Here is a 60,948-nt window from a genome sequence, read left to right as displayed (position 1 = left end):
GAGTAGCGCGCTTCTTGCTTTGTCCTTTATGTGGCTTACTGAAAATTGCGGTAGAAATCATCGATAATGTTTCTAATCACAATTTATGGAAAACTGCAATGAACAATCGAAATCCCAGCCTACTTCAGGAAAGCTAACGCCGTCTTTGACTAAGATCATTATCAATAATTTCTACAGGGTCGTTTTTCTGTCGTGAAATTTTGTAATTACAGATCACATTGTGCAGACACCCGTTTAACATATATGTAAAATGAATGCCGCTATAAAATAACAATGCACTATTGCACCGAAGTTACAGTTTCATCATGTGCCGAAAGAAGACGAAGCTTACAGACCACACAGATTTGCATTTTGCACTCGTCCACTATATATCAAATGAGAGCTCTCGAGAAAGGAGTCAGAGACGGGATAAGCAGTGACCATTCCCGAAGTTCTCCCTTTATTTGTGCAATGTATACTAGAGCATGCTGAGCTCAAAGAAGTGAGAGAACGCTTGAAATTGGACACCAACTGTGACTCCCCCAGAAGGAGTTTTACGGACTCTGCTTGTTCGTATAGTATATACCAGACAGATTACCAGTGCATGTCAAGCCCATGGAAATACGGGAAGCAGTGAGTAACTTTTAATTTGTTGCCAGAGCTCCTGTTATTCCTAGTGTATATGTGTCCAAGCGACTCATGAAAATAGTACGAGAACTCTTGAAAAATGGAGTCAAACATGGGACAAGTAGTGACTCTCCCAGGAGTGTTCAGGACTTTCACATTTTTCTACAAGGTGTGTACGAATGCATGTTGATCTCATGGGAGTACGGCAACGCCATAAAAATGGAGTCAAATATGAAAAAAAAGCAATGGTAGTGGTGGTGGTAAAAAATTAGTTATTTCCTTTGTACATGGGTATGACTCCCCCCCCCCCCCCCCCTTTACGCTTTTGGTATTTACAATTTGGGAAGGATGGGCGAAAGGACGGGTTTCTAAAGATGGGTGGGGTTCAAAAGTACATTAACTGTGTCGTGGTTTCCAGGAAAAGATTGGTCTCAACACATTTTCTTAAAGGGACTGACGACCAATTTTCAGGGTACCCATATTTTTTTTTAGTGCAGTGGGAAGCTTACCAGTCAGTGTCTAATCGTGAAGTGATACTGCGGAAAATGCCATGGCGGAATTTTTTTATCAGAATTTTTCTATGCAGTGAGAATGTAGTTCACTGGCATGCTGAGCGTGATATCGATTATACGCCGGCATTGGTGGGAGGCAGACGACAAAGTGCGGCCGCGGCTGCGAGGAAGTTTTACTTATCAAGCTGATCTTCCTGCAATTTGCGTTTTCTTAAGTGTTAAATTATTTCTGCAATAATAGCTACGTGTCTTAGTGACGTCCTGTCCGACTGCATTGGTCATTAACCTAGAAAGTGTTTTTTAGCCAAGCCAAGCCAAGTTCGAAAGCGAAACGACGATTCTACACGTGACAAGCAGTTCAGCATTTTGCCGCGAAAGCGAAACGACGATTCTGGGCGTGAAAGACAGTTCAGCATCTTGCCGTAGCCACGCGTGTGCTAATATCGTAGTGCCGGCACCCATTTACGGCACAACTAGTAGAGAGCATATTGTATCTTACAGGGAGACCGCAGAACTCTGAGTACTTACTTGCAAACTCGTTCACGTACGCAATAGCGTGTTCTATGCATTGTTCGACGAGCATGTGCTGCGTGGACTTTCTTTACTCCCTAATACGCGTGTAGAATAAAGCGCAGACGTCCAATAATAGCAATAAGTATGCTGACAGTAATCTCATATACTAGGACATCACTGTGCCAAGATTCCACCGCCAGGTCGCACCGCTTACCGGTTTTTGAGACCTTTGCCATCTTAAAATTATAATATCTACCCAAATCGCGAACGTGCCGGTCGTTATCGCTATAAATCATGCTCATTTCATTTCCGTCAACGTCTTGCGAGACACTCTGGCCAGTTGTCAGTCCCCAAGCTCACGGGAGGGCGTTCCGTATCCGAAACGCCAATAATGCGGTAAGAAGCGAAAAGGAATGTAAAATGTGGTCCACTGTTAAAGGAAACACTTAACCAGTAATCAATAAGCATGCCTTCACAATTTCTTCACCGTTATCGCAAAGAAATCGCTGGTACGATCCGCCGTACGTACAGTTATGCGTACTTAGCCTAATTGTGGACCTTTGCGCCGTATGCCTCAACGGTAATCAGTGGCAGAACACGGAAACACTGACTGCGAGCTCTTTTAACAGTGGACAATACTGTCCATTCGGCATCGCGTTTGTCACCTCCAGAACTGATATTGTTACCGCTTTTCCGTTATTAATAATTTCGCACGAACAAGGCTTTCGGAAAATTAAGTGTCGTTTAAAATAATATCCGACTCCATTCCACCCTGTGAAAGTGGATGTACAGTCGCGATCAATTTGAAGGTGATCGCTCGAGCGGCGACCGAAACTAGGAGCAGCGCCACGTTACGTCATCACCGTCAGTCAAGATGGAAACATCAGGTAGCTTCTCTCTCTCTCTCTCTCACTCTTCGCTGAGCAGCTGTCACTCTCGTCTGGCAACTCGCAGCTTTTCGTCAACCTTAGGTACGAGGTGGTTAGGGGCGTATGGAAAGGGGTTATGGTACCAGGCCTCACATTCGGAAATTCAGTACTGTGCATGAAATCGGAAGTTCAGGCATGCATGGAAACGAGACAGAGAAGTGTAGGCAGGTTGGCCTTAGGAGCACACGGGAACACCCCAATTGAGGGAGTGCAGGGGGACATGGGATGGACGTCATTTGAAGGTAGAGAAGCAATAAGTAAACTAAAATTTGAACAGAGACTCTCAACACTGGAGGAAAAAAGGTGGGCAGGAAAAGTGTACAAATATCTGTACATGAAAAGTTTGAACACAAAGTGGACACTTAGAACGAGGAAGCTGAGGAATAGATACCTACAGCCGAGGGAGGGGGTCCAACGTGGTTCTAGTGTGGGAAAGGAGGTGAAGGAGATGGAAAGAAAAATGTGGGAAGAAAGAATGCTCGGAAAGCCAGCGCTATCAATGTATAGGTCACAAAAACAGGAGATTAAGAGAGAGCTCTTATTTGATAACTCGCGGGGCAGCTCACTATTATTCGAGGCTAGGACGGGGGTTTTGAGAACGAAAACATACAGGGCTAAATTCGAAGACGTGGACGTTCGGTGCACAGCTTGCGGAGCCGAAATGGAGACCACTGATCATATAGTGCTGCGATGCTCTGACCTTCACCCGACCCTGGCAGAGGGAACAGTGGCAGATATGGAAGGGGCATTAGGTTTTCCCGGGGAAGGAGGGCAAATAGACGAGAAAAGAGTGGCAGTAACGAAGAGGAGGCTAGAGGATTGGTGGAGGAAGTCAAGGGATAGATAAAACCATAAATCGGGGAGATAATGCTTCCTGTACTGTTTTAGATAGTTACATTGGGGGAAAAAGGGGAGTAAAAACTAGGTTAAGAAAAAGAAGATATAAAGAAAGGAAAAAAAAGAATAATAATAAAATAGGAGGGGGAGCAAAAGGCTAGGTGGCGCCAGCCGCCGCCCGTTACAAAGGGTATAGCCGCCATCCATCCATCCATCCATCCTTCACGAGATAACCTGCGAATTCATTTCGACTGCCTTATCAGCTATTGCACAGAGGCGTCATCGTTAGCCAATGTATGCATGAGGCAGGGACGCACAAACATTGCCATGAAAGGGTAACAAGCACAAAAATGTGGCGAGTTAGTCTTGGGGGTGACGGTTTCAGCCTGGACGAGCGAAAAAGGGGAAGAAGGCAGCGCAATTTTTATCTTCGCAGTTCCAAAATCGGCCGCTATGCTGCTTGGAAGGCCCGCCGGTCGCAGCTCGAGCGAACACCTTCAAATTGATCGCGACTGTAGTACAGCGAAGCTGGTGCGGACGTCAGACCACCACCCCAACTGACGTTAGAAGACGCCACACACGCACTACCACCACAAGCGACGTACATACGTCACGCGCGTGTGCGCAAGTGTAGCAAGTATGTTCATTCTTCTGGGCCGTCTACCTAGAGCAAGTGCGTTGCTGAACTAATTGAATTTCTCAAAGTAAAATGCGTCAGAAAATTCGCGAAGTACACAACCTGCATCCGTGATAAGATGGGATTGTAATTTGAATGTACGCGAAAACAGTTCTGCTACGCGGAAACTCAAACCCCTTTTCCAGCTGCCGTTTTTTTTTGGGTAAGCACGTCACGAAAGATCCCGACCAACTAGAGGCTAACTTCACTCTAATATGGATGCAGGCTGGCCTGCAGAGTCTAGCGCGGTTAACCTATCCGGCAGGAACAAGATATATTAAACATAAGCATTTGACTAAAGGAATAAAAAGCAAAAAACTCATAAACAAAGAGGCTTTCATTAATTATTGACTCGCTTGTTAGTTTTTCTAGCGCGTTAAATCACTTTGGACAATGAAAATTTCGTGAACGCACAAGTACGATATGCGTTTACGAACTGTCGTTTCTCCTGTCCTTCGTCTACGTTTCTCTTTCCGAAAGGAATGTATAGCAAACCGGGGTGACCTTGCTTTTTTTTATTTTTTGCGCGTGTGTGGTTTGGTTTTGCTGTGAACGACCGCGTTCTTGTCGGGAAAAGACGAAGGGGAGCAGACGATTCGGCAGTTGTCATTTAATTATGTCTACGAAACGCGCTCAATTCTTGGAACGTTTGTTCGTTTCGTTTTAGAGCGCAGCTGTCGTTTCTGCGGCGAGCGTCGGTGTCAGCGGCGTTAAGGCACATTCACACCGGCGACTTGAGGTCGCGCGACCATTTGAGACTCGCAATCAAAAAGCGACCGAAGGCGACTGATGTTCACACCGGCAAGCCCGGCTGAGCGCGACTCGCAAGTCGCAATCCCGGAGATTATCGTTCTCAGCGAGAACTCTCCGAATCTACGCGGAATTTGAACGCGACGCCGGAGGAGGCCGGATGTAGACACACGAAAGATCACTTCCGGTGCGCCGCTGATTGGTTTATCAGTTTTGCGACCACGGTCGCGCGACTGAAAAATCGCGCAGAGAGCGACTGGCCCAAAATGGTCGCTTTTCAAGAAAGGCGACCGTTTGCGACCATTTGCGACTGGTCGCTTTGCGACCAACTTGGTCGCGCGACCACTGTCAGTCGCCGGTGTGAATGTGCCCTTACCAAGCGAACGGGCACAGCGAAAGATGAAGGCGAACGCGGAGCACAGGGGAGGGGATGAAAGACGCGAGGAGGAAAGCGGAAAGGAGGGTGCAGCGGAACCGTGAGGCGGAAAGCGGAGGAGGGTATGGCGAAAGCGTGAGCAGAAAAGCGTAGTGCGGCGACGATGGCTACGAGATGGCGCCAGCGTAGCGCGCGTCGTCTGGGAGGTCTGTCGGCGGCGTCTGCTTCTGTGAATCGCGCCCACGCGTCACCCACGCGCTGCATCTCGCAATCACGACAGATTAGCGAGGTACTTGAGCCGCACTTCGCGCCATTTGCAACTAGTGCCGCACGAGAAAGATTGTCCGCGCCAGCCAGTATACCGCGAAGCGAAAACGCGCACAGAGCTGCGTTCAAATTCCGCATTGGGGAGTATCGTAATCATCGGTGAATTTTTTTTTATGTCACCTCTCGGGACCATCCTTCGATAACCGGACAGTCCATTCGCGGAGAATCCGGAGACGCAACAGTTGCCAACATTTCCAGCTTCATCAGAATAACTCACTCTGTTCGACCTTTCATGATGTTACATGCAGCGCACTACACCCGCCGCGGTTGCTCAGTGGCTATGGTGTTAGGCTGCTGAGCACGAGGTCGCGGGATCGGATCCCGGCCACGGCGGCCGCATTTCGATGGGGCCGAAATGCGAAAACACCCGTGTACTTAGATTTAGGTGCACGTTAAAGAACCCCAGGTGGTCGAAATTTCCGGAGTCCTCCACTATACGGCGTGCCTCATAATCAGAAAGTGGTTTTGGCACGTAAAACCCCATAATTTAATTTAATGCAGCGCACTATACGGGCAGCCGCTCTACAATAGCTTCGTTGCACAGAACGGAAGTGTACCGTAAAACAGAGAAATCTTTCAAGGCAGATATAGAGATAAGTGGACGCTTTGTCGGCTGCTGTGCGTGAATACGCGATAAAGCCCGCGCAGGGCTAAAAAAGAAAGAATAGAGAAAGAAAGGAACAATGTGCGTCAGAAGGAACGAAAGCAGACGACACGATGCTCATGGCGGACGACCCCGCCGCGCCTTATCATTTCGTTCGGTCGGTCGCACCGCGACTGGACGCTATATACGCAGTGCTTCACCCCCCCCGTTATCTGGGGCTGTCAAAAGAAGATACGCGCCTCCGTCGTCGGTAGCCGATCGGAGCTCGTTTCGGCGTCTGTGTGTGTGTGTGTACGCGTGTGTACACTGCCGGGAAGAGTGGTAGCGGCCGTCTTGAAGCCACCGTCATAAGTACGCTTGGCCCCAGCCGAGGATTACAACGGTGCGAAACTACGTTCCAGGGGCTGACGTCGGACGGGTCGGATGAAACCGCAAGGTAGTAGTGTTTTATTCGTCGCCTTTCTCTTTTTTTATGGATCCCCTTATCTCTTACGTGCGTGATTCGGGAGCTCCTTCTGCGACGGTATCTGCCGCTTCCTCAGAGCGCCTTGTACCTTTTTAGGTGAGTTCTCGACGAATTGTATACATGAGGTGATGTTCGTGCGCGCTCGATCGACGACCCCCTAGGCTACTGCCCAACATGCGTAGTTTCAGGCCGTGTATTCGGTGTTGAGTTTAAGGATACGCGTCTCTGTTTCGCAGAGGGCGAAACGCAGACGGAAATTTGTCGCTTGCAGTTTAGCTAGGATACAGTGTACATTCTTAGAAAAGTGTGTTTTCGCTTTCAGGATACCTTCCAAAAGAGCCTTTCCTAAAAATGTGCATTTTTGCTTGGACGTATATCAATAGCCCGCAGACGCATTCGTGTTCACCGTGATCTGTATTGCTAGCCTCTAGTGAACGTCTGTAGCGTGTACGTCCGGTGTATGTGTAGAATGCGTCTGGAACGTGTACGTCTGGTGCACGTCTGGAACGGTACGTCCAGAACAGGATACGTCTGCTACGCGGTACGGTGTTGCGCCGTGCAACAAGGAAGACCTGACCAAGCACGGCTCACTATGAAAGCTATAGTTCACCAAGTTTAGGCCTCGGGCCAACATTTAAATGTATCAGTTCTTCCACGTTTTTGTGCCTTTCAGAAACATCGCGGGCAACTTTCGTGCCGAGAACGAGTCTTCCAACACGATGTTTTCTATGAAATTGTATTAATTAACGGTCTCGGTTCGAGTTTACGGCGGCGTCAAAAGGCACGTGTTCTGAGCTTGCCTGTGACCTAATTGGTGCTGCATCCGCTCCGTTTACAAATAGCGTTTGCGACGTATTAACCAATGTTCCACCAGCCTTCGACACTGTTTCATCCGATTGCAGAATGGGGAGGTCGAATTCTGGTGTATTTTTTCTGCAGCTCTGTTTTACACGCCAAATATGTTCTTGCCTTCAGATTTGCGCTTCAAACGTTTTTCGTTCTAGGCCAAAACTATAAGGGGGTGGGGGAGTGAAACGGAGTAAAGAACCAAACACAAAATTGCATGTGAATTTAAAACATGTTGTTATGAAAGATGAAACATGGTGCACCAGCTAGAACCGCGGTAACATGATTGACTGCGCGAAAATAGAAACAAACCCCACGAGTATACAGGTAGATACGATTTTTCTGTTCCTGTTAGTGTCTTCCTGTGTAGTTTGTGTTTGTTTGCGCGGCCAATCACATTAGCCTAAATGACCTAACTAGCACACCAAGTAGCAGTTGGGGCGATAGACAGGTGAACGCTGCGCTTTTCGCTTCAAATATTCAATACAGTATAGCGCAATTGGAGACGGTGGCAAACGCTGGATTAAGACACGCGATCCAGCGTTTGATCCTGTTCACTGCCAAAGGCGTTGATAAGTACGTGTTGTTATCATGCCAAGTACACGCACGCACACATGCGTTCATTGTCTGTTGGCTTTATATGGTCATGATTATGTACGTACTAGGTGAAGATGCGCAACCAAATAGGCGCACGTACCCCTTATATTGAGCAGCGCTAAAAAGAACGCGCGAAACGTTCGAAGCGTACACGAAATTCGTGGGCCCCCTGCGTTGACGCACGAGGGGCCTCTCCAACGCGAGATAAAGAGCTAGTGCATCTATAGATAATCTGCACAGACGTCATCGTCGCCGCCATCTTTAGGTACTAGCACCTCGGGAAGGAGTGTAATCAAGAAATTTGACAGCACGATGGGCCCATCTTATGTCGAACGACAAAGCGAGAACAGGGATAAATAGGTGAAAAACAGTCACCGCCAATAAGCAAAACAATGTGCGCGTACCCAAAAATGGCGGCCACGTCATCGTGGCCGCCATTTTTGGGTACTAGCGCAGTGAAAGGTGCGTCCGTGACGTCACATGAAAACTATCTATAGGTACTTTGGCAGGTGACGAAGCCGTGTGCTCAGACTGTTATGTTGCTGTCTGGTGTCACAGTATACTGAACTTGACTGTTCGTGAATTTTCCCCAGTACATACGAGGTGCTTTGTTTTGTTGTTTTGTATTTACTCTACAGAATTTTTGAAGATCGTAGATAGCGCAATTCTAGTCATTGAGCTGATTTATTTGAAGAAGCAGTCATTAAAAAGGCCTAATCGACTCATTCTCAACATTGCACTAATTAATTTTCGAACTAATTACTATACGGAACATACTGCAATTTACTATTCGTAGCCGGCCGCCGTGAGTTCGTGATGCCTACTTGGAATCAATTCTGAGGATGACACAAATTCGTAAATTACAATATGTGCCGCAATGTAATTTGTGAGAGAAACGTATTTAGCGATGCTTCTATTAATAAGTCTATAACGCATTTAGATTTTTCGTGGAAGTAATATCCACCTTTTCGAGTGGTCCAGCTCATGGATTAGAATTTCGCTATCTGCCATAGGCGACTTTTTAAGAACAATGCTTAGCCTAGAATAAAAAAATAATAATAAACCTTCTACGCTCTTTAAACAAAGGTCGTCAATCTGCGCCCTGTGTTGTCTATTCTTGTCCATTGTTTTCCTTCTCGCTGTTCCCAAGCGTCAACTGATTTAGTATTTCTAAAAAAAAATACAATTTTGGGTGTTTTACGTGCCAGAACCACGACCTGATTATGAGGCACGCCGTAACGGGAGACTCTAGATTAATTTTGGACCGTCCGGGGTTTCTTTAAATGTGTTGCCGTTGTCCGGTACACGGAAGTTCTTTCATTTCGCCCCCCCCCCTCCCCCCGACCCCAAGGAAGTGCGGCCGCCGCGGCCGCATTTCTCTTTATCTTGAACCCTACAAATAATTTGCGGAAACACCCAAAATCCTTTAAAGCACAAAGTTGAAAATTTGACAAATACATGTTCCGGCACGTGATGAAAAAAATTTTAAAAAGCGGCCGCAAGGACAAAACGATGACAGGAAAGGTATAGAACGCTGGGCCGTTAGACCAGCGTTCATATAGCTTTCACGTCGTCCTTGCGTCTCTGCGTTCTCTTTAAAAATTTTTATGCGAAGCATACTAGTCGCACGACCACGCTCTTCCTTGCTGCGCCGCGCGCGGCCGCGTAGCTACCATATGACGTCATAACAGCTGCAAAAGCGGAGGCTCAACTCGTGCGCTCGCTTGCGGCCGCGTAGCTACATAGCCGGGTCTCAGCTCGTGCGCTCGCCTGCATGAGTTGTTTCTTCGTCTAGCCGAACCAAATATAGCCAAGCAACAGCAGTTCACCAGGCTAAACAGTGGTTCAACAACTAAAGTAAAGGCTAGTATGCTTCGCATCCTGGGCTTAACTTTAGCTAAGCCACAGCCATTTTTGATCACGTGCTAGAAGATGTGTCTGTCAAATCCTGTTGAGTGTATACTGTATAGTTCGGTTGTCTCCGGAATACAAGAGCGGGACGGCGTCTCTCTCTCTCTCTCTCTCTCTTTCTCTCTCTCTCTCTTGGCAAGTGCTCGCCCGTACCCTTTGTACCGGGCAGGCCCAGCTTCTTATCGTTCAGCGTTCGAACTGGCGGTAAACAAGAAGCACTCAGCGGGAGCGACCGCTTCACTGTTACTATCATCGCGACCCGCGCGTGGTGTTGAGTTCACGTTTTGTTTTGTTCGGCCACGGGACGTCCGTCTGCTTCCGTTTTCGAAGCGATTACTCGCGCGATGGTCACGTGTCTTTCTTTTGTCGAGACATACGTTACACCAACTGTGCATGCCGTGTACCGACAGACGTATACGCCCATCGACCTCCGATAATAAAAAAAAAGTAGTTTCGTACGTTTCCTCGAGGCACGCTCTCAAACTTTCATGCTACGAAATGCCAGAAGACTAAGCCAAACTATGTAGCGAAGGGTTGCCAACTGTCCCGAATTTAGCGGAGCAGTCACGACCTTTGAGGAAAGGTTCCGAGTGCTGACTCGACCCACTCGGAACGGCCAAACGACGTCCCGATTTTTAAATTTATTTTTGCCCTACTGGATAAGAACAGATACACCAGATAACCTTTTTATAATGCCTGACAGCTCGTTTGCTCATTGCTCCTATTTTTATTTTCTGCTTTCACAGATTACGAGAAGGCATTTGATATTTCAGTAGAGATACCAGCAGTCATAGAGGCATTACGTAATCGAGGAGTACAGAACACTTACGTAAATACCTTGGAAAATAGCTACAGAGGTTCTACAGCTACCTTAATTCTACACAAGAAAAGCAGGAAGACACTTATAAAGAGAGGGGTCAGAGAGGGAGGCACAATCTCTCCGATGCTGTTCACTGCGTGCTTGGAAGAATTATTCAAGCTATTAAACTGGGAAAGCTTAGCAGTAAGGATGGACGGCGAATAGCTCAGCAACCTTCGGTTTTTGCCGATGACGTTGTTCTATTCAGCAACAATGCAGACAAGTTACAACGAATTATTGAGGATCTTAAGAAAGAGAATCTAAGAGAGGCGTTGAAGGTTAATATGCAGAAGGCAAAGATAATGATGAATAGCCGGGCAAGGGGACAAGAGTTCAAGATCGCCAGTCAGCCTCTAGAGTCTGTGAAGGAGTACGTTTACCTAGGTCAAATAATTACAGGGAACCCTGACCATGAGGAGGAAATGCACAGAAGAATAAAAATGGGTTGGATCGCATACGGCAGACATTATCAGCTCCTGACTGGAAGCTTACCATTGTCATTGAAAAGGAAGGTATACAATCAGTGCATTTTACTAGTGCTGGCATACGGGACGTAGACTTGGAGGCTGACAAAGAAGCTTGAGAACAAGTTAAGGGCCGCGCAAAGAGCGATGGAACGAAGATTGCTAGGCATAACGTTAAGAGATAGAAAGAGAGCGGTTTGGATCAGAGAGCAAACGGGTACAGACGATATTCTAATTGACATCAAGAGAAAAAGATGGAGCTGGGCAGGTCATGTAATGCGCCGGTTAGATAACCGCTGGACCATTAGGGTTACAGAATGGGTACCAAGAGAAGGGAAACGCAGTCGAGGACGGCAGAAGACTGTAGATGGTGCGATGAAATTACGAAATTCGCGGGCGCTAGTTGGAATAGGCTGGCGCAGGACAGCGATAATTGGAGATCGCATGGGGAGGCCTTCGTCCTGCAGTGGACAGGCTGCTGCTGCTTCTGCTGCTGATGATGATGTCACATGGGAAGACGGTTTCGTTTTTGACATTGTAGTTCTGTTGTAGGCCCAGACCGTTCACAGTACCGCTATCCGTATTGGTAGCCGTTGCAGTCAGGCAACTGTACCGCGTCATTTATTGATGCAAATCGCAGCACGGTAAGGCTTAACAAAAAATTGCTGCACGTATAGAGCATGCCGACTGGCTGCTCCTGGCTCGGACTGGGTCGGTCGTTGGCGTGAAAACATGTGCAGAATGGCCTGAGAGGGAAAAGGGGGGGGGGGAGGGAGCAGGCTGGCAGTTGCCACGGAGATGGGCACAAAGCCTGCCTACTACTTACGAAGGAGGGGTCGGAACGTAGAAATTGAAGAAGAAAAGTTAACAGAAAAGAAAGAACAAGGTGACAGATCGCAAAGACTAAAAAGCCGACAGATCCCATGCCCTGTGGGAACCGATGTTGTGCGAAGCAGTGTGCGGGGAGCCTACCAAGTTAACGAAACGCCCTGAGTGCACCAAGACGTAGTCGGCTGTTTCATGACTTACATGACACGCATGTCATGACCTATCAATTATGTTCGTCGTACACTCTTGTCATACCATACCAGTTTTGGTACATACCAAGTTCACGAAACGACCATGAGAGCATCAAGACGTGGGTGGCTGTTCCGTGACCTATACATGACACACATGTCGTGACTTATCATTTATGCTCAAGTAAAACTCTTGCTTGGGCTAGTTGGTTCATGCTTGAAGTAGGTAAAGGCAAGTAAAGTAAAGGTAAAGTAAAGGGCACGCGCCCGTCTTGTCGTTTGTGTTCTTCTTCCTAAGTCCTGGTGTTCTGCGCCTTGCCTTTACCTACTTATCATTTATGTTTGTCATACACTGTAGTCATGCTGCGCCAATTTTGGTACGTACCAAGTTAACGAAACGACCATGAAAGCACCAAGACGTAGGCGGCTGGATAGATAGATACTGTCAAAGTGGCAAATGTTTGCCATGAAATGCTTGGAACTTAAAAGTAAATCAAGGACAGAATATTGTAACCAACAGTTACGACAGCCGTTTCTACAACAACTAATTTATTCTGGGCGAACCTGTGCCCGTAAACGAGAACCGACTGAACACTAAACAACAACAAAAAGCGGCCCTCGAGCTTTGCTTCTTCGAGCGTCGTTCTCCTCTCTGTCGCCTCCTGTCGCGTGCCAATCATCCGATTCTCGCGCACGAGCCGCCGGCCTGTCGGCACCGGCCGAATGATTGAAACTTTTATTACAAGGGATGGCCCATGGCCTAAGATAGGGGTAAGGGATCAGGTGAAAGGAAGGATGCCTGCCTCCTTCGCAGAGCACAGCAAAGTGTTAATTCTTCTGGTGGCATCTGCTCGCGGTGCGACCCAGTCTTCGTACGATGCCACCTTTAGAGGTCGGGTGCGCTTGTTCCTGAGGTTGACTGTGGCAGGGCAGGACCAGATCAGATGTTTGAGATCGACGTTGATCGCAGGGCAGTTGGGGCATTCCACTTGTGTTCCTCTCCACTTGCTCACAACATCCTGGTGTAACAGGTGCCTTACCTCTTGCTTTGTGGAGAAGAACCTGGGCTGTTCTGGGACCGCCGAGCATTGCCTTGCGGTGCTTTGCTTGACGCTCGCGGTGTGGCGGCTCCTTGAAACGCTGTGGGGAGGTGTCGGTCGTCTTTGTCTTCTCGCAATGCTGGCGGCAATATAGTACAGAAGTATACAGAAACGGAACGCTGTGTCATTCTAACACGCGCTCGCCGTTCGTGAACGGAAATTACCGGATGAGCAGCGTTAAATAAACGCAATGCAAGCAGGATATATGAGGACTATTGCTTGAGGACGGGACAAGCCCCCTAAAGGGTGCAAATTTTGAGGTGACAAGATTTTCTTTTTTTGGCACTTTCACCTGTTTTCGCGGTGGCCGGTGGAACCCGGTGCGTCACCATATCTCGGTGCCTTTACCCGATCCAGCTTCGCCATCCGAAAGAGGCCTCTGTTACAGGCCTCTTTGGGATGCCACCATGCCACATAGGAAATTTTGGCTATGCGCTGGAAGTTGTTAAGTGCCCTCTAAGGAGTGTTCTAGCGCAAGAATTATTTTTTTAAGAATTAGTTAATTGATAGCAGAGATAGAAATATTTGAAGTGCCGCGAACCCACAATTTCAGGAGGCGAGCGTCACCGTCTATAGCCTGCTCAAGCGAAATTCGATCTTCCCTGCGTTCTCCCATACCGGAGCCGAAGGATCGCCTGACGAATACGTCATGGGCCCCGCTTCCATTTCTCTCTACCCCCTCTCTCTCTCACGCGCGCGTGTTTTTGCTGAGTGGCGCACTTCCGGTGACGGTCTCGCGCGCGTGCTGCTGCGTTTGTCTCGTTGCGCCCAGCGGATGATTTTGCGCGCTCCGCACGAGAACACCTGATTAGCGGCATAAGTCAGTGCCGCAATCACAAGAGCACTGAGGCAGACGCGAGAGGATTAAAGAGCATGATCGCGGCGCTGGAACGCGATAAAGAATGGCATGGTTTCGTTCTTTGCGCGCGCGACTGCACGACGTGGAAACAAGCAGACGAAACGGAAATTGCTACGATACGAAGTAAAGCAAAAGCACGCAGGCATTCGGTTTGTATATTTTATAATTTCTCTGTACTTTAATTCGTTTACTGAAGCAACAGATTAAACAAATAACTGATGTCGCCTTGAACAATTCTCGAAGACACATGTCACTATATGAGCGACATCACAGTACTGCCAGAAGGGCAGACGGCGTTTGAATTGGATGTAATACTTATCAGACACAACAGTTGGCGCGAATTGTATGCATTGCGCTTGTCAGCTCAAAATGGCCAGACCCTAGTGAGGGGTCCTTTAAAGGTCAACTACAACAAAGTTTTGGGCCATGTAAAAAGCCTAGTTTGAGATAGCCTCGGTGCGAAATTTGACGTTTGATATAGGAGCGGAAACGTCACGGAAAGCTCGCAATGTAGTCGTTTCTGATACTGAAAAAGAAAAGAAAAAGAACCGCCGCAATCACCGCACGCTGGATGTAACGCATGACCTAACGCGCGGCTCCTCGGCACAACCTCCGATTGCAACGGCGCACCCGCGCAATCCAGGAGGCCACGCTTCTGCATAGCGTAGATATCGCGGCCGCCGCGGGTTGCCGCGACGAGCTCCCTCGCGTCTAAAACCCCTTAAACTTCGTAAAGTAGCGACACTCTCCTCCTGCGCCTTCACTCCTCCTCGTTTCTCCTCTCTTTCACGCTCCCTCCTCGACCGTGGCGCCGCCTACACTGCTCGAGCGCGGCAACGGCGCCAACATGCGCTTCCTCGCCACTCCGCAGACACTTCTCGAGCAAAAATGGCGCTGTAGCAAGGCGCGAGGGCCCACGTGATGCTATTAAGCCAATAGCGACGCGGCGGCGGCGTCGGCCAGAGCGCGCGAGCAGGAGGTGGCATTCTTCAAAGCGTGGCACTACTTTACGAAGTTTAAGGGGTTTTATCTCGCGTCAAGACTCTCGGGTTAACCGTGTGCTCTGATTGGTCTCCGTGGTTCCCCAGACGTGGTGACGCGAACCAGCCCGAGCGCCCGGCACCTGTGGCTGCCCGTGGAGTGCTAGGACTTGCGTCATTGGCAACAACCGCTTCGCACGGCGTCGTCCACTTAGGTGCTGTTTAAAGGCTACTAACAAGAGAACTATACAATCATCAGTACTGCTGCTTTGCCATGATCGGTTCAGTGGCATTTGCTACTCATTTGTAAAGAAATTTAGTCAATGAGAGATGTCGTTGCAGTTGGCCTTCAACCAGAAAACACAAAGGTTGCTTTCTCTTTTCAACATATTCTTGTTTTTAAATCTCCTGGACCAATTTATTTCTCGGTGTTGGGTATAAAGACGCACGTCATTAGAGAAACCATTAATCGCTTTTCGCAGTGCTTCAAGATAGCACGACATTTTCACGAATTTTCTTGCACAAATGACGCGTGCAAATGGTGAGCGGTAGAGATGTTCCGACAGACAAGCTATAGTAGCAGTGTCGAGGTACTCGCCGCCTTAGTATTTTCCGTTTTTCAGAATGTCTTTCTGTCGAATAAAGTTTTTCTGTCTTTCCGTTTTCCTAACATCAAATTTACGTAGGCGTTGATGTAAACTGGAAGTAGGCCCCGCGGGGATCCGCGACTTTGTTAATGCGAAGCTCTCTTCTCCGAGTCAACCCTGTCGTGCGCCGATCCCGGAGGTAGGGCAGCCTAAATATATGGGCCAATTGGTATGTGCCACTGGGTACGTGAACAGGGGCCGCCGTGTGTGCACCACTGGAGAGAGAGAGAGAGAGAAACAACTTTATTGAGCCGAGCTCGACATCTTCTTAGACGCCGTCGATGGAAGTGGTTCCCTCTTCACGGGACCCATATGCTTCCCTAGCCGCCTGGCCCCTGGAGATCAGGACGAGCTGGTCTTCCAGGGCGGTGCTGGTTAGCAAGGTCTCCCATCGCTCGGTAAGGGTGGATGAGGGATGGGGTAGGGTAGCGGGGCAGTTAAGAGGTGGGGGGATCGCCTTGATGAAATCGCATACTCCAATGACGTGTTGGAGCGTGCCTAAATGAGTTTTGCAGAAGTTACAATCCTTCTCGTACCTTTCCGGGTACATCTTGTTTTGACCACTGGGTATGTGTCCCTCTTCAACGAACCCTTTAGACGCCAACTTGCGTATGAGCCACTGGTTAGTTGGCAGTGGGCTTACGTCACTCTTCGTTGAACGTTTTTTTCGAACTGGGTGTGTGCCACTGAGTACGCGCCGTTCTTCAATTGATCTCTTTGACTCCAACCTAAGTCAGTGCGTATCATAAGAACTAGAAGCACCTACGCAGGGACACCCACGCATTAGGTCGGTGCCAATTCGAGTTGAGTCTGCTTGGAATTCTTTTGAAGCTTGCAGCAAAACACCCCGAATAATGAAGAAAACGAAAAAAAAGAAACGAACAGACCAATTAAATTTCCCGGTCTTTTCCGGGAATTCCCATTTGTATGTCATTGCCTGCGTAGGGAGGTCTCATAGCGACTTCATTTGGGACATAAGCGCTTCATAAAAGAAGCTTCGAGACAAACGCAATCACTCCTGTTTATAAAAGACACAGTTGCACGTGAGTTCATGCCGCATCTGATCCATGTCGTTCAACGTGCGCAAGATGGCTGCCGCTGTGGAACAGGCAAGCGTTTCTTTGCAACAACTTCCAGAAGCCCTCATCCCCTCCCCCTCCCTTTCTTCTCTCTGCGCGCACCTGTTCTTTCTTTCACGTTTCTTTCTGTGGAAAGGAGAGAGAGAGAGAGAAATGGTTTGTGCTAAGAAAGGTGGAGATGTCAGAAGAAACACCTACTTTTACTCCGTGGTTTGAACCTTTGAGATGGCATGTTGCCAGCCTGCTCCTTCCCTATTTCCCTATCAGTGTGTGCATGTGTTTTCACATCAATTGATAATAATAATCATTTAGGATGCGAAAATAAAGATAATGCTGTCAAATGGAGACCTTAGGAGAGCTTCTGAGGTTATAATAATGGCGGCGGCGAATCTCTTCAGGGCGTGCACCTGAAGGGCATGTACCCGAGGGGCAGCGGGGGATCAAAGCCGGAAGCGTAGGGTACGCGGTATACATTGGGGCCGCCGGGGCCGGAGCGTGCCGAGGGGTGTTCGCATCTCCCTGCACGCGGGGTCCATGGCGAGCACCCAACGCATGGACATCCCTAGGTCGAGCTTTGGTGTCCTCCTTGACCATTCGATGACCTGGAGGCGGCTCCAAAGTATGCTAGATAATGACACATTGTTTGCACTTGGTACTTTCGCAAATTCTCACTTCCCTCGCGGCCTTTCTCAGACGCGTGCGCCTCCACAAATCATTGTGCGATCTCCTCAAAACAATGTTTAAACCGTTCCCCGAGGATTACGATACGCGAAATTTGAGCGCAGCTCTATATACGCGTTTTCATTTCGTGATATATTGACCGGCGCGGACAATCTGTATCGTGCACGTTCCAAACGGAGCGAAGCGTGGCGTGACTGCCTCGCTAATCCGGAGATCACGAAAGGCAGCGCGTGGCCGTCACGTGGGTACGATTCACAGCAGCAGCCGCCGCAGACAGACCTCCGCTCATGCAGCGCTTTGGCGAGCAGACGACGCGTAGAGTGCCTAAAGCCCCTCAATCTCCCAAAGTAGCGCCATTCACTTCCCTCCTCCTCTACTCGGCGCGGCCTCGAGGGTGGCGCCGCCGGTGGTGGGCCTCCCGTAGCAGACGACGGCTAACACGCTACGGGAGGAAATCCGCGGAAAAGTTCGTTCGAGTTCTGCGGAGCAGTTTTTTCAATCTAGATCTTGCTTTGTCAGTCGGTAACTGGCCTTAAGAACGTCGTGTCGGATTTGCGGAAGAAATAGAGAAAAGCACCATTATTCAAGGCGCATTTAAGGCGTAAAGCGCGCGCACGTTGAAAGTTCGTGTTGCTGAAACACGACACAAGCACGCGGTGTGCTCAGACACGCGAGTAATTACCAGAGTTTCAGGTTTTGACAGTGTGAAAGTATGTGCACGTGGTTTCGTAGGTTAATTTACGTAGCTGCAGGATGCTTTTGTTCGGCCGGCGCGTGAGAGATTCCGACTGTCTGCGGTCAGCAATGCCTGGCAGCAGGGCCGTTTCTGTTCCGCGCCTTTTACAGATGTACGTAGCTCATGCACAGGTTGTGGTGGCCATGTGCAACGTTTTCACACATAGGCGGTATAGATAATTTGAACAACGTACCAGCATATGAAATCGTTATTTATTTATTACAGTGCAAATGGTTAGAATTTGATAGAAAAAAAAGAAGGAACTTGATGGGACAACTGGAAAGAGGTTCAGAAAATAATTATCCCCCTCCCCTCATTGGCACCAGCAACACTCTTGTTGAAGTGCTAATTTTATCTCTGTATACTACGTGCGTCTGTATTCTTTTGCGTTGTAAGTTTTCACAAGGAAGCAGTGTTCCGTTAACTGGAACAGTCAAGGCACACAAGACAGAAAAAAAGTTGATTCTTGGGTTTTACATCCCAACACCACGATCTCATAAGGCACGACATAATGGGGGCTCCGGATTAATTTTTTTCCAGCTGGGGTTCTTTAACGCGCCGCCCAATGCACTGGACACGGGCCCGTTTTGACACGGGCGTCAAAAGAAGAGGTTGGAGGAGCCGTGGCACTTCACAAAGCCGCGCGTTCTTTGCCACTTGCTCGAAGTCAGCACGCCCGATCTTGTGAATCCACACTTTTCTTCGTTTTGCGTTGCGCCCGGCGGATGGTAAAGCAAAAAGCTTTTTGCCGTCACTGGGTCTGTTGTGGCAACCGTAGGCGCAGCAGCACGGCATCGCAATTAAGCACTCGGCCCTAACACATTGTATAAAATTACCGCGTTCCTTCAAACCGCCTGCCGTACTTTCGTCGCGTAGGCCCAAGAATGGGGGTCGCAGCGCGCTGCAAAGAAAAGATATACAAAAGCGCGGCGCCTGCTCTGCGCCGGAAAGAAAAAAATATACAAAAGCGCGGGGCATGCTTTCACGTGACACAGATTGGCCAATGGGGGAGCGGAGGAGGCTGGGGCGACAGGGGGGGTGGAGGAGGAAGCGCCTGGGTGAGCGGGGTGGCGGAAAGATCTAAGAATGGCGCTACTTTTGGAAAATTGAGGGGCTTTAAGAGTGCCTCGATGCGGGCGACCCCACGGACGGAGCGGAGGTGAGCGAGCGCATCGAGGCCCCCTAATGACGCGCGCTACACTGGCGTTGATCTCATAGCCATCGTTGTCCGTCTTGCGTCGCACTACGCTTTTCTTCTGGCCACGTTTCGCCGTGCCCTCCTTCTCCGCTTTCCACCTCATGGTTCCAGTGCTGCACCCTGTTCCCGCGTTTTCCTCCTCACGCTGACTTCGCTCTCGACGTATTTCATCGCCCGCCAACCCTACTTCTTTTAATTCCCTCTCCCCCTTGTGCAGCGCGGTTGAGGTGTCCTCATCTGAGAGACAGGTACTGCGCTGCACTTTACCCCAATTTTTTTCCTTCCAACAAGAATCTCTCTCTCTGCTCTCCGCCTTCGCTCTCATCTTTCGCTGTGCTCATTCGCTCGGCTACGAGGTACGACGCTTGCCGCAGTGACGGGCGCCTGAGAGCTGCGCTCTAAAACAGTCTGCACAAACTACGTGAGGTGATTTATTCGGCAGGTGCTCAGCCAAGTGCCGATGGTGGTAGAGCCAAACTGAAGTTCGTTCTGGTACGGAAGCCTCGGGCCCACGTTTATACCGAACATAGCAGCAAAGCATACCTCCTGCAGCACACACGAAGATCTGAGATTAGTCTCCCTGGTGAGGCTGTACAATTATTTCTGCAAAGAAACTAAATCACACAGAAAACATTTTAGAAAACAGAACTCGCTGCATACTGGCTTGAATACATTTGTGCATCAGGGAAGCAAGGTACTACGTACACTGTTGTAGCAAATTTTGCTCATGTATGGAATACTAGTAAAGGATGACACAACAGAGTTAATTTTTTATTTCTTCCATAGTACTGACTACCTACATTTATCAAGTTGTGTAAGGCTTAGGGGATTAAGGTAAGTAGTAGTAGAAGTAAACTGTGTATGGCGATGAGAAACTGTGAATAACAGGTGTAGCTCAATTAGAATCAGTGCAAGAAGATTGCCGTTTGTGAGAGACCAACTATCTCTTTTACCGCAAAGTGATCCCTGGTTTGGTTTTAACCGATATACAAACCACTGTGAGGGCCAGAGAGGGTAGATTACATTGACTTAATTACGCTGATCATAATGATGAGGTCCCTTAATCGAGCTAGCACCAAAGGACAAGAAGGATGTCCAGCCGTCTATACAGTGAAAAGGACAAAAATAAGAGAGCATCGAGTCAGTCGAAAGACAGATTTGCAATTACAGGTTAGGTGAACCACAGTCATCCATTAATAAACGACAAGCAATAGTGACTGCACTCCCAGATGAAGCACCTAATATTAGGCTACAAGTTTTGCAGCTTACATGGAACGAAGCACCAGCGCACTTTTTGCATCAGCAGCCGATTTCATTTGACATTCTATAAAGCAAGTAAGCATTGCAGTACTTTGTTTTGCTATGAAGCGGGAATGCTACGAGCTTGTGCACACAGAGGCAATGCTGTAACCCACGCAAGAACAAACATGCACACAATAGGGCGAGTTCAGTCTGGTCCATGATTACGACCAGTGCGTCCTCATTGGATGCGCTCCCTTCGGTAGTTTCGTGCTATCTTAACCATAAAGACTATAAACAAGCTGAATCCGCGTATACAAAGTAAGATGAAATCTGGCCAGGCAGGGGAGCCAGCTACCAATAGTTATCGCGATTAACAGGTAAAAAAAAATTCACATTTTTGACGAAGAACTGAGTGCAAAGTATTTCACTTACTATCCAAACGTGCGGCGTACAAAGACGCATTGAGTGTGAAGGCGGTGACCGCAGGTCCCGCCATTGTGGTTGCAATTGCCGTCGGCGAGAACACAATACATCCGATGCGAGGAAGCATTGATGCAAAACACACACCAAACAGCGTTAGCAAAGTTAAGTGACGCCCGTTAATATCGAACGCATGCACAGGACAGCTGAGAACGGCCCACAAATATAGCATGACGTACTGAACTGAACCCACGACTAAGACATTGCGTGCGCCGACTGCCGTTTTATATCGAAGCGCCCGTTCCTGCGGCTAGCGTCGGCGTTGTCCCTCGTAACCGAGTGAACGGCCACAGTGAAAGATGAAAACGAACGCGCAGCAGGAGATGAAAGAAGAGAGGGCGAGGAGGAACGCGGGGAGGAGAATATGACGAAAGAGTGAGGGTAAAGCAGAGTGCCGCGCTGGACTATATGTACGGGATGGCGCCATAGTATTTGCGATCTGACTGTATGCCGCGCGACGCGAATTGTGCAGTACATTCTGGAAGCCACGCGGGCACCAGCGATTACTCTGAAACCTTCGACGATCATGTATAAAAGCCGACGCGCTTGAACCGCAGATTAAATTAAATTATGGGGTTTCACGTGCCAAAACCACTTTCTGATTATTAGGCACGCCGTAGTGGAGGACTCCGGAAATTTCGACCACCTGGGGTTCTTTAACGTGCACCTAAATCTAAGTACACGGGTGTTTTTCGCATTTCGCCGCCATCGAAATGCGGCCGCCGTGGCCGGGATTCGATCCCGCGACCTCGTGCTCAGCAGCCCAACACCATAGCCACTGAGCAACCACGGCGGGTGAACCGCACATCGGATTTTCGATGACCGCCGTCTGTACTCGCCGCTATCGATGGGCTTGAGTGTTAGTTGTTTTGCAACGCTTCGCGCCATTTGCAGCGTGCCCCACGAGACTGATATTGGCCGCGCCAGCCAATATATCGTGAAACGAAAACACGCATAGAGCAGCGCTAAAATTTCGCATTAAGGAGTATCACAATCGTCAGCGATTCTTTTTTCTTCAAGCTTCTTGCTTCCCAGTGTTTGCGGTACGGAACGAGATCAATCAATCAATCAATATTTATTTTTGACAAAACAAATACAAGATGGGTATAAGTACACATTCGGAGGTCCCGAAGTAACAACTGTCGGGGGGGACCTCCTAACAAAACATGAAAAGGGGATAGTACGATCGAGGCAAACAGTGAGTCATGTCATGTTTGACAAATGGAGAGTCTGTCTACTTGGCTACCGCCGGAGCGATCGCTGCAGTGTGGTGGCTAGCCCTGTGACACCCCTGCGATTCACTGCGATCGCTGTGATCACTGTTCGTAATTACAAGACACCGGCGTTTCGCTCCTGCTGTCAGAACCTGCTGCGCCATGGAAGAATGGTTTCGAGGCGTCGAGCGCGCGCCCCGAGTTTAAAATGATAACACACCCTTGATTGTTAAAAGTTCTGGTGTGAAATTATTCAGCATTGAAGCCAGTTTATAATGGGGCTTCAAATGAGGCCGTTTCGTCTGTTACGTCCTGTGTTCGTTAGCGCCGACGGTCACCGTACTGTTAACATTCCGCGAGGCATTTTAGACAAAAACGTCTAAAAATGCTCTTGAGTTAGACGTTCTGAATGCGTTTAGCGAAGTAGAGTCTGATGACACCAGTAGTAAGTTGTTACCGCAGATGGGATATATACTAGTATATTTCAGGCGCTTATGTTATGTTTAGAAAATATTCTATTTTTAGTCTTATCCTAGAACAAGACGTCTATAGCCGTCTGTAGACGTTTCAAGACACCTTTAAGAAGCTTTGTGTTTCGTAGGTAGTAAATGTTGACCACGGAAAAGCCTGTAATCCTTGTAGGGGTTGAGGGACGGACGTCGGAGATGAAAACCAAACTTGGGAGGTTTATTTTACATTATATACAGAGAGGTGAGAGTCAAGTAACAGTCGTACAGTCATTACGGGCCGGCAGCAACTCGGACGCTGCGGCCCGCGGCAAGAAGTTCGAGAGAGGTCAATCAGGGAATGCTCCGGTCTCTCCGGAATGCTTCTCTTAAACCCTTCGAGGACTGGAAGTCGCGTCATGTTCGACCAATGGGAGAGTCCGCTCAGATGACGCCATTTTCAGCCAATGGTTGGCGCCCGTATCGCGTTGTCACACCCGGAGGCTCTCTGCGGTCTTGTCTCGCAGACTTGCAATGCGCTTCTTCAAAGGAGGAGAAGGGGGGGCGCTCATGCTCCATTGTTCGAGGGCCCACCTGCTCCCGGTGGTACGGCTCCGCAGTGGTGGCAAATGCCTTCTTCAAAGGCGAAGAGGGGTAGGCTTGGGCCTTCCCGGCACGTCCGGCTGTCACGGCGCATTACCGCCGTCTTGGTTTGGCACCCAATTTACTTGCAACAGTGCCGTACTATCCCCTCGCTTTCTGGAAGAGTCAAGCAGAGAATAGCTACCGGCGGCTTACGAACTTGTTTGCACGTGAACTTGTTTGCTCGAGCGCTCCTCTGGAATGTGCTGCGATTCGATGTGGTCCTGGGGAACTCGAAGCAGGCGCAGGAAACAGCTCCATATCTAACATCCTGTAATGTTTTGATAAATGCAACATTCTGACACTAATACACTGACTTAGTTGCATTTTTCTCAGGGCGTATTGTTAGGACACTTTTGTGCCTTTTTCTGAAAGTATGCTTGGTGTATGTAAACTAGGTTTTGTGAACGTTTGAGTAAGGGCTTCGTGCAACTTTGGAACTTGCATGAATATCCGCAGGATAATGGAAGTTTAGTAAACAAATAAACAGCATGTCATAATGGCCGTTGCACAGTGTAAAAGAAAGAAAGGAAATTGTTTGACTTAAGCATTTGAGGTATCTACACCGTTCAAGTTGCACACGTATAGTGTATCATTATCTCTCTTTTCACAAAATTCGAAAGCTCTGCAACCAATAATTTTGAACAAGAAAGTACATTTGTGAAAAAAAAACAAGAAAGTGAAATACGCTTAAAAAAAAAGAATTTGAACTTCACAGACAACCACACTGCTACTGACTGATACAATACGATGAATCTAAAAAGCACAACCGTATTCATGATTTCTCTGGTTACGGTCTGTCCATACCGCCTTCAAAAGTTTCATCTCAGCTTAGCCGGACCTTGAAAATTTTTGCGAAGCGATGCGATAACTTTATTTGGAATCCGGCGATTGAGAGGCCCGGGCCTGGGGCCGCCTAGATGGCCACTGGGAGCTGCTGCTCCTGTGTGGCTTCCTTGGCTCGCTGGACGGCCCAAAGTTGGTCTTGGAGTTCTGAATTTTTGTCTCTCAGAATTAACTTAAGCCTGAAATAGTTTGATGTGATGCATTTTAACGCACCGCACTCCACGCTGAGATCCGATAAATCAGTTTGTACGCAAGGCTTTGCTCGTGCATCGATTCACCTGCGAACCCGCCGTGGTTGCTCAGTGGCTACGGTATTGGGCTGCTGAGCACGAGGTCGCGGGATCGAATCCCGGCCACGGCGGCCGCATTTCGATGGGGGCGAAAACACCCGTGTACTTAGATTTAGGTGCACGTTAAAGAACCCTAAGTATTCGAAATTTCCGGAGTCCCCCACTATGGCGTGCCTCATAATCAGAAAGTGGTTTTCGCATGTAAAACCCCATAATCTTTAATCGATTCACCTGCTGTTCAGTTAGCATTGTCCATCCTTATACTTTCATGGTACGGATGCTTTGCCGTATCGCGCTAATGGGGTACTTTGTAGAAGTATCTGACTGCAGCTTTGAACATTAGTTTGGATTGCGCAACATGCTGTACCAAATCGGACGTATGCATTTACGAGTGCGGAAACATCCGTATTTGAATTGTGATGCACTTGCATGCGGTCTCGGGGACTCTGCATCGACCGAAGCGGAGATTCCAGCAGCTAATCGGTAACAGAATCAGGTGACGTGCCATCAGTGTTTCCCACACCTGAAATACTTCTTCATAATCACATAATAGCATTGACATCGTTTATCCCTCAGCATCGCGAGGCGAAAATGACGATCCGGCATCGGCCGATGTAGGAGCGAAAAGAATGTTGCCACTATTATGCAGCAGTTGTTGTTCATGGCTGCCTCGATCTACAAACGCCTCTGTCAATTTTAATACATTCGTGAACGTTTTCTAAATAGTGACAGGCTTAGTAGATAACCGCGTTTTGTTTTTCTTACTAATGTTTCTTCGGTGCTTGAACGGTAAATTGTACCCACATATAATTTGTACTGTTTGCTTTCTTTCGTCAAAAAATTAAATTCTTGCTTCCTTATTTTGCGTGAAAGGTAACATCCTGGACCAGGACCAAGACCAGGACGAATTTTTTTTTCAACTGTGAAGCGCTATTTCTGAGAAACCCGTAATAGGTTTCCTTTGCAGCTTCGTGCTACACTCCGGTTTGGATAGTGAAGAATTGGGATAGGAGTTAATGGAAAATACCTTAGTAATTAACTTGCGATTCGCTGATGATATTGCCTTGCTTAACAACTCAGGGGACCAATTGCAATGCATGCTCACGGACCTGGAGAGGCAAAGCAAAAGAGTGAGTCCAAAAATTAATCTGCAGAAAACTAAAGTCATGTTTAACAGTCTCAGAAGAGAACAGCAGTTTGCGATAGGTAGTGAGACACTGGAAGTGGTAAGGGAATACATCTACTTAGGGCAGGTAGTGACCGCGGATCCGGATCATGAGACTGAAATAATCAGAAGAATAAGCATGGGCTGGGGTGCGTTTGGCAGGCATTCTCAGATCATGAACAGCAGGTTGCCATTATCCCTCAAGAGAAAAGTGTATAACAGCTGTGTCTTACCAGTACTCACGTACGGGGCAGAAACCTGGAGGCTTACGAAAAAGGTTCTACTTAAATTGAGGACGACGCAACGAGCTATGGAAAGAATGATGGTGTAACGTCAAGGGATAAGAAAAGAGCAGATTGGGTGAGGGGACAAATGCGAGTTAATGACATCTTAGTTGAAATCAAGAAAAAGAAATGGGCATGGGCAGGACACATAATGAGGAGGGAAGATAACCGAAGGTCATTAAGGGTTACGGACTGGATTCCAAGAGAAGGGAAGCGTAGAAGGGGGCGGCAGAAGGTTAGGTGGGCGGATGAAATTAAGAAGTTTGCAGGGACAACATGGCCACAATTAGCACATGACCGGGGTAGTTGGAGAAGCATGGGAGAGGCCTTTGCCCTACAGTGGGCGTAGCCAGGCTGATGATGATGATGATGATGATGATGATGATGATGACGACGATACTCCGGTGGATGACAGTTTTATCTTTCATGAATACTTCCTCCACCTTGCGGCATTCTGCAGAACTGATAAGCTTTATCTTGCGTGTGCAACGCCATCACATGACCTGTTCGACTCTGTTTGTGGTCTTACGTGTATTGCCGTTCCACTTTCTGAGGTAGCTGTGATAAATGAACGTCGTGGCCTTATAAGCAAGTATTGAAATGGCAAAAACATCTTTATGAGGTGACGGCCTCAGAGACTGATGCAAGAATGGAGACTGCTCAGCTGTAGGAACACGAATCCACAACGAACACTGACTTGAGCGGAAAGAAACGCTCACCCGTCGATTCTTTTTTGCATGCTTATCTTTGTGCTGTTAAAGTATGCCACAGTACGCATACTTCACCCTGTTCAACTCTGTGTACTTTTTGTGGCGAACCTTCTTGCTTTGCTCAGCTGTGGTCAGAGGAAGTACTTCGAGAGGCTTCTCCGAGCAGCTACTTCGAAGATTTCATTTCTGGTCTTTGGCTATATCCAACATGACATATTACCCTGCTCATGCAGCCCCCAGAGGAGCCCATCTGTTTTTCACCTCCATGTAATAGGTATATCTAGGTATATATGTAGGTCAACCGGCACCACAGATAGCATGGCATTCACTGCCACGTTTTTCTGCTCAAAAAGCAGGTTAAATTTTCCTTACTGCTACATGGGAGACCTAGTAGCTGATCTTTCTAAGTTTTGGATAGGTACACATGTACATAAAATATGCTTATCTTGCATTAACACTTGTTTTTGGCATTGAACTCGCCAAAACACTGAATTTAAGCTGTTGTGCGACAAAGACAATGTATCATGTGCACAGCTTTTCTTATCTTTTAGTTGTAGGGACTGGAAGGGGCAGATATGTGACCCCCAAAAAATAAAACATGCGTATCTCAGGTATGTTATTTAGGGCTTGCCACGAGCACCTTGCAATGCCCATGATGTCATTACGCGTGGTTATGAAGGACATTTGCCCCCCCCCCCCCCCCACTGTCAATAGTGAAGGGGCAAAGTATGCCATTTGCGAGCGACACTCCTTCAAGCCATTCACTCATTGCTTCATTGCTTTAGATTGCTACAAGTTATTCCTTTCTTTTTTTCATTTCTTCGTTTACTGTTGAGCTGTGGCGGAAAACTTCTAGGCGGCAACTTTCGGCAGTTGCTGCACGAACCATTTAGGAAGAATTTGCCCGACCACACGCTTTGTTAGTGTTTTCTTGTACTCGTTCGTACTCTGCTGCGTAACCATTGCAGTGTTATGGGATATCAGTGTAAATTAACGAATTTCTCCCTATCATTGACAGACACACTCCGTGCTTCCACTAATCGGCAGCAGCTTGGTTGTCCCGCGGGTGTAGCCACACCAACGCATCGTGGCCGATGACCTCGACACGGAAGGCTGTCATCATGACGAGGTCGTCGGAAGGCCGTTTACAAACCCGGGGTCCAGTCGGTGCCACGACGGGTCAGACAGGGACGGAGTGTCTCCAACTCGGCTGACCGGAACGGTGCGCGCGCACCAGGACCGATCGTGTATCGCCAACCGTTTGCCGGCGTCTGCGGTGCGGTCAGCGGCCGCCATGTTGGACCGCAGCCATCGTGGAGGGAGGGCGGCGGCGGCCATCTTGCTGGCGGCCATGCTGTGGTCGTGCGACCCCATGGTGGCGGTGTCGGCGGACAGCTGGTGCAGCGCCGAGGAGGACGACCCGGAGTCGCGCTGGTACTGGCGCGTCGACGAGTACCCGCACCCGATCACCCAGCCGCGGTACTGCAACCGCTACCGGCCGTCGTTCGTGTGCGACCCGGACCGGGTCATCAACAAGAAGCAAGGCGAGTACGCGTTGTTGGGCCGGTCGTTCTCTCATAACTTGCGTCGGCAGTAAGACTACAAGGTCTACAGACTACAGGTCTACAGACTACAGGTCTACAGACTACAGGTCTACAGACTACAGGTCTACAGGTCTACAGTTGAGGTCTACAGTTGAGGTCTACAGTTGAGGTCTACAGTTCAGGTCTACAGTTCAGGTCTACAGTTCAGGTCTACAGTTCAGGTCTACAGTTCAGGTCTACAGTTCAGGTCTACAGTTGAGGTCTACAGTTCAGGTCTACAGGCTACAGGTCTACAGACTACAGGTCTACAGACTACAGGTCTAAAGACTACAAGGTAAGGTCTACAGAACTGCAAAGCTTCATTGGTAATTGTACAGCCTTTTGCGCATGAACTACAGAAGGCGGTGCCACCGTTTCACGCGTCACCGCTTTCACATTACACTTTGTTTGTTTAAAGATTTCACGTTTTTACCAATCGGATGCACGTCACACATCGTCTGCGCATAAAACCTCGCCCTTTCGCCAATAAAATTCAGTTAAATGTGTGTGCTTTTGATTGTAGAGTCCCCTGTCTTCGTGCTCTCTTTTGGGCGCAAAAACCTTCCATCACGGAATGCTACCCACTCGTCCAAACCAGCACCCCATTCAATGAAGAGTCGCCGGGATATTGTGTAAATGTACCTATACGTGTATTCACGCTGCAAACCTTAGTGAATACATGTGGACAGTAAAATGTACGACGTAGGGCATATGACCGACTGAGGGAACGCCTAATTAAAGCTAACGAAGTGTAACGCATACATTTTTTCTTCAGCCTTCTCAACAAATGTTGTTGCTGATGTGACGCTTTACGCGAGTCTCTTCCGATCGTGTTCGAAGGGTTGAATCCGTTCTACACTGCGGTGATTACTTGAGCCAACCCGTGCAACGTGTGCTACCTCATTGCCGTTCGCAGCGGACGCCCTGGACGCGATCATCGAACGCATCAGAAACGAGACCCTCTGCATCTGCCCAACGTGCGGGAAGGCGCACGCCAGGGGCATAACACTGGGCGTTGCCATCGTGGAGCACATTAACCGGCCGAAAAAGTGAGCGCACTCCCACAGATAGATAGATAGATAGATAGATAGATAGATAGATAGATAGATAGATAGATAGATAGATAGATAGATAGATAGATAGATAGATAGATAGATCGGATTGCCCACTCATTAAGCTAATATAAACACAACACAATCAATAGATTATGCAATCTGTCATTCGGTTGACGAATAAATCTATGTGGGCTCAAACAGCCGGAATAAATCACCCTGTACTCGAACAGACAATCAATTTATCAATAAATAAGTTAAGTTAATAATAATAAGTTAATAAGAATGACTGATCGACCTGCTAAATAATCAGTCATTCTGTACTTCAACAGAAAATCATTCGATCTGTCAGCCAGTCAGTCAATCGATAAATCAAAGAACCTGTCGATGAACATGTGCGTCGAACATTTCATCAGCCAATCAGTCATTCGATTGGACTGGTCATATAATTTGTACATCAGACAAACAGCCAATCGATGAATCAGTCAATACGTTATTGCATCGATCGATCGACTGATCAGTCAACCTCTATCGCAGCCAGCCGATCTCGGAAGCCGTGCGCATCTTCGCGGAGACGCTGCGCAAGCAGTGGAATCTGGGCAACTGCGACGACGACATACTGCTGCTCATCTCGACCAAGGATAAGCAAGTACGGGCGGCCGAACAACTACGTCATGACGTCTCCGTGAGGGAATGCTGCCTTACGTTAACGATGATGGTGGTGACGGTATTTCTTTTAACGCGATAGCGTTAAGGAGCTCGTGTCGCAGAAAAGCCGGTGTCGTCGGCGTCGGTGTCGGCGGCGTTGGCCGTGAGCGATAAATCCCAGCAGGCATTTCATGAATAAAAAACAACTTGCAAGATGGACTGGGTGGGAATCGAACCAGGGTCTCCGGAGTGTGAGACGGAGACACTACCACTCAGCCACGAGTTCGATGCTTGAAAGCGGTACAACAGCGCCTCTGGTGAATGCGGTGTTGCCTTAGAAATGAGCTGTTTCTAAGGCTCAGGCGTGGGTCGCTTGCTCAGGCGCACCTTTCGTTGCCGCGCCGAACGCTGCGTTGCTCGACGCTCACCGCGTCCGATGCGGGGCGCGTAGTCTCTGTGCCGTAGCCCATTGTCTTACACCCCGTGGCGGGTCGACGGGAACGCTATCGCGTTCCACTCTTGAAGGCGAAGCTTAAGCGTCCTCCAATTTTTTTGAGAGGACATGAGCATTCTTTTAACAACACTCATCGGGCTAAAGGCTAGCTTTTGTTATCTTTGTGTTGTACGCGTCATTTTCGACAGTATATTGCGCAATAAATAATTGAACAAGCATCATTAAAATTGCCCGACGGCAGGATTCCAACGCAGGGACTCTAGCACAGAAGCCTGATATTGAAACCATTAGGCCACGGACGCATGTATCGACAAGCGAATGAAACGCCATTATGAATTTATCGCGGGCAAACGCGCCAAGCGCCTTGAGACGCTTGGCGCGTTTCGATTTGGCCACCTGGACAGGCTCAATCGTTGCAATTAATAGCAATTGTACGCGTTCCCGGCGTCTTCTGCACTTCGAAGAATAATAGGAACCTGGTAATGGATAAGCAAGTACGGGCGGCCCGAATGACTATGTCATGACGTCTCCGTGAGGGAATGTTGCCTTACGTTAACGATGATGATGGTGACGGTATTTCTTTTTGAGAGGATACGAGCACTCTTTTAACAACACTCATCGGGCTAAAGGCTAGCCTTTGTTATCTTTGTGTTGCACATTTCTCAGCCGACATTAATTAGGCGCTAGGAAAACAAAAAGATGGGTCGAACGCGCACGTTCATTCGCACGTCCGCAACGGGTAGCGCCTGCACAGCCGCCTACATGTGACGTCAGAAGCACACTGCATGAAGCCGGAGAAGACGGGCTCGGGAGCTGCCCGGAACTGTGCACCGTAGCCAGAGATAAGGGAACAAGAATGCCCGTCCGGCGGCATCTTTGAACGAAAGAGCGCAAAATACTGGACAAGGCGAGTGACAAACAAGCACTCAGAGTGCCGTCCGGCGGACTTTGTTAAATATTGCGAGTGTTTATTGTAGATTTTTCGGCCTATATCAGGCTCTTTTGAAGAACGGGCGGGGATACTATGCCTGTAAGTCCGAATTCTTATTTCGAATGGCTATTCACAGTAATTACGCTGATACAGTGACGTGGTCGTTTGAGTGAGGATCCTTTGATACATTTTTTTCCCTTTTGTGTGCGCTGTTTTTCATTTTGAAACTTTTTAATTATTTTTGCTTACTACAACTGGACACTTCCGGTCGTTACTGTAACGAACTTAACTCAGGCCGACCTCTCTGCCTTATTTCAATTGAATTATCTATCTCTATCTAGACTATATTTTAGGCCCCTTTACATCCACGTCGCATCAACTCCGTAGAACCCATCACTCCACTGCGAAATCATTACCACCTGCATGGCGCTCTTTGGCCGTACCTGGCCCTTGCGCCAATAAAAACCACACATTCATTCATTCATTCATTCATTCATTCATTCATTCATTCATTCATTCATTCATTCATTCATTCATTCATTCATTCATTCATTCATTCATTCATTCGTTCATTCACTCATTCATTCATTCATTCATATCTCTATCTACTATAACGAATGCGCAGTCACACACCCTGGTGGGACCGGCGGTGTCGGACGTGTTTCCGCAAGAAGTGGCTGACCAGATCTACCTGGAGAGCCGAGGCCACTTCGCCAACTGCGACTTTTTCCTAGGACTCGAGTCCATGGTCCAGTCGTACTTCGACATGCTGCGCAGGTACACCTCCGCGGGGCGTTGAACGCACTCTTATCGACCTATCTATCGGTCAAACAGCCATTTCTATGCTGCCATGTAATCGACGTATAACGACAAGTGTGTAGAAATAATGAAATCGGCATGTTACTCATCCGTCGCTGTGCGCATCAATCAATCAGTCAGTCGGTCGGTCGGTCGGTCGGTCGGTCAAGGTAACCTGCGAGATAGCGAGTCAACCAGTCAAACAATCAGCCACCCAGTCTATCATGAAGACTCAGTACTACAACGATTTGGTCAATCAGCCAATCTTATTGCCGGTCAGCCAATCAGTCGGCTAACGAAATCTAGCAATAGAGCCAATTAGTTATACAAGCAGTCAGATATTAACTCATCTAGTCAGACAGTCAGCAAATCAGTCAGCCAGCTGCTCGGCGAGTCAGTCAGTTATCGGTAGAACCAGACGGTCGGCTAACCAATCGCCGAGTCAATTGGCCGGTCAATCCTTCTACGGTCAATCAAGTCAGCCGCTCAGTTAGTCAATCGGCAAGTCGGCCAATCAGTCGATTCAACGTTCCCCGTCTCCCGACAATAGCGGAGGAATCAACCAAGTGGACGAGTTTCTAATCACTGAGTTAATCTGTCGGTCAATCAAGTCAGCCAATCAGTCAGTCAACCTTTCCCGTCTCCCGACAATAGCGGAGGAATGCAATGCAAAAGGATAGAAAGTTGGGCGATTTGGTACTTTAACATGGTCTTGGATTGTAAGCGCGAAGTGACACGGACAGAGACTAGTAGCGCTCGTCCTGTCTGCTTCCAGTCTCTGTCCGTGTCACTTCGCACTACGATAAAAAAAATATAGCGGAGGAATCAACCAAGTGGACGCGTTTCTAATCACCGAGTCAATCGGTCGGTCAGTCAAGTCAGCCAATCAGTCGGTCAACCTTTCCCGTCTGTCGACAACAGCGGAGGAATCAACCAAGTTCTTGCCCTGCAATAACTGCCGCGTCACCGTGCGCGCAGGCTCCAGCTCAAAGGCCTGGTGGGCGCCCGGGCGCAGGCTTCGGCCGGTGCAAGCGCGGGCGTCATCGTAGGCATCGTGTTCGGCGCCCTGGCCGGCATGCTGCTCGCCGTGGCCGCCGTCTTGCTGGTGGTGCGCCGGTGCGACGCCCCGTCCATCTCCAGCAAGAGTGAGTGCGCTCGAAGGTATACTTTTCGCGAGTTGAGTACCGAGTGAAGAAGAAGGGGAGCGAGCGACGAAATGTTTTAAGGCCAAGGAAATTTAACTTCTGCTGAAACGGTTATAAACGACCGGTATCTACCATCCAGGTAATCTCGCCAAAGTCGCGGGGCTGCTATAGTTCGCCTAGTTCTTTAATTGTCAAGCTTTAAACATCGCCTTAGTAGACTGGGTGGACACCCAGTGGCAAGCGGATATGACGCAGATCCCAGGACCATGCGAGTGCGCTCATTTTGCCTTCACGCCACGGTGTTGCTTCTTTTCTAACGATACGCTTCATTTTCCATTCTCTTCGGCACCAGTCATTGTTTCGGATTACGCCACGCCGCAGCAGTCATTTTGTTTGGTCACTTAGCGCGACACACGGGAAGAAAAACAACAACAATGGAAAGTGAAATGAGAGCTGCAAAATACGGTCCTTGTCATGTATATTGGCTTCTGCGTCGTTTCCGGTAAACCCCAGTGAGGAGTAGCAGGATAGAGTCACGGTCTCCAGGCCGACCTCTCCTCCTTTCTCTTCATTGAAATCTCCTCCTCCTCCTCGTCCTTGGCAAGCAAAAACTTGCCGCGTTTTTTTTTATGTAATCAAAGCGTTCGGTTTTGCACCAAGGTTGTTTTGTATACTTACGCTACCGGAATCAGACGAGGCTTTTTAAGAGGTCCCGAAATTTTGTTGCAGGCATTCCCGAGGCCTGGCGAAGGATGCGCCACCTGCGAACTGCGAGGCACGGCGCTCCACAGCCGGGCCGGCAAACCACCAAGGCCGCCCATCCGGCAGCGCCTTACCTGGTCAGGATCCCGGCGACAAGCGCGGCGACCGCGGCTTCCGAACCGCCGGATGTGACCAAACCTCTGACTTCCGGTCTACTGCTTCCGCCTCCGCCTCCTCCTTTTCCGCTGAGCAACGGACGCTACGAGGCCCCGAAGGGCGGCTGCGAGACTCCCAGGGGCCTCGACGCTAGCGACCCTAGCGACAGTTCCGGCGACGAAGAGTCGACGAGCGATAGCGAGGGAGAGTGCAGCAGCTGCTCGAGCGCCGGGGACGCTCATGAAAGCACTCCGATTGCCAGTACCTCGAGTGCCGGCACTAGGGTCACGGTTTGAGCGCTGTGATCTAGAACTGGCCAGTCGCAGTGGCATTTTACCTAAGCGCTGCCTACGTCAGAGGCACGTGGGCTGTGAAGGCCAGGACACTCATGACCCTTCACAACGCGCTTTTGCTGAGGCTTGCAGTGGAGTAGTTAGAGACATTTAGCGTGTCCGGTATTCGGGCGAGCGCGGGCGGTTTTCCGGTTTAGCGGGAGCGTCAAGGTGAGCGGCCAGACTGGTGGCGCAAAGCTCAACCACACAAACACAGAGCTAATTACTATATTCTGCTTAGCTGCTGGCGTAAATTTTCGACAGTGGCGTAATCGCGTTCACAATTACGCCGCTGCCAAAAATTTGCACGAGTGGCGAAGCAGGATATGGATATAGTTTTAGCTATGCGTTTGTCTGGTTCAGCTCTGCAACACCAGGCGGCTTCACCGCTCACGTTTACGCCCCGACCATCCGGTAATCCGCCCAAACTGCTCCCGTTTACCGGAATAGCGCACAAGCTAAAAGTCTCTATTGTCGGAACCGCACTCCTGGGACTGGGGTGCGGGAGAACGCTGGGAACTACAACTTGGCCTTCTCAATGTTGCTTCGCCTAGTGCTACCCGTATACGTCAGAGGCATCTGGACTATGAAAGCTTCGAACGCTGAGAAGATGCAGTCATTTGTCCAGAAAGTGCTTATGCACCTCATGCTCTCGGTAAAACTTGAACTGGTTTGTGGCCAGCCTCACTGTCACCTTACCAACTTCTCCATGTCAGAGTAATTTGGGTTACGAACGCTTCGAACTGTTTAGCGACGGTGTCATGTGTCTGGAATGTGCGGAAGGTATTCTGCGACGTGCCCCCAAGACTCGTAGATAGAGAAATTGGAGCCGTATGGTTTCATCGCTGTCAACAAAAACTGGTCAGTCTCAAGATGACTTTACCAAGTGCCGTCTCTGTCAGAAGTGCCTTGGTATATAAAGGCGTCGAACATTCCGAAGACGCCACCATGTACCCAGAATGTGCGGAATGTCTCACGCAACAAGCTCAGGATAAGACTCGCACCGCAAGAGTCCTTTGGTAGGTATTCTGCGGTCAGAGGTCGCGATTTGAAAACTGTAATCTATGTATGGCTGGACAGTTTCAGTGCTACTTCAAGAAGTTTCTCCTTTTTTCACAGTCTGTGAGAGGAACTGAGCGAAGGCTTTGAACTCTTTGAGGACGCAGTGGTGTGCCCAGAACGTGCGGAATGGGTGGTAAATGGCTTCTCGCAAAGTGACCTTGCTAAGACGCTCAGCGAAGTAATTGTTGAGGCCGTATCACTGGTCGACTTCTTTCGGGGACGCTTTAATTTTTCCGTGACGTAAGGGGCATCTCGGCATCTCATTGGAGCGTGTGGGGTCTGATAGATGTGGGGTCTGATACGGGATATCTCGCACCGTACTCTTGGGACAAAGGAACGACAACACAGTAGTGCGAACAATCACAAGGGCATTTATTGCACCTTTCATACATCAATGCCTGCTAGCCGAGTTGCTATCCACAAAACATGCCGATGGGCGCGCGACAAATCTAGAAGTCCGACTTACCGCGACCGGAAGCGAGCGAATATGTTCGCCCCATGCTGGATCCCAACGCCTGGTCGTTCGCGTGTATAGTCACGCGAATCGTGGCGCGTTCGAAGGCGGCCACGCGATGCGGTCTCGCAGATGCATCGGTCGCCGCGCGCGCGGGATGTCCGCGCTGCTTCGGCGACCCGCCGGGGAAGAGGGTTGCTGCACGTGCAAGCACGTCTGTCCCGCTCGCTGTCTGGAACCCCAAGAGACAGAGCGCCTTCCTTTCGGCGCCCAAGTAACCTCGCGGCCGCGCAACACTAGCGCCATCTCTCGCACTGCGCCTGTACCACTCGGACCGCCGCGTGTGCGGCGAAGCCGCACTACAGGAGACGCGCTATGCGGGAAAAACATCAGGGGAGGCGCGAGGGTCGCGCATCCCCACATCCCCCCAACCTTAAATCACTTCCTATTCCGGCGAAACATGTGACACGGTCTAACATTAACCCGTGCTTCGCGAACAAGATAGTACATGCAACAGTGATCGCGCCGAAGAAATGTCTACACGCTGTCCATAGCATGCGAGCCGACATTGTCCTTGGGTGCACCGCTGGCGTCCGCCGGTCACAGCAGCGGCTTTGCAGCCTCGACGGCACGATCCCAGGCCAGGACTCCGGAGACGACGACGCAGTAGTCGGTACGAGCAAGCGTCGCTCGCGCCGACTCGCCCTGCTGGCGGGAGCCGCAGTAGCTGTCGGTGACCGCCGGCTCTTTTGTCCGCCGCCGAGGGTTGTGAGCTGGATACAGAAGGCCGCCGAAGTCGCCGCGCCGAACTGGCCACAGCATCACCATCGCCCGGGGTGGCTCGATCGTAGTCCGGGGCAGCAGCGCAGACGATGTGCAGGTGACGGCAAACCAGGGGTGACTCCAATCACACTGCGTAAACTCAACACACTCGGCGAACACTAAAGTAGTGCAAGGGAGAGGAAGTCTGCATGCGCATCGCCCACGTGATACGATGTTCAACTCGGCTAGCAAAAGATCGGGCAGCTACTCAGATGCTAAGTTCACGTGAACGAAGCTCGCTTCCTTGAGTCGAACGAGTAATTTCAATTCGTGCGAGGCTAACTAGAACGAGGGAAGCAAATTGCAACACCTCAACGCCACGGTCCACCAGGTTGTGTCCCTCCACGTGCGACAGGCGGCTTCGTAAAGCCTTAGGCCTAAAGCGTCGCTACCCTGACAACAACCGGCATCCAAAAACAACACCCATGATGGGCGCAAAACAGGCAGCCGCGAGGAGACGTCAGCTCTGTGAGGTGGTCCTACTCCGCTCGGTGCACACAGCATCCGAGTTGACGGCGCCCACCGTCCCAGACGGTGTCGGAGCGCCCGGTGCCAGGCCGCAATACCAGTCAGCCCGTAGTGGCACCCGTGGCCCGCGGCCACCCGGCTCCCAGAGCCGCGACTTCATCCGAGTCAAAGAGATAGAAGAAGCTATTTACATAGGGAATTCGGACCACCCACGAGGCTTCCGTACTCACTCGCTTCAGGCTTGCCACTGCTCCGCGGGCGCTCAGCCTCGCTCTCCCAGGATGCAGACCACGTGGCTCTCGTACCAACGAATGCCATTAAAAAAAACACTTGCGAAAAGGCTTAGCATGTTGACATGTTCAAACACACTACAGCCACCGCCGCCTCGCTCACGAAAGCACGCCGCTGACGCTAGCGATCAAAATCCACGCTAGGCCTACGCTTCGGTTCAAACAAAGGTCTCGAACGAAGCAACACTTAAAATTATCGTCCGATGCCCCAAGAGTCCCACGTTGGGCAGCCAGATGTGGGGTCTGATACGGGATATCTCGCACCGTACTCTTGGGACAAAGGAACGACAACACAGTAGTGCGAACAATCACAAGGGCATTTATTGCACCTTTCATACATCAATGCCTGCTAGCCGAGTTGCTATCCACAAAACATGCCGATGGGCGCGCGACAAATCTAGAAGTCCGACTTACCGCGACCGGAAGCGAGCGAATATGTTCGCCCCATGCTGGATCCCAACACCTGGTCGTTCGCGTGTATAGTCACGCGAATCGTGGCGCGTTCGAAGGCGGCCACGCGAGGCGGTCTCGCAGATGCATCGGTCGCCGCGCGCGCGGGATGTCCGCGCTGCTTCGGCGACCCGCCGGGGAAGAGGGTTGCTGCACGTGCAAGCACGTCTGTCCCGCTCGCTGTCTGGAACCCCAAGAGACAGAGCGCCTTCCTTTCGGCGCCCAAGTAACCTCGCGGCCGCGCAACACTAGCGCCATCTCTCGCACTGCGCCTGTACCACTCGGACCGCCGCGTGTGCGGCGAAGCCGCACTACAGGAGACGCGCTATGCGGGAAAAACATCAGGGGAGGCGCGAGGGTCGCGCATCCCCACAAGCGGCGGGTGTCCCCCACCCGCTTGCATATCCAATGAATGCGTGCTGAAAGCGTATTATACCCTATAGTGATCGGCAGAGAGTACGGCTCTTAATCGGTTACCTTACGACACAAAGACAATGGACAATTAACAAAATGACACAGGGAGTTCATCGCGCCTTTTTGACATTTTCTTTCTCGCGTTTCATCTTGTCGTCACCATTACGTGTCACCAGATATACCGAATATTTCACCTTACGAAAGACATTTTTGTTGTTGAACTGGATCCACTAAGTGACAGGGAATTTAAGTGAGTGTGCTCAATGCGTCTTAGATTGGAAATCGCGAAGTCATTCTCTTTCTCTTGCACAAGAGAACTTGTTCTAAAAAAAAAAACAACTCTCTGCGCTCTTCGTAACGTTCTCATTGCCGTGTTCATTTAGTGAGCGATGATGCAGCTTTATTTGAGTGGACTGTCCGCGGATGTCCAAAGACACTGGACCGGGAACCATGACACCATACTACGACTTTTCGTCGTCTGGTTACGGGTTATAAAAACATTTGATTCCCTGACTCTCCTCTGTCTCCTTGACTGACATCAGGAAACAGTTGCGTCGATGGATGTGGACCGTATATTCAGTCTGTTGTGTAGTGCTAGTGCGGTGACTACTGCATGGATGCTCGCGTAACAAGGCAGCGCCTTCTCATGGAGGCCATTCACCGCACCTTGTTTTACGCACGCGAATCACTAAAGAGATGTAGCCTATCCGTGAACTGTCACAGTTCTCGGAATACCGCAAAAGATGAAGCGTTCCGGTGTTCCGTGGATGGATGGATGCTATGAGCGTCCCCTTTGGAACGGGGCGGTGGGTTTACGCCACCTCGTGACACTCAGTTAAACTAGAGAAGAGGGAAGATGACAGGAAGATAGAGACTTGAGTACAGTACCATACCTGGGGTGAATAGCGGTGGTAGAACAAGGAACGTCACTGGGGGGGGGGGGTGGAGCTGAAGCCAGCGTTACAACAAGTTCACTATATGTTGTCAAGGCCCTGACGAAGGCAGTGACGAAGTGGAGCAAGTCCACCACAATTGTCTAAATGTTGGCTCCAGCCTGCGACATCTCTTGTTCGACCAGCGTTTGATGTTTTCAGGCACGGATTCACGTGGAGCACGCGAGACTAAATGTTGCTTGAAGGCGCCGTCTTGTCTCGACTTCAGCAACACGCAAAACTACCATTACGACCACTATTTTCTGTTTAGCTGCTTATGTACATTAGTCGGCAGCAACCATCACTGTAGTATGAGGATTTTGGATCCACTGCAGTATGTATGGATCGCATGGATCCACTGCAGTATGTTAGGATGTAGGTTTCGGGAAAGCTTTAGTAGCAAACGTTTGTGATGAACCTTGTCGTAGGCTTTCGCAAAATCCACGCAAAATCCATTTGAAGGTTAGAATGAAGGTTCACATGCAAGTCGTGCACAAAAATGGCCAGTTGTGTTTCGCAGGATAGGTTCTTACGGAATCAGTGTTGAGAAGGATGAAAGAAATTAATAGAGTTAAGAACATTCATTATGTGAGAATAGATTAGAAAATTCATTATGTGAGAATAGATGACATGTTCCGTGATTTTGCATGGTACACTTGTTAAAGAGATGGGGAGCTAATTAAAGGGTGATTCTTTGTTACCTGATTTGATGACTGGAACGGTCTCCCCACCTTCCTATAGCTGGATATGCTGCCTGTGGGAAGTGATTGTGTGAACAGTAACGACAGATACACTGAGGAAGCATGCCGATGATTTCTTAACATTTTCCTGGTGATTTCGTCAGTACCTGCAGAAGATATCTTAATATTTTCAATGATACAGGTGATGCCGTGCGCAGAAAATCTCTCTTGTTCAGTTGGGGCAAATGGTGGCATATCAGTTTCGTTTGTGAAGACGGATGAGAATGCGGTGGTAAATACATTTGCACACTCAACGTCGCTCGCTTCCTCTCGAAGTGTGTTGGTAAGTGTGATGATCGGCGCCTGATGAGGGTTTAGTACTTGCCAGATCGAACTTTCTCCGGTCATTGGCTAAGATGTTCGGCACGTGTGTTTGAAAAAAAACATGCGAAAAACGGTGAATACGCTGACTCGGCCTCGTGTGTATTTGTTCCATGCGTATGCGCTCGGGTTTATTTTTGCAGCAAGGAAAAGTCGTTTTGTTGGGGTAGCGGTGGACTCTCCAGGCGCATTTTTGCCGTCGGCGTCGCCCTGACGTTCTATAAAAAGTACAAGGCCGATAACATCGCCTCCGCGGGCCGCATGCTGCATGTGCGAGTGAAAGCACGCTAGGGGAGCCGACGGTCCCTACTCAGTCTGACGCGCGCGAGGGAGTAAAGAGGAGAGAAGCGCGCCGTCTTCCGTCGCGTGAAAGGCCGTCGGGGGTTTGGAGGGAGTGAGGGAGGGAGGGGGGGGGGGGGTTTGCGGGTGGCGTTGTGCTTCTGCAGCAACTGCGTATTTCGCGACCGGGAGCTAGAGGGAAACTGACGGTCGCTGTGCATGTGCGAGTGAAAGCACGCTAGGGGAGCCGACGATCGCCGCTCAATCTGGCGCGTGCGAGGGAGTAAAGAGGAGAGAAGCGCGCCGTCTTCCGTCGCGTGAAAGGCCGTTGGGGGATTGTAGGGAGGGAGGGAGGGAGGGAAGGGAAGGGGTTTGCGGGTGGCGTTGTGCTTCTACAGCAACTGCGTATTTCGCGACCGGGAGCTAGGGGGAAACTGACGATCCCTGCTCGATCTCCCGCGCGAAAGGGAAGAAAGCAGGGAGGCCGAACGGGAGAGTGAAAGGGGGAGAGGGGCGGCTACACCGCCAGCAACTGCGTATTTTGCACGGCCGCGTGCGATCGCGCGCGCCGTGTCTTCAAAGCGATCTGCAGATGGCTCATACCTTTGCGCGTGTTGTGTGCCGTTCGGTTTGCGTTGAGGCCGATAGACAGCACGAAGGTCACTTCGCTCGCTGCTGCTGCCGCCGCGCTTCCTCACGCCAGCGTTTTGACGGCGAGTGTCCGCAGCTATGGAATATCACGTGTTCATGTTGGCCTGTTTCTAGTCTGTGTCCGTGTCACTTGCGCTCGTCCTGTCTGCTTCTAGTCTTTGTCCGTGTCACTTCGCGCTGCAATCCAAGATCATGATCTGAGGGGAGTCCGGGGGCAGTCGAGGAACCGCAGCGGTGACGCTGCAGGACTGTCTGAAGCTGCGGGCTGCTGAGGAACGCCGGCGGGACACTCCAGACGAAGGGGCTCGCTTGCACCTAGGAGACCTGGCTGCGCCAACTCACCTGTAGGGAAAACAGCGCTTGTTCGGCACATAAATAGATACCCATGCGAATGCACGCGCTTATAGCAATTCATGCGATGAAAAAATGGACATGCGTCAAATAGATTACCCCAAAAAAAAGGTAAGCGCCCAGCAGAATGATGGCACAGCCCCGTGCACTCACTTTTATGGAAAACAGCACTCGTTCGGCACATACATAAATACCCATGCGAATGCACGTGCTTATAGCAATTTACGCGATGAATAAATGGACATGCGCGAATTGGATTACCCTGAAAGAAGGTAAGCCCATAACCCAGAAGAATGATGCACAGCCACGTCCACTCATTTCTATGGAAAAGAGCGCTGGTTCGGCGCATACTAAATGCCTATGCTAACGACGTCCTTATAGCAATTTACGCAATGAATAAACGAACATGCACGAATTGGATTACCCTCAAAAAAAGGTAAGCTCGCAGCAGAATGATGGCACAGCCCCGTGCACTCACCACTTTTTGGAAAACAGCACTCGTTCGGCACATACATCAATTTCCACGATAATGTAGGTGCTTCTAGCAATTTATGCGATCAATAAATGGACATGCGCGAATTTTATTACCCTGAAGAAAGGTAAGCCCGTAACCCAGAAGAATGATGCACAGCCACGTCCACTCATTTCTATGAAAAACAGCGCTGGTTCGGCGCATACTAAATGCCCATGTTAACGACGTGCTTATAGCAATTTACGCGATGAATAAATGTACATGCACAAATTGGATTACCCTGAAAAAAAAGGTAAGCCCACTAGAATGATGGCGCAGCCACGTGCACTCACTTCTATGGAAAACGGCGCTTGTTCGGCACATACATAAATGCCCATGTGAATGCACGTGCTTATAGCAATTTACGCGATGAACAAATGGACATGCGCGAATTGGATTATACTGAAAGAATGTGAGCCCATAACCCAGAAGATTCATGGAAGAGCCACGTCCACTCCTATGGAAAGCAGCGCTTGTTCGGCACATGGATCCTAATGCTACTGTACGTGCTTCTGTGGTATAAACTTTTTTAAAACAGGGTTGAAGTACCTCAGACAGGCTGGCCAACGTTTCGATAGGTGGACCTATCTTCGTCAAAGGCGGCCTCGTCATCCTCGGCGTGTTAGTTTTAAAGGGTTAGTGCAGTGACGTCACGTGCGGATGTTGTCGCTGGCGGCTGGTTTTAAAGAGAGAGATTACAAGAGGGAACAGGCGCTGCCGTCCGACGTCTGTGAGCCTCATTCTCAAGACGAAGGGACAAGAGCGTGAGAGTGGGCACGCGGGGAGGAAAGAAAAGAAATAGAAGCAGAAAAAAGGGGAAAAGAAGGGAAAAAAAGCAGGGGGGTGCCAGGGCCGTACCAAGACACAACAAAGGGGGGGGGGTGAAAGAAAAAGAAAGAGAAAAATGAAATCTTTAAGAAATACGGGGGCTTGGGAGCGTGTTGGGGATGCGAAGGGTTAGGAGGTAATCCGGGGGAGTCGTTGGCGGCATGTTTTTGAGGCATTAGAACGGCCGGTCAAGCAATAGGTCGAGTAATTTTGAAATAGTTAAGGTGGCGACGGGGAGTCTGCGGTGCAATGGTGGGTTGACTGAAAGGCAGCGGCATGGTCTTTCAAGGGGCACTGCCCCACGCGCTTAACGTAGCTGTCGTTACGGCGGCATCCAGAAGGCGATGGTTGAGGCGCCGAAGAAGTCATATTGACTTCGGAATGTGTTGTCGAGGGGGTTTCAAAAAAAAAGACTAAAAAAGGGGTAAGGGGGAAGGGGGGGGGGCGAAATCGGTATAGCAAACAGGAGGGCGACGCGTGCAGAAGCGGGCGCGGGCAAGTGTAGATGGAAAAAGGGGATCGTAGTACACTTGGTATAGACGTAAAATCCTGAAAGAGTACATTAAATGCCTACTACTCAATTTAATGTACTCTTTCAGGATTTTACGTCTATACCAAGTGTACTACGATCCCCTTCTTCCATCTACACTTGCCCGCGCCCGCTTCTGCACGCGTCGCCCTCCTGTTTGCTATACCGATTTCGCCCCCCCCCCTTCCCCCTTACCCCTTTTTTAGTCTTTTTTTTTTGAAACCCCCTCGACAACACATTCCGAAGTCAATATGCCTTCTTCGGCGCCTCAACCATCGCCTTCTGGATGCCGCCGTAACGACACCTACGTTAAGCGCGTGGGGCAGTGCCCCTTGAAAGACCATGCCGCTGCCTTTCAGTCAACCCACCATTGCACCGCAGACTCCCCGTCGCCACCTTAACTATTTCAAAATTACTCGACCTATTGCTTGACCGGCCGTTCTAATGCCTCAAAAACATGCCGCCAACGACTCCCCCGGATTACCTCCTAACCCTTCGCATCCCCAACACGCTCCCAAGCCCCCGTATTTCTTAAAGATTTCATTTTTCTCTTTCTTTTTCTTTCACCCCCCCCCCCTTTGTTGTGTCTTGGTACGGCCCTGGCACCCCCCTGCTTTTTTTTCCCTTCTTTTCCCCTTTTTTCTGCTTCTATTTCTTTTCTTTCCTCCCCGCGTGCCCACTCTCACGCTCTTGTCCCTTCGTCTTGAGAATGAGGCTCACAGACGTCGGACGGCAGCGCCTGTTCCCTCTTGTAATCTCTCTCTTTAAAACCAGCCGCCAGCGACAACACCCGCACGTGACGTCACTGCACTAACCCTTTAAAACTAACACGCCGAGGATGACGAGGCCGCCTTTGACGAAGATAGGTCCACCTATCGAAACGTTGGCCAGCCTGTCTGAGGTACTTCAACCCTGTTTTAAAAAAGTTTATACCACAGTGTGCCATTCCATCTGCCAGCCCCTTTCTTGTTTTTGGACTTACGTGCTTCTAGTAATTCACGCGATGAATAAATGCACATGCACGATTTCGATTACCCTGGAAAAAGGTAAGCCCATGGCCCAGTACACTCTCAGGGAAAAGTACACCCCTTGAGGTGTATATTTGCAACACAACAATAATCGTCATCAGCCAGATTTAGAAACTTCACTCTAAAGCGCTGTTTCTTCGTACAGTTCACTCCCCACGCATGCGCAGACCTCTATTTAGGCTATTGAGGAACGATTTAGGTCAGATTAATAATCTTGGAAAAATAAGAAATCGGTAAGGCCAGGGAAATATTGATTTTGCCAGACTTAGTAAGTTCTCTCTAAAGGGCTGTTTCTTCACGCCGACCACTCCCCACGCATGCGCAGACCTCGATTTAGGCGATTTGGGAACGATTAGGGACACATTATATTCTCGAAAAAATAAGAAATCGGTAAGGCTATAGCCCAGGGAAATATTGATTTTTCCAGACTTCGTAAGATCTCTCTAAAGGGCTGTTACTTCACGCCGATCACTCCCCACGCATGCGCAGACCTCTACTTAGGCGATTTAGGAACGATTTAGGTCACATTAATATTTTCGGAAAAATAAAAAATCGGTAAGGCTATAGCCCAGGGAAATATTGATTTTTCCAGACTTGGTAAGTTCTTTCTAAGGCGCTGTTTCTTCACACCGATCACTCCCCACGCATGCGCAGACCTCGATTTAGGCGATTTAGGAACGATTAAGGTCACATTATTATTCTCAGAAAAATAAGAAATCGGTAAGGGTATAGCCCAGGGAAATATTGATTTTTCCAGACTTCGTAAGTTATTTCTAAGGCGCTGTTTCTTCACGCCGACCACTCCCCACGCATGCGCAGACCTCGATTTAGGCGATTTAGGAACGATTAAGGTCACATCATTATTCTCGGAAAAATAAGAAATCGGTAAGGCTATAGCCCAGGGAAATATTGATTTTTCCAGACTTCGTAAGTTCTCTCTAAAGGGCTGTTCCTTCACGCCGATCACTCCCCACGCATGCGCAGACCTCGATTTAGGCGATTTAGGAACGATTTAGGTCACATTATATTTTCGGAAAAAACAAGAAATCGGTAAGGCTATAGCCCAGGGAAATATTGATTTTTCCAGACATAGTAAGTTCTCTCTAAAGGGCTGTTTCTTCACGCCGACCACTCCCCACGCATGCGCAGACCTCGATTTAGGCGATTTAGGAACGATTAAGGTCACATCATTATTCTCGGAAAAATAAGAAATCGGTAAGGCTATAGCCCAGGGAAATATTGATTTTTCCAGACTTCGTAAGTTCTCTCTAAAGGGCTGTTCCTTCACGCCGATCACTCCCCACGCATGCGCAGACCTCGATTATGGCGATTTAGGAACGATTTAGGTCACATTATATTTTCGGAAAAAACAAGAAATCGGTAAGGCTATAGCCCAGGGAAATATTGATTTTTCCAGACATAGTAAGTTCTCTCTAAAGGGCTGTTTCTTCACGCCGACCACTCCCCACGCATGCGCAGACCTCGATTTAGGCGATTTAGGAAGGATTAGGGACACATTAATATTCTCGGGAAAATAAGAAATCGGTAAGGCTATAGCCCAGGGAAATATTGATTTTTCCAGACTTAGTAAGTTCTCTCTAAAGGGCTGTTTCTTCACGCCGATCACTCCCCACGCATGCGCAGACCTCTACTTAGGCGATTTAGGAACGATTTAGGTCACATTAATATTTTCGGAAAAATACGAAATCGGTAAGGCTATAGCCCAGGGAAATATTGATTTTTCCAGACTAAGTAAGTTCTCTCTAAAGGGCTGTTTCTTCACGCCGATCACTCCCCACGCATGCGCAGACCTCTACTTAGGCGATTTAAGAACGATTTAGGTGACATTATTATTCTCGGAAAAATAAGAAATCGGTAAGGCTATAGCCCAGGGAAATATTGATTTTTCCAGACTTCGTAAGTTCTCTCTAAAGGGCTGTTTCTTCACGCCGATCACTCCCCACGCATGCGCAGACCTCGATTTAGGCGATTTAGGAACGATTAAGGTCACATCATTATTCTCGGAAAAACAAGAAATCGGTAAGGCTATAGCCCAGGGAAATATTGATTTTTCCAGACATAGTAAGTTCTCTCTAAAGGGCTGTTTCTTCACGCCGACCACTCCCCACGCATGCGCAGACCTCGATTTAGGCGATTTAGGAAGGATTAGGGACACATTAATATTCTCGGAAAAATAAGAAATCAGTAAGGCTATAGCCCAGGGAAATATTGATTTTTCCAGACTTCGTAAGTTCTCTCTAAAGGGCTGTTTCTTCACGCCGATCACTCCCCACGCATGCGGAGACCTCTACTTAGGCGATTTAGGAACGATTAAGGTCACATTAATATTTTCGGAAAAATAAGAAATCGGTAAGGCTATAGCCCAGGGAAATATTGATTTTTCCAGACTTCGTAAGTTCTCTCTAAAGGGCTGTTTCTTCACGCCGATCACTCCCCACGCATGCGCAGACCTCGATTTAGGCGATTTAGGAACGATTTAGGCGATTTAGGAACGATTAGGGACACATTAATATTCTCGGAAAAATAAGAAATCGGTAAGGCTATAGCCCAGGGAAATATTGATTTTTCCAGACTTAGTAAGTTCTCACTAAAGGGCTGTTTCTTCACGCCGATCACTCCCCACGCATGCGCAGACCGCTACTAAGGCGATTTAAGAACGATTTAGGTCACATTATTATTCTCGGAAAAATAAGAAATCGGTAAGGCTATAGCCCAGGGAAATATTGATTTTTCCAGACTTAGTAAGTTCTCTCTAAAGGGCTGTTTCTTCACGCCGATCACTCCCCACGCATGCGCAGACCTCTACTTAGGCGATTTAAGAACGATTTAGGTGACATTATTATTCTCGGAAAAATAAGAAATCGGTAAGGCTATAGCCCAGGGAAATATTGATTTTTCCAGACTTAGTAAGTTCTCTCTAAAGGGCTGTTTCTTCACACCGATCACTCCCCACGCATGCGCAGACCTCGATTTAGGCGATTTAGGAACGATTTAGGTCACATTATTATTCTCGGAAAAATAAAAAATCGGTAAGGCTATAGCCCAGGGAAATATTGATTTTTCCAGACTTGGTAAGTTCTTTCTAAGGCGCTGTTTCCTCACACCGATCACTCCCAACGCATGCGCAGACCTCGATTTAGGCGATTTAGGAACGATTAAGGTCACATTATTATTCTCAGAAAAATAAGAAATCGGTAAGGCTATAGCCCAGGGAAATATTGATTTTTCCAGACTTCGTAAGTTATTTCTAAGGCGCTGTTTCTTCACGCCGACCACTCCCCACGCATGCGCAGACCTCGATTTAGGCGATTTAGGAACGATTAAGGTCACATCATTATTCTCGGAAAAATAAGAAATCGGTAAGGCTATAGCCCAGGGAAATATTGATTTTTCCAGACTTCGTAAGTTCTCTCTAAAGGGCTGTTCCTTCACGCCGATCACTCCCCACGCATGCGCAGACCTCTACTTAGGCGATTTAGGAACGATTAAGGTCACATTAATATTTTCGGAAAAATAAGAAATCGGTAAGGCTATAGCCCAGGGAAATATTGATTTTTCCAGACTTCGTAAGTTCTCTCTAAAGGGCTGTTTCTTCACGCCGATCACTCCACACGCATGCGCAGACCTCTACTTAGGCGATTTAGGAACGATTTAGGTCACATTAATATTTTCGGAAAAATAAGAAATCGGTAAGGCTATAGCCCAGGGAAATATTGATTTTTCCAGACTTCGTAAGTTCTCTCTAAAGGGCTGTTTCTTCACGCCGATCACTCCCCACGAATGCGAAGACCTCGATTTAGGCGATTTAGGAACGATTTAGGCGATTTAGGAACGATTAGGGACACATTAATATTCTCGAAAAAATAAGAAATCGGTAAGGCTATAGCCCAGGGAAATATTGATTTTTCCAGACTTCGTAAGTTCTCTCTAAAGGGCTGTTTCTTCACGCCGATCACTCCCCACGCATGCGCAGACCTCGATTTAGGCGATTTAGGAACGATTTAGGCGATTTAGGAACGATTAGGGACACATTAATATTCTCGAAAAAATAAGAAATCGGTAAGGCTATAGCCCAGGGAAATATTGATTTTTCCAAACTTCGTAAGTTCTCTCTAAAGGGCTGTTTCTTCACGCCGATCACTCCCCACGCATGCGCAGACCTCTACTTAGGCGATTTAAGAACGATTTAGGCCACATTATTATTCTCGGAAAAATAAGAAATCGGTAAGGCTATACCCCAGGGAAATATTGATTTTTCCAGACTTCGTAAGTTCTCTCTAAAGGGCTGTTTCTTCACGCCGATCACTCCCCACGCATGCGCAGACCTCGATTTAGGCGATTTAGGAACGATTTAGGCGATTTAGGAACGATTAGGGACACATTATTATTCTCGAAAAAATAAGAAATCGGTAAGGCTATAGCCCAGGGAAATATTGATTTTTCCACACTTTGTAAGTTCTCTCTAAAGGGCTGTTTCTTCACGCCGATCACTCCCCACGCATGCGCAGGCCTCTACTTAGGCGATTTAGGAACGATTTAGGTCACATTAATATTTTCGGAAAAATAAGAAATCGGTAAGGCTATATATAGCCCAGGGAAATATTGATTTTTACAGACTTCGTAAGTTCTCTCTAAAGGGCTGTTTCTTCACGCCGATCACTCCCCACGCATGCGGAGACCTCGATTTAGGCGATTTAGGAACGATTTAGGCGATTTAGGAACGATTAGGGACACATTATTATTCTCGAAAAAATAAGAAATCGGTAAGGCTATAGCCCAGGGAAATATTGATTTTTCCAGACTTCGTAAGTTCTCTCTAAAGGGCTGTTTCTTCACGCCGATCACTCCCCACGCACGCGCAGACCTCTACTTAGGCGATTTAGGAACGATTTAGGTCACATTATTATTCTCGGAAAAATAAGAAATCGGTAAGGCTATAGCCCAGGGAAATATTGATTTTTCCAGACTTCGTAAGTTCTCTCTAAAGGGCTGTTTCTTCACGCCGATCACTCCCCACGCATGCGCAGACCTCTACTTAGGCGATTTAGGAACGATTTAGGTCACATTATTATTCTCGGAAAAATAAGAAATCGGTAAGGCTTATAGCCCAGGGAAATATTGATTTTTCCAGACTTCGTAAGTTCTCTCTAAAGGGCTGTTTCTTCACGCCGATCACTCCCCACGCACGCGCAGACCTCTACTTAGGCAATTTAGGAACGATTTAGGTCACATTAATATTTTCGGAAAAATAAGAAATCGGTAAGGCTATAGCCCAGGGAAATATTGATTTTTCCAGACTTCGTAAGTTCTCTCTAAAGGGCTGTTTCTTCACGCCGATCACTCCCCACGCATGCGCAGACCTCTACATAGGCGATTTAGGAACGATTTAGGTCACATTAATATTTTCGGAAAAATAAGAAATCGGTAAGGCTATAGCCCAGGGAAATATTGATTTTTCCAGACTTCGTAAGTTCTCTCTAAAGGGCTGTTTCTTCACGCCGATCACTCCCAACGCATGCGCAGACCTCTACTTAGGCGATTTAAGAACGAGTTAGGTCACATTATTATTCTCGGAAAAATAAGAAATCGGTAAGGCTATTGCCCAGGGAAATATTGATTTTTCCAGACTTCGTAAGTTCTCTCTAAAGGGCTGTTTCTTCACGCCGATCACTCCCCACGCATGCGCAGAGCTCTACTTAGGTGATTTAGGAACGATTTAGGTCACATTAATATTTTCGGAAAAATAAGAAATCGGTAAGGCTATAGCCCAGGGAAATATTGATTTTTCCAGACTTCGTAAGTTCTCTCTAAAGGGCTGTTTCTTCACCCCGACCACTCCCCACGCATGCGCAGACCTGTACTTAGGCGATTTAAGAACGATTTAGGTCACATTATTATTCTCGGAAAAATAAGAAATCGGTAAGGCTATAGCCCAGGGAAATATTGATTTTTCCAGACTTCGTAAGTTCTCTCTAAAGGGCTGTTTCTTCACGCCGATCACTCCCCACGCACGCGCAGACCTCGATTTAGGCGATTTATGAACGATTAGGGACACATTATTATTCTCGAAAAAATAAGAAATCGGTAAGGCTATAGCCCAGGGAAATATTGATTTTTCCAGACTTAGTAAATTCTCTCTAAAGGGCTGTTTCTTCACACCGATCACTCCCCACGCATGCGCAGACCTCGATTTAGGCGATTTAGGAACGATTTAGGCGATTTAGGAACGATTAGGGACACATTATTATTCTCGAAAAAATAAGAAATCGGTAAGGCTATAGCCCAGGGAAATATTGATTTTTCCAGACTTTGTAAGTTCTCTCTAAAGGGCTGTTTCTTCACGCCGATCACTCCGCACGCATGCGCAGACCTCTACTTAGGCGATTTAGGAACGATTTAGGCCACATTATTATTCTCGGAAAAATAAGAAATCGGTATATAGCCCAGGGAAATATTGATTTTTCCAGACTTTGTAAGTTCTCTCTAAAGGGCTGTTTCTTCACGCCGATCACTCCCCACGCATGCGCAGACCTGTACTTAGGCGATTTAGGAACGATTTAGGCGATTTAGGAACGATTAGGGACACATTATTATTCTCAAAAAAATAAGCAATCGGTAAGGCTATAGCCCAGGGAAATATTGATTTTTCCAGACTTTGTAAGTTCTCTCTAAAGGGCTGTTTCTTAACGCCGATCACTCCGCACGCATGCGCAGACCTCTACTTAGGCGATTTAGGAACGATTTAGGCCACATTATTATTCTCGGAAAAATAAGAAATCGGTATATAGCCCAGGGAAATATTGATTTTTCCAGACTTTGTAAGTTCTCTCTAAAGGGCTGTTTCTTCACGCCGATCACTCCCCACGCATGCGCAGACCTCTACTTAGGCGATTTAAGAACGATTTAGGCCACATTATTATTCTCGGAAAAATAAGAAATCGGTAAGGCTATAGCCCAGGGAAATATTGATTTTTCCAGACTTCGTAAGTTCTCTCTAAAGGGCTGTTTCTTCACGCCGATCACTCCCCACGCATCCGCAGACCTCTACTTAGGCGATTTAGGAACGATTTAGGTCACATTAATATTTTCGGAAAAATAAGAAATCGGTAAGGCTATAGCCCAGGGAAATATTGATTTTTCCAGACTTCGTAAGTTCTCTCTAAAGGGCTGTTTCTTCACGCCGACCACTCCCCACGCATGCGCAGACCTCGATTGTGGCGATTTATGAACGATTAGGGACACATTATTATTCTCGAAAAAATAAGAAATCAGTAAGGCTATAGCCCAGGGAAATATTGATTTTTCCAGACTTCGTAAGTTCTCTCTAAAGGGCTGTTTCTTCACGCCGACCACTCCCCACGCACGCGCAGACCTCGATTTAGGCGATTTATGAACGATTAGGGACACATTATTATTCTCGAAAAAATAAGAAATCGGTAAGGCTATAGCCCAGGGAAATATTGATTTTTCCAGACTTCGTAAGTTATTTCTAAGGCGCTGTTTCTTCACGCCGACCACTCCCCACGCATGCGCAGACCTCGATTTAGGCGATTTAGGAACGATTAAGGTCACATTATTATTCTCGGAAAAATAAGAAATCGGTAAGGCTATAGCCCAGGATAATATTGATTTTTCCAGACTTCGTAAGTTCTCTCTAAAGGGCTGTTTCTTCACGCCGATCACTCCCCACGCATGCGCAGACCTCGATTTAGGCGATTTAGGAACGATTAGGGACACATTAATATTCTCGAAAAAATAAGAAATCGGTAAGGCTATAGCCCAGGGAAATATTGATTTTTCCAGACTTCGTAAGTTCTCTCTAAAGGGCTGTTTCTTCACGCCGATCACTCCCCACGCATGCGCAGACCTCTAATTAGGCGATTTAAGAACAATTTAGGTCACATTATTATTCTCGGAAAAATAAGAAATCGGTAAGGCTATAGCCCAGGGAAATATTGATTTTTCCAGACTTCGTAAGTTCTCTCTAAAGGGCTGTTTCTTCACGCCGACCACTCCCCACGCATGCGCAGACCTGTACTTAGGCGATTTAGGAACGATTTAGGTCACATTAATATTTTCGGAAAAATAAGAAATCGGTAAGGCTATAGCCCAGGGAAATATTGATTTTTCCAGACTTAGTAAGTTCTCTCTAAAGGGCTGTTTCTTCACGCCGACCACTCCCCACGCATGCGCAGACCTCGATTTAGGCGATTTAGGAACGATTAGGGACACATTAATATTCTCGGAAAAATAAGCAATCGGTAAGGCTATAGACCAGGGAAATATTGATTTTTCCAGACTTCGTAAGTTCTCTCTAAAGGGCTGTTCCTTCACGCCGATCACTCCCCACGCATGCGCAGACCTCTACTTAGGCGATTTAGGAACGATTTAGGTCACATTAATATTTTCGGAAAAATAAGAAATCGGTAAGGCTATAGCCCAGGGAAATATTGATTTTTCCAGACTAAGTAAGTTCTCTCTAAAGCGCTGTTTCTTCACGCCGATCACTCCCCACGCATGCGCAGACCTCGATTTAGGCGATTTAGGAACGATTAAGGCCACATTAATATTCTCGGAAAAATAAGAAATCGGTAAGGCTATATATAGCCCAGGGAAATATTGATTTTGCCAGACTTGGTAAGTTTTCTCTAAAGCGCTGTTTCTTCACGCCGATCACTCCCCACGCATGCGCAGACCTCGATTTAGGCGATTTAGGAACGATTTAGGTCCCATTAATATTCTCGGAAAATGAGAAATCGGTAAGTCTGTAGCCCAGGGAAATATTGATTTTGCCAGACTTGGTAAGTTTTCTCTAAAGCGCTGTTTCTTCACGCCGATCACTCCCCACGCATGCGCAGACCTCGATTTAGGCGATTTAGGAACGATTAAGGTCACATTAATATTCTCGGAAAAATAAGAAATCGGTAAGGTTATAGCCAAGGGAAATATTGATTTTGCCAGACTTGGTAAGTTTTCTCTAAAGCGCTCTTTCTTCACGCCGATCACTCCCCACGCATGCGCAGACCTCGATTTAGGCGATTTAGGAACGATTAAGGACGCATTATTATTCTCGGAAAAATAAGAAATCGGTAAGGCTATAGCCCAGGGAATTATTGATTTTGCCAGACCTGGTAAGTTCTCTCTAAAGCGCTGTTTCTTCACGCCGATCACTCCCCACGCATGCGCAGACCTCTACTTAGGCGATTTAAGAACAATTTAGGTCACATTATTATTCTCGGAAAAATAAGAAATCGGTAAGGCTATATCCCAGGGAAATATTGATTTTTCCAGACTTCGTAAGTTCTCTCTAAAGGGCTGTTTCTTCACGCCGACCACTCCCCACGCATGCGCAGACCTGTACTTAGGCGATTTAAGAACAATTTAGGTCACATTATTATTCTCGGAAAAATAAGAAATCGGCAAGGCTATAGCCCAGGGAAATATTGATTTTTCCAAACTTCGTAAGTTCTCTCTAAAGGGCTGTTCCTTCACGCCGATCACTCCCCACGCATGCGCAGACCTCTACTTAGGCGATTTAGGAACGATTTATGTCACATTAATATTTTCGGAAAAATAAGAAATCGGTAAGGCTATAGCCCAGGGAAATATTGATTTTTCCAGACTTAGTAAGTTCTCTCTAAAGGGCTGTTTCTTCACGCCGACCACTCCCCACGCATGCGCAGACCTCGATTTAGGCGATTTAGGAACGATTAGGGACACATTAATATTCTCGGAAAAATAAGAAATCGGTAAGGCTATAGACCAGGGAAATAATAATTTAGCCAGACTAAGTAGGTTCTCTCTAAAGCGCTGTTTCTTCACGCCGATCACTCCCCACGCATGCGCAGACCTCGATTTAGGCGATTTAGGAACGATTAAGGCCACATTAATATTCTCGGAAAAATAAGAAATCGGTAAGGCTATAGCCCAGGGAAATATTGATTTTGCCAGACTTGGTAAGTTTTCTCTAAAGCGCTGTTTCTTCACGCCGATCACTCCCCACGCATGCGCAGACCTCGATTTAGGCGATTTAGGAACGATTAAGGACACATTATTATTCTCGGAAAAATAAGGAATCGGTAAGGCTATATATAGCCCAGGGAAATATTGATTTTGCCAGACTTGGTAAGTTTTCTCTAAAGCGCTGTTTCTTCACGCCGACCACTCTCCACGCATGCGCAGACCTCGATTTAGGCGATTTAGGAAAGATTTAGGTCCCATTAATATTCTCGGAAAAATAAGAAATCGGTAAGGCTATAGCCCAGGGAAATATTGATTTTTCCAGACTTCGAAAGTTCTGTCTAAAGGGCTGTTTCTTCACGCCGATCACTCCCCACGCATGCGCAGACCTCTACTTAGGCGATTTAAGAACGATTTAGGTCACATTATTATTCTCGGAAAAATAAGAAATCGGTAAGGCTATAATAGCCCAGGGAAATATTGATTTTTCCAGACTTAGTAAGTTCTCTCTAAAGGGCTGTTTCTTCACGCCGACCACTCCCCACGCATGTGCAGGCCTCGATTTAGGCGATTTAGGAACGATTAGGGACCCATTAATATTTTCGGAAAAATAAGAAATCGGTAAGCTATAGCCCAGGGAAATATTGATTTTTCCAGACTTCGTAAGTTCTCTCTAAAGGGCTGTTTCTTCACGCCGACCACTCCCCACGCATGCGCAGACCTCGATTTAGGCGATTTAGGAACGATTAGGGACACATTAATATTTTCGGAAAAATAAGAAATCGGTAAGGCTATAATAGCGTAGGGAAATATTGATTTTTCCAGACTTAGTAAGTTCTCTCTAAAGGGCTGTTTCTTCACACCGATCACTCCCCACACATGCGCAGACCTCGATTTAGGCGATTTAGGAACGATTAGGGACACATTAATATTTTCGGAAAAATAAGAAATCGGTAAGGCTATAGCCCAGGGAAATATTGATTTTTCCAGGCTTAGTAAGTTCTCTCTAAAGGGCTGTTTCTTCACGCCGACCACTCCCCACGCATGCGCAGACCTCGATTTAGGCGATTTAGGAACGATTTAGGTCACATTATTATTCTTGGAAAAATAAAAAATCGGTAAGCTATAGCCCAGGGAAATATTGATTTTTCCAGACTTCGTAAGTTATTTCTAAGGCGCTGTTTCTTCACGCCGACCACTCCCCACGCATGCGCAGACCTCGATTTAGGCGATTTAGGAACGATTAAGGTCACATTATTATTCTCGGAAAAATAAGAAATCGGTAAGGCTATAGCCCAGGGAAATATTGATTTTTCCAGACTTCGTAAGTTCTCTCTAAAGGGCTGTTTCTTCACGCCGATCACTCCCCACGCATGCGCAGACCTCGATTTAGGCGATTTAGGAACGATTAGGGACACATTAATATTCTCGAAAAAATAAGAAATCGGTAAGGCTATAGCCCAGGGAAATATTGATTTTTCCAGACTTCGTAAGTTCTCTCTAAAGGGCTGTTTCTTCACGCCGATCACTCCCCACGCATGCGCAGACCTCTAATTAGGCGATTTATGAACAATTTAGGTCACATTATTATTCTCGGAAAAATAAGAAATCGGTAAGGCTATAGCCCAGGGAAATATTGATTTTTCCAGACTTCGTAAGTTCTCTCTAAAGGGCTGTTTCTTCACGCCGACCACTCCCCACGCATGCGCAGACCTGTACTTAGGCGATTTAAGAATGATTTAGGTCACATTATTATTCTCGGAAAAATAAGAAATCGGTAAGGCTATAGCCCAGGGAAATATTGATTTTTCCAAACTTCGTAAGTTCTCTCTAAAGGGCTGTTCCTTCACGCCGATCACTCCCCACGCATGCGCAGACCTCTACTTAGGCGATTTAGGAACGATTTAGGTCACATTAATATTTTCGGAAAAATAAGAAATCGGTAAGGCTATAGCCCAGGGAAATATTGATTTTTCCAGACTTAGTAAGTTCTCTCTAAAGGGCTGTTTCTTCACGCCGACCACTCCCCACGCATGCGCAGACCTCGATTTAGGCGATTTAGGAACGATTAGGGACACATTAATATTCTCGGAAAAATAAGCAATCGGTAAGGCTATAGACCAGGGAAATATTGATTTTTCCAGACTTCGTAAGTTCTCTCTAAAGGGCTGTTCCTTCACGCCGATCACTCCCCACGCATGCGCAGACCTCTACTTAGGCGATTTAGGAACGATTTAGGTCACATTAATATTTTCGGAAAAATAAGAAATCGGTAAGGCTATAGCCCAGGGAAATATTGATTTTTCCAGACTAAGTAAGTTCTCTCTAAAGCGCTGTTTCTTCACGCCGATCACTCCCCACGCATGCGCAGACCTCGATTTAGGCGATATAGGAACGATTAAGGCCACATTAATATTCTCGGAAAAATAAGAAATCGGTAAGGCTATATATAGCCCAGGGAAATATTGATTTTGCCAGACTTGGTAAGTTTTCTCTAAAGCGCTGTTTCTTCACGCCGATCACTCCCCACGCATGCGCAGACCTCGATTTAGGCGATTTAGGAACGATTTAGGTCCCATTAATATTCTCGGAAAATGAGAAATCGGTAAGTCTGTAGCCCAGGGAAATATTGATTTTGCCAGACTTGGTATGTTTTCTCTAAAGCGCTGTTTCTTCACGCCGATCACTCCCCACGCATGCGCAGACCTCGATTTAGGCGATTTAGGAACGATTAAGGTCACATTAATATTCTCGGAAAAATAAGAAATCGGTAAGGTTATAGCCAAGGGAAATATTGATTTTGCCAGACTTGGTAAGTTTTCTCTAAAGCGCTCTTTCTTCACGCCGATCACTCCCCACGCATGCGCAGACCTCGATTTAGGCGATTTAGGAACGATTAAGGACGCATTATTATTCTCGGAAAAATAAGAAATCGGTAAGGCTATAGCCCAGGGAATTATTGATTTTGCCAGACCTGGTAAGTTCTCTCTAAAGCGCTGTTTCTTCACGCCGATCACTCCCCACGCATGCGCAGACCTCTACTTAGGCGATTTAAGAACAATTTAGGTCACATTATTATTCTCGGAAAAATAAGAAATCGGTAAGGCTATAGCCCAGGGAAATATTGATTTTTCCAGACTTCGTAAGTTCTCTCTAAAGGGCTGTTTCTTCACGCCGATCACTCCCCACGCATGCGCAGACCTCTACTTAGGCGATTTAAGAACAATTTAGGTCACATTATTATTCTCGGAAAAATAAGAAATCGGCAAGGCTATAGCCCAGGGAAATATTGATTTTTCCAGACTTCGTAAGTTCTCTCTAAAGGGCTGTTTCTTCACGCCGACCACTCCCCACGCATGCGCAGACCTGTACTTAGGCGATTTAAGAACGATTTAGGTCACATTATTATTCTCGGAAAAATAAGAAATCGGTAAGGCTATAGCCCAGGGAAATATTGATTTTTCCAAACTTCGTAAGTTCTCTCTAAAGGGCTGTTCCTTCACGCCGATTACTCCCCACGCATGCGCAGACCTCTACTTAGGCGATTTAGGAACGATTTATGTCACATTAATATTTTCGGAAAAATAAGAAATCGGTAAGGCTATAGCCCAGGGAAATATTGATTTTTCCAGACTTCGTAAGTTCTCTCTAAAGGGCTGTTTCTTCACGCCGATCACTCCCCACGCATGCGCAGACCTCGATTTAGGCGATTTAGGAACGATTAGGGACACATTAATATTCTCGAAAAAATAAGAAATCGGTAAGGCTATAGCCCAGGGAAATATTGATTTTTCCAGACTTCGTAAGTTCTCTCTAAAGGGCTGTTTCTTCACGCCGATCACTCCCCACGCATGCGCAGACCTCTAATTAGGCGATTTAAGAACAATTTAGGTCACATTATTATTCTCGGAAAAATAAGAAATCGGTAAGGCTATATATAGCCCAGGGAAATATTGATTTTTCCAGACTTCGTAAGTTCTCTCTAAAGGGCTGTTTCTTCACGCCGACCACTCCCCACGCATGCGCAGACCTGTACTTAGGCGATTTAAGAACGATTTAGGTCACATTATTATTCTCGGAAAAATAAGAAATCGGTAAGGCTATAGCCCAGGGAAATATTGATTTTTCCAAACTTCGTAAGTTCTCTCTAAAGGGCTGTTCCTTCACGCCGATCACTCCCCACGCATGCGCAGACCTCTACTTAGGCGATTTAGGAACGATTTAGGTCACATTAATATTTTCGGAAAAATAAGAAATCGGTAAGGCTATAGCCCAGGGAAATATTGATTTTTCCAGACTTAGTAAGTTCTCTCTAAAGGGCTGTTTCTTCACACCGACCACTCCCCACGCATGCGCAGACCTCGATTTAGGCGATTTAGGAACGATTAGGGACACATTAATATTCTCGGAAAAATAAGCAATCGGTAAGGCTATAGACCAGGGAAATATTGATTTTTCCAGACTTCGTAAGTTCTCTCTAAAGGGCTGTTCCTTCACGCCGATCACTCCCCACGCATGCGCAGACCTCTACTTAGGCGATTTAGGAACGATTTAGGTCACATTAATATTTTCGGAAAAATAAGAAATCGGTAAGGCTATAGCCCAGGGAAATATTGATTTTTCCAGACTAAGTAAGTTCTCTCTAAAGCGCTGTTTCTTCACGCCGATCACTCCCCACGCATGCGCAGACCTCGATTTAGGCGATTTAGGAACGATTAAGGCCACATTAATATTCTCGGAAAAATAAGAAATCGGTAAGGCTATATATAGCCCAGGGAAATATTGATTTTGCCAGACTTGGTAAGTTTTCTCTAAAGCGCTGTTTCTTCACGCCGATCACTCCCCACGCATGCGCAGACCTCGATTTAGGCGATTTAGGAACGATTTAGGTCCCATTAATATTCTCGGAAAATGAGAAATCGGTAAGTCTGTAGCCCAGGGAAATATTGATTTTGCCAGACTTGGTAAGTTTTCTCTAAAGCCCTGTTTCTTCACGCCGATCACTCCCCACGCATGCGCAGACCTCGATTTAGGCGATTTAGGAACGATTAAGGTCACATTAATATTCTCGGAAAAATAAGAAATCGGTAAGGTTATAGCCAAGGGAAATATTGATTTTGCCAGACTTGGTAAGTTTTCTCTAAAGCGCTCTTTCTTCACGCCGATCACTCCCCACGCATGCGCAGACCTCGATTTAGGCGATTTAGGAACGATTAAGGACGCATTATTATTCTCGGAAAAATAAGAAATCGGTAAGGCTATAGCCCAGGGAATTATTGATTTTGCCAGACCTGGTAAGTTCTCTCTAAAGCGCTGTTTCTTCACGCCGATCACTCCCCACGCATGCGCAGACCTCTACTTAGGCGATTTAAGAACAATTTAGGTCACATTATTATTCTCGGAAAAATAAGAAATCGGTAAGGCTATAGCCCAGGGAAATATTGATTTTTCCAGACTTCGTAAGTTCTCTCTAAAGGGCTGTTTCTTCACGCCGACCACTCCCCACGCATGCGCAGACCTGTACTTAGGCGATTTAAGAACGATTTAGGTCACATTATTATTCTCGGAAAAATAAGAAATCGGTAAGGCTATAGACCAGGGAAATAATAATTTAGCCAGACTAAGTAAGTTCTCTCTAAAGCGCTGTTTCTTCACGCCGATCACTCCCCACGCATGCGCAGACCTCTACTTAGGCGATTTAGGAACGATTTATGTCACATTAATATTTTCGGAAAAATAAGAAATCGGTAAGGCTATAGCCCGGGGAAATATTGATTTTTCCAGACTTAGTAAGTTCTCTCTAAAGGGCTGTTTCTTCACGCCGACCACTCCCCACGCATGCGCAGACCTCGATTTAGGCGATTTAGGAACGATTAGGGACACATTAATATTCTCGGAAAAATAAGAAATCGGTAAGGCTATAGACCAGGGAAATAATAATTTAGCCAGACTAAGTAAGTTCTCTCTAAAGCGCTGTTTCTTCACGCCGATCACTCCCCACGCATGCGCAGACCTCGATTTAGGCGATTTAGGAACGATTAAGGCCACATTAATATTCTCGGAAAAATAAGAAATCGGTAAGGCTATAGCCCAGGGAAATATTGATTTTGCCAGACTTGGTAAGTTTTCTCTAAAGCGCTGTTTCTTC

General features: G+C 47.7%; 1 protein-coding gene across 3 annotated transcripts; it reads left to right on the top strand.

Moving 5' to 3' along the window:
* Positions 1–469: 469 nt before the first annotated feature.
* Positions 470–36,036, top strand: LOC135920111 (uncharacterized). 3 transcript variants are annotated; one of them, XM_070524181.1, is made up of 7 exons: positions 470–612; positions 27,907–28,432; positions 29,388–29,520; positions 30,061–30,172; positions 32,182–32,333; positions 33,333–33,499; positions 34,229–36,036. In XM_070524181.1, the coding sequence occupies exons 2-7, from the start codon at positions 28,183–28,185 to the stop codon at positions 34,651–34,653; spliced, it is 1,239 nt and encodes a 412-aa protein (XP_070380282.1). In that variant the 5' UTR covers positions 470–612; positions 27,907–28,182; the 3' UTR covers positions 34,654–36,036. The 3 variants fall into 3 exon arrangements, with proteins under 3 accessions (XP_070380282.1, XP_070380280.1, XP_070380281.1); XM_070524179.1 differs by lacking the exon at positions 470–612 and adding an exon at positions 6,252–6,566; XM_070524180.1 differs by lacking the exon at positions 470–612 and adding an exon at positions 6,554–6,692.
* The last annotated feature ends 24,912 nt before the right edge of the window (positions 36,037–60,948 follow it).

This window comes from Dermacentor albipictus, chromosome 8 (assembly GCF_038994185.2).
Source record: "Dermacentor albipictus isolate Rhodes 1998 colony chromosome 8, USDA_Dalb.pri_finalv2, whole genome shotgun sequence".
Lineage (NCBI taxonomy): Eukaryota > Metazoa > Arthropoda > Arachnida > Ixodida > Ixodidae > Dermacentor > Dermacentor albipictus.
This window is presented reverse-complemented; position numbering and strand designations above follow the sequence as displayed.

Excerpts from the sequence above, each read along its gene's own strand:
- LOC135920111 (XM_070524181.1), top strand. The coding sequence starts at position 28,183 with ATGTTGGACCGCAGCCATCGTGGAGGGAGGGCGGCGGCGGCCATCTTG. Across the intron at positions 28,433-29,387 it reads GGTCATCAACAAGAAGCAAG|CGGACGCCCTGGACGCGATC; the intron begins GCGAGTACGCGT and ends TGCCGTTCGCAG. Across the intron at positions 33,500-34,228 it reads CCCGTCCATCTCCAGCAAGA|GCATTCCCGAGGCCTGGCGA; the intron begins GTGAGTGCGCTC and ends ATTTTGTTGCAG.